The sequence below is a fragment of the Cibotium barometz genome, chromosome 29 (assembly GCF_041138505.1).
Source record: "Cibotium barometz isolate CiBa-2024 chromosome 29, ASM4113850v1, whole genome shotgun sequence".
Taxonomy (NCBI): domain Eukaryota; kingdom Viridiplantae; phylum Streptophyta; class Polypodiopsida; order Cyatheales; family Cibotiaceae; genus Cibotium; species Cibotium barometz.
Genome location: NC_141074.1, coordinates 47,417,163 through 47,489,251, shown reverse-complemented (window position 1 = coordinate 47,489,251; position 72,089 = coordinate 47,417,163).

Genomic DNA, 72,089 nt, shown 5'->3' with positions numbered 1-72,089 from the left:
GCCATAGATACATCGATGAAGGAATGATTGGAATTAAGGATTCAACCGGAGATTTTGAGGATTATGATCAGTGAGACAATGGTTTCATTAAATGATTGTTTTTAAAGATAGATGATGTTGAGACAAAGGCAATTTCATATTGCGTGTGTAAGTGGAGTGACTAGTTTTAAGTTTGCATGAATATCCGGCTAGGGGGCCTGGGAACTCTTTTCCCTGGTACCCGGTTGTGCCTCTTAATGAGGAAAAAAGCATTGGTCTCTATGATCCAAGTGCAACCTTTTTCCTGATCTGACTAGGGGACTTACGGGTTCAGTCAGATCAGTTCTGTTAGATAAGGCGTTTGACTACGTTAGAGAAAAGTTATCCTGGAGGAATCGCCCGTGCTTTTCGGGCAAGGGAAGTTTTTTCGGGTTCGGTTTTGAATGAACTGATGGATTAGTCTCTTGTCTGGATATCCATGGGCGAGGCTCCGAGTGTGGGACCCGGCCCCGCGCAAGAAGTGCTACTTCTGCTGCTAGCACCCCTGAATTCGTTGCGCGGTGGGGACAGGGATCTTACAATCGAGGCTGGTCAAGACCTTGGCAGGTGTTGCCCCGCGAGAGACGTCCTTCGATGACTCCCCGCTGCCTGTTGCAACGTAAACTCTCCTTAGATTAAACAATAAACCAAATGCTTCCTCCAGCATTCTGGCGTAAGACAATCCTTTACAAAAAATAGAGTTTCTATGTAAGTAAGTGTAACATACCCATCTTCACTGATAAAGAAATGTCCATGTAATAGATAAATTTATGAGTTTTTATGGTATAAAAATCAATGATTTTATTAAATGAGTCATTTCTACTTAGATTCTTCAAATTTTGAGCCCAAATTTGGAATCTGCACGCGATTTTGCCCTAATGTAGGATTTTACAGCATCCAAAACGGACACCGGATCAAGCTCGGATCATTATACGCAAATTTCAATCATTTTTAGTTAAAAAGCGACGACCTTTAAACCTTAATAAATGCACGACCGGGCGTCCAATTGACGAACGGTCTGCACCCCAACGACCAGGAGAACCTCCCGGGACCAAAAAAAAAATTCGCCCCCCAGGACGGTCTGGCACGTAAATCGAGGCCGACGTCCCAAATTTGGAAATCTCGCCCCAAAATTTGGACCGTACACACTTACCAGGGTGCCCGTACGATGGCCGCACAAGAACCAAAGGACAACCGCCCACTGTGTGGTCCACACGTACCGCTATGTGGACACGCATGTTGCCCCTGACTAGACAAGCGTACCACTCCTTTCCCTGTTAACCAACATCGTACCTTTCTCCCAGAGCCATGCAGGCCACTGATCCACAGCCTTTGCTGGTACACCGTCCTTTCGTCCTTGCTTTGTGCAGTGCCCATACCCATACCCCACAGCTATATAAACCCCCGGGGTGCTCCATAGGCGACACGCATTTCTGCGTAGCGTATGCTCTGCTGTGCCGCCGTCCGTTCCCGTGCAGTGTACTTGTTGTCGCCCCTTGCAGCCACCCCTCTCCACACCCCCTCATTTGCCACTTTTCAAACAAGGCTATTTTCCTCTCTCCCCCCCTCTTGGGAGGCAGTGTCCTTAACTCTTCTCCCTCCGTGTGAAGAGACTTACAGTAGCCTTCTCCCCTTTAGCAAAACGTTTTTGTCTTAAGGACATCTCACAATTCCCTCCCCCCATTTGCGTGGACTTTAAGAAGAGGTTTTAGCCTTAAGAGAGGGTTCATGCGCTATGGTCTTTTGCTCATATGGTGAGCAAACGGAAGAATGGATGTGGATGTGTATGTGAAAGAATGGATGTGGATGTATGTGAAAGAATGGATGTGGATGTGTATGTGAAGAATGGATGTGGATGTGTATGTGTATGTGAAAGAATGGATGTGGATTTATGTGAAAGAATGGATGTGAATGTGTATGTGAAAGAATGGATGTGGATGTATGTGAAAGAATGTGAACCGCCAGCTGTTGCATTTGAACTTCCCTTAGAAAAACACATATACCAAATGCTCCCTCCAGCATTCTGGTGTAAGACTATCCTTTAAGAAAAGAGGGTTTCTATGCAAATTTTTAGTTTTGATTTTCTTTTGAATACAATGAGTATATCTTAATTCCGTATCCCAAGACTTCTAGATCACAAGTCTGCTCCCAAGCAAAATTCCTTGAATTCTGTAATCTTGATCCTCAGATCAAAATCAAAGGTCTCAATTTAATTTCAGATTCAGTGGGTGATTTGATTGAATTTTCCTGAACTGGTCACATCGTCTTTTCTTGAAACTGATGAAGGAGATTAAGTTGTGGTTATAGTCTGATTCAGGGTTCGAGTCTGGAAAGGTTCTCCCTGAACTATCTTTCTCGAAGGGTAATATTTCAATTACTACTTTACTGAATTTCATTCATTGAGTATTTTGCTTAACTGAATTCAAAACTAAACACGTATTCCTATGAGAAATAAATTAATCATTTATCTAAAATTCCAACTTCAAAAGATCTTCTGAATTTTCTCATCACCATCCTAGAGAATATGAAACAGTAGAATTTTCCTTCACAGAGTATTTACTTATTCATTTACCAATATTCATGGGATTTAAACAATGATTAAAGAGAACTCTCATTTTGATATTAAAAAAAATATGTATGCATCTATTTATGCATAAAATCCAACTTCTATGGAAATAACACTTTTATATAAAAGAAAATCCTTTTATGCATCTATTTATGCATAAAAATCAATTTTGATGAAACTAACACTTTTATAATAAAAAAAATCTTTTATGCATAAAAATCCGTTTTGATGAAAGTAACACTTTTATAATTAAAAAATTCTTTTATGCATCTATTTATGCATAAAAATTAATTTTGGTGAAAGTAACACTTTAATAATAAAAAAAATTCTTTTATGCATCTATTTATGCATAAAAATCAATATTGATGAAAGTAACACTTTTATAATAATAATAAAAATCTTTTATGCATCTATTTGTGCATAAAATCAATATTGGTGAAAGTAACACTTTTATAATAAAAAAATCTTTTATGCATCTATTTATGCATAAAAATCAATATTGATGAAAGTAACACTTTTATAATTAAAAAAAAACCTTTTATGCATCTATTTATGCAAAAAAATCAATTTTGGTGAAAGTAACACTTTTATAATTAAAAAAATTCATTTATGCATAAAAATCAATATTGATGAAAGTAACACTTTTATAATTTAAAAAAATTCTTTCATGCATCTATTTATGCATAAAAATCAATATTGATGAAAGTAACACTTTTATAATAATAAAAATTCTTTTATGCATCTATTTATGCATAAAAATCAATATTGATGAAAGTAACACTTTTATAATAAAAAAAATTCTTTTATGCATCTATTTATGCATAAAAATCAATACTAATGAAAGTAACACTTTTATAATAAAAAATTTATTTTATGCATCTATTTATGTATAAAAATCAATATTGGTGAAAGTAACTATTTTATAATTTAAGAAAATTCTTTTATGCATCTATTTACGCATAAAAATCAATATTGATGAAAGTAACACTTTTATAATAAAAAAAATTCTTTTATGCATCTATTTACGCATAAAAATCAATATTGATGAAAGTAACACTTTTATAATAAAAAAATATCCAATATTATCTTGCATGAGAGACGATTGAATATCGCCGGGGCATTAGTCAATCCAAACGGCATGACTGTGAACTCATAATGCCCATAGCGAGTATTGAATGCTATCTTTGGAATGATGTCTTGCTCCTTGATTCTGATCTGGTAGTACGCGGATTTGAGATCTATCTTTGTGAACATTTGGGTCCCACTTAACCGATCTCCAGAAGTTCATCATTCCTAGGAATAGAATACTTATTCTCAATTGTTAATTGATTCAATCCTCTGTAGTCAATACAGAGTCTTAACGTTCCATCTTTCTTCTTTTGAAAGAGAACAGGCGCACCCCAAGGTGAGACACTAGGTCTGACAAATCCCTACTCTAATAGTTGTCTTAACTGTACCTTAAGTTCTATGGCTTCAGGGAGACTGGCATTTTGTATGCACGCTGGGCTACTAGCTAAGCTCGGAGGTTAATTCGATCTCATGATCTACTTCACGAGACGGAGGCATCTCAGTCAGCTCTTCAGGAAATACATATGCATACTCACTTAACCACACTAGCTCTTTAGCCTTGCATTTTATGTCTACTAGATTCATTTTAACGACATACACAGCTTGCCTCTTTCTGAGCCCATCTCAGTCAGCTCTTCAGGAAATACATCTGCATACTCACTTAACCACGCTGGCTCTTTAGCCGCCTTGCATTTTATGTCTACTGGATTCATTTTAACGACATACACAGCTTGCCTCTTTCTGAGCCCTTATAATAATCTGGAAGCCTTGATTAATTGTAGCATTGGGGATCTGAAAATTCCAATTCCTTGAACTTTATTCTCGAGAAGGTCAAGGAAAGAGATGGTTCCTTTGTGACAATGAATGTCAGCTTGATTCTTTTGGAGCCAATCCATTCCAAGGATTCCATCATATATTCCCAAGGGTAGGACTCTGAACTGGCACTCCCATCTAGGCTAAACTGAATAAGGTCAGTCTCAAGGTGAGTGAAAAGAATCTTCCCACTGGCTATCATCTTTCTATGCATAGAATTTAAATCTAATGAAAATCACTCTTTTATAATAAAAAAATAACCAATATGCATCTTTCTACGCATAGAATTTAATTTTAATGGAAATAACACTTTTATAATAAAAATATTTCTACTATGCATTTTTCTATGTCTAGAATGAAAATAACACTTTTAGAATACACAAACGGTGGGGATTACTCTTTTTGAATAATAAAAGATAAAACTTATTTCACAAAATTTAAGAAAATTTTGCCATAACCTCCTTTGTATGGCTGACCATTTTTCAGAAGAGGGAATGGTCAAAAACTAATGAATTATTAAGAAATTCACAATTTTTGGCTCTCTGGGGAGGAGTAGAGTAGCAGTGCATAAAACACTATTAAGTTTCTACAAAGGGGGAGGCTTCTATTTATAGGAAAAAGTGAACTTCTAACCAAGAAAACTAATTCTAGAATTTTCCAAATCAGTTTGGTCAATTTTTTATCTTTTTTGAGTCAGTTTAGCTTACTTTTTGGAACTAGACTTGAATTAAGAGAGAGGAGAGATGAAATATCTCAATATTTGAGAATTTAAAACTCCACCACACATGTGATTTAGGTGCCTCCTTCATGAGGGGGAATCCCCACTCTGAGGTGTCAAAAATTCATTTTTTAAGTATTTCCTTTGGTCCTTAGTCCACTCTTCATCGTATGTGAGTATTTACTCATTTTTGGGGGGGGGGGGATTTTCTTTATTTCTTCTATTTATCTCCTCCCTACATTTGGATGAATCTGATTGGCCCCTCAGAACCTTAATTTAAAATTTTTCGAAAATTTGGACCCCTAGGATAAGGCCTTTTGAACAAATTATAATTGATTTCTAATGCACCTTCTAAAAATATTTTTGAACTTCTGTTTCGGGGGAATTTATTTTAATAAGAAGAGATATTTTTCCATCCAAAAATATCTAAAATCTGAATAATCTCTCTCTAGAATATTTTCTCTCTCTAGACAAAAACAGGTAGAAACAAGATCTTTTATATTTCTGAAGAGGGATTTGATCACAGGGGAAGATACTGGACATCTTGAGGGGCTGGGGAGGAATCTTACATTCCTCTATGACATTAGTACATGTCTACTGGCTCGACTTTCTTGCTCAAAAGTTACCATCACACCACAATCAAATGTGTTTCTTTTAGAATCCACACGCTCCGTGCGAAAGTGCCTTCCCTCTGACCATATTGCATTATATAGTTTGTACTAACATTAAACAAAAGCATGACATTTAGTATATATAGTGCATTAAACAAGGTATATACGTGAGATAGAGATGAAGAATGTAATTACTTAAGGGTCACATCCTCTTGGATACTCATGCTCTTCTCTTGTGATCATCTCTCCATTTTGTGATGCCATCGATATTGCCATATGAAGTCATTCTATATTGATCACATTTGGTAGAGGTTCCAAGCTAGGCGAGAATGGCAATCGTCTATTTGCTCTTCTGAAAGCTCTTCTCTCATCCTTTCATCTATTGATTGCATCCTTGTATCTCCCAATCCACTTCTCCATGATGGGACTATTTAGAATGCAGAATGTATTCACCTTGTGGTGGCGTAATGCTTCATCCAGTCTTTGTTGCCTTCCTTTTCCCTGAGGCACATTAGTGATTAGTCGGTCATCCTCCTCATTGCTCCATAATCGTGGCATGGAAGATGCGAGATAGATGTTTTGAGATATACACAAGAGACTCTTGCATCAACCATCCCTTTGCCATGCTTGCTTCTGTCCTTGTTCTTTGTCTCACAAAGTCCTTCAAGGTTTTCATGAACTTTTAAGGAAAAGCATCCATCGAACATGAACAATGCCACACAATGCCACTTCATCAACCAAATGCACCACAAGATGCAATTGGCTAGTGAGAATTGTTCTAGGAAGTTGTTCTCGATCATACACACTGCCTTAATAGCATTGAGATGAGCTATCTCAATGGATGTAGGATCTATCTCCCTTTAAGGATATGTACCTACATACATAGAAATTATGTGTACTATTTACCAATACATAACTTGTGAGCGCATGAGAATTCCAAATAAGCAATATACCTTAGTGAATTGAAGAGAAGATTCATACCTGACCAAGCTTCCCATTTTGTAAATAGCCTCTCTCACCTTTTTGTCTCCACAACCAACTATAGCAATTGGAAGAATAAACTATGCATAGAAAAAGTATATGAGCTTACAAATTATGTACCACAAAGAGAAAATGAAAAAGTGAATATTTATATACCTGTAATATCTTATGGACAATCATGTGTCTTGAGGCCATATAATTGTTTCTCTCCTTTATTTTTGGTCTTTGTGAAGACACCCTTCAATGAATGCATTACTCCCGTTGGTGTACAAAAAGAGGCGATCACACTTTTCATCTTATTGTGCTCCCTCTTGGTTAATACCCATGGTGCCTTTGGTAGCAGTATTTTACCACTCTCGCTTTCAATTGGCCATGCACTTTGAAGGTGTCCAATGTTTTGTAAGGCATCCCTTGCACCCTTTGTATCTCTTTTACCAATTAAATGGTCCCAAATATTTGTTGCCACATTCTTGAACATATGCATGGGATCTAAGAGATGATTGATCTTCATGTCACACCAATATGGAAGTCGAAAGAATATTGAGTGTCTAGACATCCCATTTGATGGTGGGTTGGGAGTGTTTCTCCATGCCTTAAACCAATCTCTACCTCTCATCTCACGAGTGGTGAGACATCATGTGGCACATACTTGGGATGTGAAGGAGGGAGAAATCGATGATGTTTGTCATACACCACCTTCTTAAGTGTAGAGGGTCTTTCCGAAACAAGTGATGGTCCGCAAATCGAACATGCATGATGTCTGGAGGTTGCCAAACCTATTTTAATTGAGATGATTGAGATAGAGATATAAACTTAAAGTTTAAAGGCTAAAACTTATGCATATAAGGTTCAAGTAGGTCCTGAGCACTCCGAGAACCTAGGATAGTCATGCATCGTCCAAATCAAAACTCCTTTCACCTCCGCCTCAGGCCTATTTATTGGCCTTGAAATGTCATGTACTTTGATACCTCGCCATAGTGTCTCAAGCTCCTCAATCAAAGGCTCGAGGTACACATCCATGTTTGCAACCTTATATTTTCATGGTAGAGCAAGCATGATATGACCTTTCTTGATTGCCACCCATGGAGGGAGGTTGTAATTCATCAATACAATAGGCCAAGTAGACCATGATGTGGACTTGAAGCCAAATGGGTTAACACCATCCCTGCCCAAGCCAAGAGGTAAGTGATGAGGGTAAAATTTTAGCACTAGTTGATATGGGTGCTAACCATAACTTAATGTCCTATGATACATAGAATGCTCTCAGGAGACCAAATTACTCCACACCCTAGCCACCATCACTTTGTCGGATAAGGGTGAAAGAAATATCCAGGAGGAAGCCAAGGCTACACCCCCCCTACCCACTGTCTCCACTAGTGATATCCCCCCTAAACCTTGGCCACCCCACCTTCCCTTATCATACGACTCTCCATTTATACCCCTACTTAACCTCTTACCTCCCAAACCCCTCATTGTTAAACAACTTCGTCCCATGAGGCAACGTGGCTTCAAGTAGAGCTACCAACCTTGCCCAAACCTAATTGGACCTAATTTCTCACCATCGCCAATTGGGGAAGGAGTCGGTAGAACACCCACAATGGGCTACTGACCAGATAGTCCCATCTCTCTTTAAGGGAAAGCGAACGGTCGTCCACTCATCCCAAGCCACAACCATTCAATCCTAGAAACCCACAATTGTACACTCCTCCAAGCCATGGTTGTTCATCTATCAAGTCATACCCGTTCTCTCTATGTAGCAATGGTAGTTCCCTTTCGCCAACCCACAACCTTTCATATGTTAATCCATGGTCATTGTCACGTGAAGCCACGCATGGTCTTCTATAAAGCCACCTCCATACCTCCCCTGAAAATCTATATAACAGTCCACCACCATTCACTTTTCTCACTTTTCTTCTTGCCCACTAGTCAAACTATTGTTGTAGTTTTTTCTCTTCAATTTTCACAGCTCAAGCTACTTGGTGATTTGGGGTTGTAGGTTGAGAGATAGGTTGTCATCTATTATGACAACCTTAGCAGTATGGTGAGGAACCCAAATTTTCATGCGCAGACCAAACACATAGAGGTCCACTATCACTTCATCACAGAGAGGGTCTTAGTAGGAGACATTAATCTCATGTATGTGTTACCACAGAGGAGCAATTTGCTGAAATTTTCACAAAAGCCCTAGGAGCAGAGAAGCTTCACAGATTCCAGATTTTTCTTGGATTCCTAGACATGGAATTGAGCTTGAGGGGGAGTGTTGAGATGTCGAGCTCAACACACGAGCTGACACTTATGATATGCATGGGTGACTATTTCTGTCACTTTTATCACTAGCGTGTTGGGTATGATGATGACATGATAGATCTTCACCAGCTCTCTTCCTCCTTGCATCTTTTCATAGTACCCTCCCCAACTTTGCAAAAGGATTCTCTAACCTTCTCGAGGAGCTCATTGTGTCAATGGACGGACTATATGTAGCACCAACATGACCAAGTCACAACAACCCAATTAACCATGCCTCCTGGCATGGGAAAATTTAATCCAAAGCCAACAAGATCTTCGGTCTGCCATCCTCACCAACACACAACTACAATCCTCCCTCCTGGAGGACTGCGAGCAACAAACCCTCCCCGAAGCCCTGCACAAAATCACCCACCTCCAGGAGTAACTCCACATGGCCCAGGGGGACTCCCAAACCACCTACAATGTCCGCCCCCCCTAGTCTAGAGGGAAGCCCAAGAGATGTGTCGTGGTTGGCCCAAACCATTGAGGAAGAATATGTGGAATGGTCAGCCCACGTGGAGACCAAAAGTAAGCACCTAGAAGAAGTGGAAATAGAAGTCAAGTGGGGGTGCTTACTTTAAGGGATATGGTGCTCAATCTAGAAAAGGTTAGGGTGAGATTAATCAAGCTTATGGGCTATAATTAATGACTAATAGAGATGTAAGCAAACCTATAAAAAGGCACTCTATCTAATGGATCAAATATATGAGCATGTAAGCTTCTCTTGCCTTGTCATTATGCTTCATGCCGGATTGGTCATTCCTAACCACAAACGGGCAAGTTTCACTTCTCAGTCCTCCTCCTCAAGGTTTGCTACCTGAACCAAGTTTATTGTGATTTATTGGCCTCTAAGTTTGGCTTGCCATTCCTTGGCTTCTGGTTGTGATTTATTGGCCTCTAAGTTTGGCTTGCCATTCCTTGGCTTCTGGTTGTGCTATTTTTTCCCTCTCATTTTGTTTTGGTTTCTTCTTCTTTTTGAGGTGAATTTCCTTCAAGGTGTATTTCGGAGCGGTCCATAGTAGCGTCACAATTTGCTACCATTAAATAACCTACCATTGCGACACCGTCAAGTGTTTTAATGTGAATTGCACCTTCTAGGGACGTTTCATTCTAGGAAGGGTCCTTGCCCTCTATATTGAGTTTTTTCTTTGTGATTTTTTGTGCTATAGAGAATGCCCTCATGCATCTCTTTATCCTTGTGCTACAAAAAACGACCATATCCCCCTCATGCATCTCTTTATCCTTGAGCTAGTCATCAAACCATTACTTTCGCCTTAGTTTTTCGATAATTCCATACACAGTCCTTAGATGCGTTTCGTTGTGTTTCTCATGCTCAAAGAGTCAGTCACTTAGAACATTGCCGATGAGTCTTTCTTGTACGGCTACCCATAAGCTTGGCACCAAGAATTCCATAGGCATAACTACTTTAGTTCCATACATTAGGCTGAAGGGTGTCATGTTAATGGCCACTTTATATGTGGTGTGATAAGCCTAGAGTGCGGTGGGAAACTTCTGTTTTTAGTCGTGGACTCGCCTCTACAGTCTTGGTCAAGATGGCACATAGAGCCTTATTAGTGCTTTCTTGTGAGATCCCTGTTCCCACCGCGCAACGGATTCGGGGTACTAGCAGCGAAAGTAGCACTTCTTGCGCGAGGCAGGGTCCCACACTCGGGGCCTCGTCCACGGATATCCGGACAAGAGACTAATCTGTCAGTTTTTCCAAAACCGAACCCGGAAAAACTCCCCTTATCCGGAAAACACGGGTGATTCCTCCAGGATAACTTTTTACTCTAACGTAGTCAAGACCATTATTGATCAAACTGATCCGACTGCACCTATAAAGATACTCGGTCAGTTCAAGGAAGAAACTTGCACTTGGATCATTGGGATCAATGCCTTTTTCCCCATCAAGAGGCACAACCGTTGATTCCTATGCATAGAACAATTACTATCCGGGATTTACTTCATCTATCGTAATAAAAGAATTTTTGAGTCTCGATTTACGGATCCATTAGTCCAGCCTAACCCCATCTAGTCCCATGGATTAGCCAACCGCCCAACCCCATCCAGTCCCATGGATTAGCCAACCGCCCAACCACTGTAGTGATGGGATCCAATTTAGAATTTGATTTTTTTATCCGGGTACCAGGGAAAAGAGTTCCCAGGCCCCCTAGTCGGATGTTCATGCAAAAATAAAACTAGTCACACCACTCACACACCCAATATGAAATTGCCTTTTCACAGGTTCAACCAGTTTTAAAACAATCCTTTAATGAAACCATAGTATCACTGATCACAATCTTCCAAATTATCCGGTTGATTCTTAATTTCCCATCATTCCTTCTTCTTAGTATCTATGGCATCATTGGCAACCAGAACGCTCACCATCTGTCCACTCAGGGGTCTTTTCAATAGTTCCTAGACCATAATACTCGGCAATATAATCACTTATAAAAATCAAGATGGACTCTCGTTGAAGATCAGCAAGATCAACCAACAGATCCATATAAAGAGCCATGGACTCATCCATTGAAGACTAGCAAGGTCAATCAACCAGATCCATGCCCGGTTTCAGAAAACAACTCTTACTCCTTGTTCCAATTGTTGAAAGAACGGTAGAGGGGGAGGAGACACACGCACAGGAGCAAACCCTAATGTATATTGCAAACCCTAACCATAGAGGGAAGCCATCTCCACTCTCACACAAAGCATAATACAATAATCCATAATCCACACAACACACTATGAGTTGTGTCCACACTCTACTAACCCTAGCTAATGTCCACACACTATGACCAGCTGGACACGCGGTCATTTATGTCTCACACATGTTCCTACCTAATCTGCCAGCACATAGCATAGCTGGCTCACACTGACATTGAGCTTGAATCTCAACAGCCCCTCTCAAGCTCATGATGTACTGCCGATGAAGATGTAGATGAGCTTGGGATATCAAGACTCTCAACACTCCCCCTCAAGCTCATCCCATGTACTCCCAACATAGTCCGGAAGTACTCAAACTTCTCCCTGCTAAGTGGCTTCGTAAAGATGTCTGCCACCTGCTCATCAGTCTTCACATACTGAAGATCAACTGTACCATCTAGCACCTTTTCTCTGACAAAGTGATAATGGACCTCTATGTGTTTGGTTCTCGCATGAAACACTGGATTCTTTGCCAACTATATACTGCTCATGTTGTCACAATGAATGACAACTTTGCCATCAATAGGCTCACACAAATCTGTCAAGAGACTCTTTAACCATATAGCCTCACAAGTAGCAATGGCTGCACCCCTGTACTCAGCCTCTGTACTGGATAAAGCAACTGTAGGTTGCTTCTTGCTACTCCAACTCACCAGAGCACTTCCAAGTGTAAAAGCATAACCACTAGTAGACCTCCTGTCATATGAACTACCTGCCCAATCAGCATCTGTGTAGCCATGTATGTCCAAGCTTTTACCACTCTCATAAAGTAGACCATAATGTGCTGTGGTCTTCACATATCTCATGATGCGTCTCACTGCATCAAATGTGGTTTCCTGGGGCTTTGCATAAACTGGCTTACTAGCCCCACAGCATAACTCAAATCCGGGCGTGTGATAGTCATGTATATGAGACTACCAACCATCTTCCTGTACATAAAAGGATCATCCAATTCCTCACCATAATCAGCCCGCAACTTCACATTTTGCTCCAAAGGTGTACTCATAGGCTTACACCCTGTCATGCCATACTTTGCCAACATATCCAATGCATATTGGCGTTGTACTAACCATGTACCTGCATGATCTTTTACCACTTCAATTCCAAGGAAGTATCTCAACTCACCAAGATCTTTCATGTCAAATTGCCCACTCAAAGCTTTCTTGACATGCATCACATCTGCACCATGATCACCTAATCAAGTCATCCACATAGATGACGAGTAAAACAATCCCATGCTCTGTCTTCTTCACATAGAGTGAAGAATCTACTGTAGAAATCTGAAAACCAAGTGAGATAAGATATCTGCTCATCTTATCACTCCAAGCACGTGGTGCTTGCTTCAGACCATACAATGCCTTTTTCAATCTGCATACGTGCGTGGGATATCTAGGGTGTACATACCCTTCTGGCTGTGCCATGTACACTTCCTCTTGTAGATCTCCATTTAGAAATGCATTCTTGACATCCATTTGATGCATTTCCCAGCCATTAGCTTCAGCCATAGCAATGACTGCTCTCACTGTGCCCATCTTAGCCACTGGACTAAAGGTTTCATCATAGTCCAAACCTTGGGTCTGTGCATAACCCTTTGCTACCAATCTTGCTTTATGTCTCTCAATAGAACCATCAGATTTGCACTTCACTTTGTAAACCCATTTACATCCAATAACATTCTTGTCCTTTGGTAATGCAACCAAGTCCCATGTGTCATTATGGACCAATGCGTCCAACTCAACATCCATTGCTTTCTCCCATACATGCTCTCCAATAGCCTCTGTATAGCATGTAGGTTCCACATGCTTCACCATAGATGTCATATATGCATAGTGCATAGCAAAATCTCTATATGTCAATCTGTCAACTGGATATCTGACTCTCTGGGATCTCCGCAATGCATGCGGGTCACTCTGTACACCTGTAACTCTAGCATGTGGTGGCACATATCTGTCCTGCCTAGCACCAGGTGTGCGTAAAACAGGTATGCCAAGCTCCTCATCCAAACTCTCTGAACTAGATGACTCATAACCTGTGATTCCGATTCCTTCGACTTTCTTCTTTCCTTTATCCATAGCACTACTCCCAGTGCTCACACTCTCATGTCTCAAACGTCCTGACCATGGACGTACACTGCTACTCTCAGCTTCTGCTGCTGGCCCAGACATAGTAGTAGAACTAGAACTTGCTTGTGGTGGCAAGTTCACATGCACATCAGCCTCAAGTGACTCAATGACTCCCTCATCTTTTGCTTTGTACCAACTACCAAGCTCATCAAACACCACATCTCGTGAGATGACCACTTGTCTAGTTTGAGGGTTATAACATTTGTATGCCTTTCAATCCTGTGCATATCCAACAAATACACATTTCTCTGCTTTAGGATCCAACTTCCTTCTTCTTTCATCAGGCACATGTACATAAGCTATGCATCCAAAAACTTTAAGATGTCCAATGTCTGGCATGTAACCTGTAAGCCGCATCTCTGGCGTGCTTCCATGAATGGCTGTTGTAGGTGTTTTGTTCAGTATATACACTGCAGTAGCACATGCTTCTGCCCAATAGTAATCTGGTATGCTCTTTTCATTAAGCATTGCCCTAGCCACTTCACATATGACTCTATTCTTTCTCTCAGCCACACCATTCTGCTGAGGTGTATACGTGCAAGTCAACTGTCTTCTTATTCCATGCTTCCTCAAGAAATGCTCAAAAGCTTTTGAGGTGTATTCACCACCTCCATCTGTTCTCAAACATTTAATCCAACAGCCATATTGCTTTTCTGCAAAAGCTTTGAAATCCATGAACTTTTCCAACACTTCACTCTTCTCTCTCAGAAAGTATATCCATGTCATCCTGCTGAAATCATCTATAAATGTCACATAGTATAAACTGCCTTCAGGTTGTCGAGGTAGCTCAGGCTCTGGCTCAGCACCTGTAATGAGATTCCAAAATCCTTTTCCTTTCAAGAAACTTTTTATCCTATACTTCCATGCCTGGAAGTTCTTCCTATCAAGCTTTTCACCAACAATCTGAACTGGATTATCCGACATGTTTGCTCAATGTGCACTTTCCACACTCGTCCAAATCTGTAACCGAGCCTTCCTCAGCTCAACCACACTGCAATGAGTGTTCCAGATACTCCAAAGTAACCACCAATCTTCAAATTTGATGTAGAAAATCAACCTGTATGCATCCAAGATGAACTGTCTCACGCAGTCCGAGATAGCCTGTTTTGATGCGCTTCCACGGCTCCAAATCACAATGTAGTGGTGCAATCAAGTATGGGCAACTTGCATTGACACCTAAACAACCTCAATGTAGAGTATCAACACCATCTGACATGTGTACATATCAATTTTTGAAAACCCCTTTCTCTGTTTTGGGAAAAAACCAGAAAAACCAGAAAAACCAGTAGAAAAATGGCTCTTATTTCTTCAATATTTGACCAAATTGAGCAACCAGGCATTCATTAGCTTAGCAATAGTGTCCATCAACTCCATGTAAGAGGAATTTGTCCAATTGTATAAGACCAAGGATTAATTGCTCGATTAAAATGACCCTGTTTCTCTGCAACCAGTGGACAGCCTGTTTAATCAGCTCATTCCCAGCCCAATTAGGCATAATTGACCAAACAAATCACATAGCCCTCTTCTCCAAAGTATAAAGCAACCAATTGCTAAAGCAATTGTGAAAGGAACCAAGCACCCAATGAGAATTTGATCTCCTCTTTGCAAAATATTCAAAAAACTGCCCTGTTTCACAGTGAGAGCTGTGCCGCCTGCTGTAGGAAGGTTTGGGAGTGGTGGTGATGCTAATTGATGATGGATATTAGTCCCCAGACATCTAGGCATATGTGCAATCCATCAATGGTTGGATTTTAGCAAAAACTCACTCCAAATGCATCAATTTTGGGCTTCCTTCTCTCTGTTTTGTGAGAGCTCAAAAACCAGAGATTTTCATACATCAAAATGCTTCCAAAATGCTCCAAAATCACAATAGGGCTTGCATGGAAGTTGCCAATACATCCCTCATTGTCAGATACATGTTTGCTTTACTAGATTTACATGTATTTCCACCATACATCAATGTTCCCAAGCTTTAATGGAAAGCTTCCAAAAACCAGAATTTTTCTTTGCTTTGATTTGCTCTAACTTGCTTTGCTTTTGCCTGTATCACCTGCAATCCGCTCAAGGATGTTTAGAAGACCTTACCCGGTAGGCCAAGCTCTCAGATCTGATAGTAGTTGGTGTGCTCCAAGCTTCACAGCTCCAATGGCAAGCTTCACAGCTTCTTCTCCCTCTTCTCTTCACTCACTCATAAACCCTAATAAACAGCACAAGGCTCTGATACCATGTTGAAAGAACGGTAGAGGGGGAGGAGACACACACACAGGAGAAAACCCTAATGTATATTGCAAACCCTAACCATCGCGCGAGGGAAGCCATCTCCACTCTCACACAAAGCATAATACAATAATCCATAATCCACACAACACACTATGAGTTGTGTCCACACTCTACTAACCCTAGCTAATGTCCACACACTATGACCAGCTGGACACGCGGTCATTTATGTCTCACACATATTCCTACCTAATCTGCCAGCACATAGCATAGCTGGCTCACACTGACATCGAGCTTGAATCTCAACAAAAACCAAGTGAGATAAGATATCTGCTCATCTTATCACTCCAAGCACGTGGTGCTTGCTTCAGACCATACAATGCCTTTTTCAATCTGCATACGTGCGTGGGATATCTAGGGTGTACATACCCTTCTGGCTATGCCATGTACACTTCCTCTTGTAGATCTCCATTTAGAAATGCATTCTTGACATCCACCATTTCCCAGCCATTAGCTGCAGCCATAGCAATGACTGCTCTCACTGTGCCCATCTTAGCCACTGGACTAAAGGTTTCATCATAGTCCAAACCTTGGGTCTGTGCATAACCCTTTGCTACCAATCTTGCTTTATGTCTCTCAATAGAACCATCAGATTTGCACTTCACTTTGTAAACCCATTTACATCCAATAACATTCTTGTCCTTTGGTAATGCAACCAAGTCCCATGTGTCATTATGGACCAATGAGTCCATCTCAACATCCATTGCTTTCTCCCATACATGCTCTCCAATAGCCTCTGTATAGCATGTAGGTTCCACATGCTTCACCATAGATGTCATATATGCATAGTGCATAGCAAAATCTCTATATGTCAATCTGTCAACTGGATATCTGACTCTCTGGGATCTCCGCAATGCATGCGGGTCACTCTGTACACCTGTAACTCTAGCATGTGGTGGCACATATCTGTCCTGCCTAGCACCAGGTGTGCGTAAAACAGGTATGCCAAGCTCCTCATCCAAACTCTCTGAACTAGATGACTCATAACCTGTGATTCCGATTCCTTCGACTTTCTTCTTTCCTTTATCCATAGCACTACTCCCAGTGCTCACACTCTCATGTCTCAAACGTCCTGACCATGGACGTACACTGCTACTCTCAGCTTCTGCTGCTAGCCCAGACATAGTAGTAGAACTAGAACTTGCTTGTGGTGGCAAGTTCACATGCACATCAGCCTCAAGTGACTCAATGACTCCCTCATCTTTTGCTTTGTACCAACTACCAAGCTCATCAAACACCACATCTCGTGAGATGACCACTTGTCTAGTTTGAGGGTTATAACATTTGTATGCCTTTCAATCCTGTGCATATCCAACAAATACACATTTCTCTGCTTTAGGATCCAACTTCCTTCTTCTTTCATCAGGCACATGTACATAAGCTATGCATCCAAAAACTTTAAGATGTCCAATGTCTGGCATGTAACCTGTAAGCCGCATCTTTGGCGTGCTTCCATGAATGGCTGCTGTAGGTGTTTTGTTCAGTATATACACTGCAGTAGCACATGCTTCTGCCCAATAGTAATCTGGCATGCTCTTTTCATTAAGCATTTCCCTAGCCACTTCACATATGACTCTATTCTTTCTCTCAGCCACACCATTCTGCTGAGGTGTATACCTGCAAGTCAACTTTCTTCTTATTCCATGCTTCCTCAAGAAATGCTCAAAAGCTTTTGAGGTGTATTCACCACCTCCATCTGTTCTCAAACATTTAATCCAACAGCCATATTGCTTTTCTGCAAAAGCTTTGAAATCCATGAACTTTTCCAACACTTCACTCTTCTCTCTCAGAAAGTATATCCATGTCATCCTGCTGAAATCATCTATAAATGTCACATAGTATAAACTGCCTTTGATAGATGGGTTTTTTGCAGGACCCCATACATCACTGTGTACTATCTCAAGTGGCCTGCTACTCATATTTCCTTCTCTAGGAAACCTCAACCTTGCCTGCTTTCCAAACTGACAGGTTCACAAACATGCATATGACCATCATATTTGAACCTAGGCAATCCACTGACAATGCCTCTTGTTTGCATGTTCTTTAATCTCTGTATATTGACATGTCCAATCCTCTTATGCCACATATCAATGTCCTCTACCACATTCCTGCTCTTTGAGAACATGGCTGATTTTAGCTCAGGAATTCTAGCATCCAGCTTAAACAATCTGCCTTCTTTCTTTCCTTTAGCAATGACTCTACATCCATGTTTAAAGTCCTCAACGAAGCAACCATGCTCGTTGAAACGAACCTGTAATCCCTGTTCCACCATTTGACAACCTGAGGCCAAGCTCTTTGTGATAGAAGGCACGTACAATACATCAGACATAGATTTTGTTTGACCATTATGCATGACCAATGGTACACTTCCAACATGTGTAATGACATGCTGGGTATCATCACATGTTTCCACATAGCCTTTCACTTCCATAGGCTTCATATGCTCAAACCATTCACCATGACATGTCATATGGTTTGATGCTCCAGAATCCATATACCATGTATCATCATTCTCAGCATTTGTCATCATCGAACCCACAACATTCTTCATGGCAAACAAATGATTTGCAGTGCCATCATTACTACTTGATGCATAGTTTCCACCACCATGTTGTGCATAGTTTCCACCATAATGACCACCACGTTGTGCTCTTCCCCCTCTCAAATCATTCTATTTGCGGAAACAATCTCTCGCCATATGACCATATTTGCCACAATAATGGCATTCCACATCTTGCATAGAATTTTGTTGGCCTTGCCAACGTCCTCGACCACGGGGGTTACCTCTGCCTCTCTGAGGTGCATATCCACGACCACCTCGAGCACCATATGAAGGCTGAAAATTCTGTTGTGGAGGCCTGTCCTGCCATCCACGACCATTACCACCACGTCCACGTGATGTGAATCTCCCCCTGCCTCTAAAACCTCTCTACGAGTAGAAAGCCTGATTTCTGCCATCATCATGGCTAGTAGATGCATCCAGAAATGAATCACTGAGCTTGATTTCCTCAACCAACAAGAGTGAAACCAACTCATCGAAGTCGGGTAAACCTGTACTCCTCACTGAGATAGATGTATCAAAAGATTTGTATTCCTTGCCAAGACCACGCAAGGTAATATCCACCAAATCATCATCAGGCATGGGGGCATTTATTGTGGCCAATGCATCTGCAAACTTCTTGATTTCTTGCACATAATCATGTATGCTCCTTTTATTCCTTTTCACATTATGTATCTGCTGTCGCAACTGAGACTTGCAAGCACTCGTATCTGTATCAAAACATCTTGACCAAAGTATCCCATGCATCTTTGGGATTCTCAGCATCCTGTATGTGTATGAGCATAGCATCAGAAATACATATAGATAGATAATGCAGCACTTTGAATGCTCTCTCTGACCATTACTTATTATGAGCAATAAGCTACTGCTGTGTAGGTTGTCGAGGTAGCTCAGGCTCTGGCTCAGCACCTGTAATGAGATTCCAAAATCCTTTTCCTTTTAAGAAACTTTTTATCCTGTACTTCCATGCCTGGAAGTTCTTCCTATCCAGTTTTTCACCAACAATCTGAACTGGATTATCCGACATGTTTGCTCAATGTGCACTTTCCACACTCGTCCAAATCTGTAACCGAGCCTTCCTCAGCTCAACCACACTGCAATGAGTGTTCCAGATACTCCAAAGTAACCACCAATCTTCAAATTTGATGTAGAAAATCAACCTGTATGCATCCAAGATGAACTGTCTCACGCAGTCCGAGATAGCCTGTTTTGATGCGCTTCCACGGCTCCAAATCACAATGTAGTGGTGCAATCAAGTATGGGCAACTTGCATTGACACCTAAACAACCTCAATGTAGAGTATCAACACCATCTGACATGTGTACATATCAATTTTTGAAAACCCCTTTCTCTGTTTTGGAAAAAAACCAGAAAAACCAGAAAAACGAGTAGGAAAATGGCTCTTATTTCTTCAATATTTGACCAAATTGAGCAACCAGGCATTCATTAGCTTAGCAATAGTGTCCACCAACTCCATGTAAGAGGAATTTGTCCAATTGTATAAGACCAAGGATTAATTGCTCGATTAAAATGACCCTGTTTCTCTGCAACTAGTGGACAACCTGTTTAATCAGCTCATTCCCAGCTCAATTAGGCATAATTGACCAAACAAATCACATAGCCCTCTTCTCCAAAGTATAAAGCAACCAATTGCTAAGGCAATTGTGAAAGGAACCAAGCACCTAATGAGAATTTGATCTCCTCTTTGCAAAATATTCAAAAAACTGCCCTGTTTCACAGTGAGAGCTGTGCCGCCTGCTGTAGGAAGGTTTGGGAGTGGTGGTGATGCTAATTGATGATGGATATTAGTCCCCAAGACACCTAGGCATATGTGCAATCCATCAATGGTTGGATTTTAGCAAAAAACTCACTCCAAATGCATCAATTTTGGGCTTCCTTCTCTCTGTTTTGTGAGAGCTCAAAAACCAGAGATTTTCATACATCAAAATGCTTCCAAAATGCTCCAAAATCACAATAGGGCTTGCATAGAAGTTGCCAATACATCCCTCATTGTCAGATACATGTTTGCTTTGCCAGATTTACATGTATTTCCACCATACATCAATGTTCCCAAGCTTTAATGGAAAGCTTCCAAAAACCAGAATTTTTCTTTGCTTTGATTTGCTCTAACTTGCTTTGCTTTTGCCTGTATCACCTGCAATCCGCTCAAGGATGTCTAGAAGACCTTACCCGGTAGGCCAAGCTCTCAGATCTGATAGTAGTTGGTGTGCTCCAAGCTTCACAGCTTCTTTTCACAGCTTCTTCTCCCTCTTCTCTTCACTCACTCATAAACCCTAATAAACAGCACAAGGCTCTGATACCATGTTGAAAGAACGGTAGAGGGGGAGGAGACACACACACAGGAGAAAACCCTAATGTATATTGCAAACCCTAACCATAGAGGGAAGCCATCTCCACTCTCACACAAAGCATAATACAATAATCCATAATCCACACAACACACTATGAGTTGTGTCCACACTCTACTAACCCTAGCTAATGTCCACACACTATGACCAGCTGGACACGCGGTCATTTATGTCTCACACATGTTCCTACCTAATCTGCCAGCACATAGCATAGCTGGCTCACACTGACATCGAGCTTGAATCTCAACACCAATATCTTCCTCGACGCACGTGTGGGTATCCTAGGCAACCCAGAGCCCGAGCACCATATGGTTAGCACCCTCTAGGATCCTTCGCAGGTGACCTAGCGCTTCACTCATAGGCCGCTTCCTTGGTCCCTCATCCACCGTACTGGAAGCACCGTACCGGAAGCACCGTACCGGAAGCTCACCATTTTAATCGAACCGAGGCTGGTCAAGAACTCGGCCGACTTTGCTACACGAGACGTCCTCCATTGACTCTCCGTCAGCAGTTGCAACTTTACCAGTTAGGTCTCCACGACTTAATCACAAGACGGTCAAAATGCTTCCCCAGCATTCTTGACATAAAACAATCATTTACAAACAGCATTTACAAACAGTTTATAAATATAGTTTCTATATTAACTCTCATTTTTCCACATTATCCCTCATCAATCCACATTACTTATTCCATATTCCATTTATATGTGTACTCATCCCATCACATCATTTTCCATTTATATGTGTACTCATCCCATCACATCATTTTCCATCTCATCACTTCAGATTCCTTCACATCACATATCATATTTTCACATCCACATCTACATGCACATTCATGCATCCTCATCCATACAACCACATCTACATGCACATTCACATCCATACATCCACATCTATATGCGTACATTCACATCTACATGCATACATCCACATCCACATTCATACATCTACATCTACATGCATACATCCACATCTCCATGCATACATCCACATCCACATTCACATTCACATCCGTACATCTACATCTACATGCATACATCCACCTCCACATTCACATCCACATCTATACATCTACATCTACATGCATACATCCACCTCCACATTCAAATCCACATCTATACATCTACATCTACATGCATACATCCACCTCCACATTCACATCCACATCCACATTCACATTCACATCCATACATCTACATCTACATGCATACATCCACATCTCCATGCACACATCCACCTCCACATTCACATCCACATCCATACATCTACATCTACATGCATACATCCACCTCCACATTCACATCCACATCTATACATCTACATCTACATGCATACATCCACATCTCCATGCATACATCCACATCCACATTCACATTCACATCCATACATCTACATCTACATCTACATGCATACATCCACCTCCACATTCACATCCACATCTATACATCTACATTCCCATTCACATCCATACATCTACATCTACATGCATACATCCACCTTCACATTCACATCCACATCTATACATCTACATTCCCATTCACATCCATACATCTACATCTACATGCATACATCCACCTCCACATTCACATCCACATCTATACATCTACATCTACATGCATACATCCACCTCCACATTCACATCCACATCTATACATCTACATTCCCATTCACATCCATACATCTACATCTACATGCATACATCCACCTCCACATTCACATCCACATCTATACATCTACATTCCCATTCACATCCATACATCTACATCTACATGCATACATCCACCTCCACATTCACATCCACATCTATACATCTACATCTACATGCATACATCCACCTCCACATTCACATCCACATCTATACATCTACATCTACATGCATACATCCACATCTCCATGATTACAATAAAATTCTTTTAATTAGTCTAGGATGATAATTCTTAGAATATGGTAGGAAGTCCTCTTTTCATGCCTTGAATGAAATTATTTTATGTGTAATTTTTATAAAAATTTTACCATAGCTCCGCTGCTATGACTGATAAATCTCAATTATCTTAAAAGATAAAGCTTATCATTAAGGGAATGATTAGAATGATCCCTAATTGGATCATTAATCCTCCATAATGGATTGAATCATCAACATTCATGAAATACATAAACTAAAAGCATAGGAAAAGCCATTAATTTGGTCTTAAGCATAGATTAATCTTGGATTAAGGAAAAGCTTTATGAAAAGCTTCATTTGGATTGAGAATGTGAGATCCCTTTCCCCACCATGCGACGGATTCTTGGTACTAGCAGCGGAAGTAGCACTTCATGCGCAGGGCAGGGACCCACACTCGGGGCCTCGCCCACGGATATCCGGACAAGAGACTAATCCGTCGGTTTGTCCAAAACCGAAACCGGAAAAACTTCCTTTACCCGGAAAGCATGGGCGATTCCACCAGGATAACTCTTTACTCTAACGTAGTCAAGATCATTACGGATCAACTGATCTGACTGTACCTTTAACGGTACTTGGTCAAATCAAGGAAGAAACTTGCACTTGGATCATTGGGATCAACGCTTTTTTCCCCATCAAGAGGCACAGCCGTTGATTCCTATCCATAGAACAATTTCTATCCGGGATTTACTTCATCTATCGTAATAATAGAAATTAAATCTCGATTTACGGATCCATCAGTCCAGCCTAACCCCATCCAGTCCCATGGGTTAGCCAACCGCCCAACCACTGTAGTGATGGGATCCAATTAAGAATTTGGTTAGGTTTTGTCCCGGGTACCAAGGAAAAGAGTTCCAAGGCCCCCTAGCCGGAAGCTCATGCAATCATAAAACTAGTCACACCACTTACACACCCAATATGAAATTGCCTTTTTCTTAGCATCAACTAGCTTTAAAACAATCCTTTAATAAAACCATTATGTCACTGATGACAATCCTCAAAGTCTCTGGTTGAATCCTTATTTCCAGTCATTCATTCATCGGTATACTTATGGCATCATTGGCAACCAGAACGCTCACCACCTGTTCGCTCAGGGGCCTTTTCCATAGTTCCTAGCTCATAGTAACCGACAATATATTCATATAATAGAATGGAATCTCCGTGGAAGATCAGCTAGATCAACCCACAGATCCATATAAAAGAGCCATGGACTCATCCGTTGAGGACCAGCAAGGTCAATCAACCAGATCCATGCCCGGTTTCAGAAAACAACTCTTACTCCTTATTCCAATATCTTCCACAATGCACGTGTGGGTATCTTCGGCGACCCAGAGCCCGAGCACCGTATGGTCAGCACCCTCTAGGATCCTTCGCAGGTGACCTAGCGCTTCAGTCATAGACCGCTTCCTTGGTCCCTCATCCACCATACCGGAAGCTCACCATTTAAATCGAACCGAGGCTGGTCAAGACCTCGATCGACCTTGCTACGCGAGACGTCCTCCATTGACTCTCCGTCAGTAGTTGCAACTTTATCAGTTCGGTCTTCATGACCTTAATCCTCAAGACGGTCAAAATGCTTCTCCAGCATTCTTGACATAAAACAGTCATTTACAAACAGTCACAAAATACAGTTTCTATAACGAACTCTTGTCTTTCCATATTATCCACCCTCGGACCACATTACTTATTCCACATTCCATTCAATGTGTACTCGTTCTCAACCATTCACTCATATAGACTACACATTATCTCACATACACCTTCATATTCATTATTCTACATACATATCCATGTTCGTACGTCCATATCATACATCCAATTTCACATTCATACATACGCATCTACATGCATACATCCACATCCACATTCATACATCCATACCTCCATTTCCACATCCACACATCCACATTCATATTCATACATCCACATTCACATGCATACATCCATTTTCACATCCTCATTCATACATCCACATTCACATACATACATCCACATCCGTATCTACATCCATACATCCACATCCACATCCACATTCACATTCATACATATACATCTACATGTATACATCCATTTTCACATCCTCATTCATACATACATATCCACATACATACATACACATCCGTATCTACATCCATACATCCACATCCACATCCACATTCACATTCATACATATGCATCTACATGTATACATCCACATCACATTCATATAACCATATTACATCCATTCTCGTCCTAACACATCCCATATACATCTTAACACATCCTAACTCATCTTAACACATTCTATCACATCTCATACACATCACATCTTTTCACATCTCATACACCTCTTATCACATCCTATCACTTTCCATATGCATCTTATCAAATCTTATCACATTTCATATCTTTTTTAAGAGAATTCTTATATTTGATATAAGATTTCTCTACACATTTATTTATGCATAAATTCCATTTAAGGAGACTAACAATTTCGAAATTAAAATCAATCTTTTATGCATCTTCTTATGCATAAATTCAATTTGGTAGGAATTACACTTTTAGAATAAAAGAATTTCTCTTATGCATCTAAGTTATGCATAAAATCCATTTATGATGAAAATCACACTTTTAGTATAAAAAGAATATCTTTTATGCATACCTCTATGCATGAAATCCAATATGATAAAAGTAACACTCTTACAATAAAATAATCAACTTTTATGCATACCTCTATGCATGAAATTAAATTATGATAAAAGTCACACTTTTATAATAAAATAATCAACTTTTATGCATACCTCTATGCAGCATGAAATTCAATATAATAAAATTAACACTTTTGATATAAAAATTTATCCATTATGCATACTTCTATGCATGAAAATAAAAATAATAAAAGTAACACTTTTGATATAAAAATTTATCCATTATGCATACTTCTATGCATGAAAATAAAAATGATAAAAGTAACACTTTTGATATAAAAATTTATCCATTATACATACTTCTATGCATGAAAATAAAAATGATAAAAATAACACTTTTGATATAAAAATTTATCCATTATGCATACTTCTATGCATGAAAATAAAAATAGTAAAAGTAACACTTTTGATATAAAAATTTATCCATTATGCATACTTCTATGCATGAAAATAAAAATAATAAAAGTAACACTTTTGATATAAAAATTTATCCATTATGCATACTTCTATGCATGAAAATAAAAATAATAAAAGTAACACTTTTGATATAAAAATTTATCCATTATGCATACTTCTATGCATGAAAATAAAAATGGTAAAAGTAACACTTTTGATATAAAAACTTATCCTTTATGCATAATATAAAAATTTAATTTCTCCATGATTATAATGAAATTCTTTCAATTAATCTAGGATGATAATTCCTGTAATATGGTAGGAAGTCCTCTTTTTATGCTTTGAATGAAATTATTTTATGCGTAATTTTTATAAATTTTTTTTTGCCATAGCTCCGCTGCTATGACTGAAAAATCTCAAATTTTTTAAAGGGATAAAGCTTATCATTAAAGAAATAATTAGAATGGTCTCTAATTGGATCATTAATCCATAATGGATTGAATCATCAATATACATAAACTAAAAGCATAGAAAAAAAGCCATTAATTTGGCCTCAAGCATAGCTTAATCTTGGATTAAGGAAAAGCTTTATGAAAAGCTTCATTTGGATTGAGAATGGGTCATGAGTATGACCATTTCTTGAGTGAGAGAGAGAAATTACATAAAAACCATTAGAATTAAGCATAAATGGAAATTTATGTAATTCTTAACTATCATTAATCACTTAACTTCAATAGCATTCATCAAATTATGTAACTCTTCACTAACCTTCATCAATTCACTTCAATAGCATTCAAAAACCATTCCAATTAAGCTTCTCAAGCTTGAGAGGGGTTGAGAAGAGAGAAACATTGAGAAATTATAGAAAAGATCAATATTCACTAATTACCTTACAAATTGCTTGATTCTTTGTTCACGGTAGAGGCCCCCAACCAATCAATTGGTTAAGTATGTTGATGGAGCCACCAATGGGGATTGAAGAAAGAGGGAAGCTCCAAAAACTAGTGAATTATTAATGAATTCACAGTTCTTGGCTTAGGTGGAGTAGAGTAACGATGCATAAACACTATATATTTTTCAACAAGGGGGAGGCTTCTATTTATAGGAAAAATTAAGCTCCTAACCAAACAAACTGATTCTAGAATTTTCCAACTCAGTTTGGTCAATTTTTGACCATTTTTAGGTCAGTTGAGCTAACTTTTTGTAACTAGACTTGAATTAGGAGAGAGGAGAGATGAAATATCTCAATTTTTATGAGTTTAAAACTCATTCAAGCATGTGAAATATGCACCTCCTTTAAAGAACTCCCCTTCCTTACATATGTGTCAAAATAGAATCATTATACCCAAAATATCTCATATTTTTAATATTGCTCATAGTTTTTTTACTAATAAACCTTGTACATTTTCAACTCTTCATCTTATGTGAAATATGCACCTCCTTTAAAGAACTCCCCTTCCTTACATAGTGTCAATGTGAAATCATTATACCCAAAATATCTCATATTTTTAATATTGCTCATAATTTTTTACTAATAAACCTTGTACATTTTCAACTCTTCATCTTATGTGAAATATGCACCTTCTTTAAAGAACTCTCCTTCCTTACATAGTGTCAATATGAAATCATTATACCCAAAATATCTCATATTTTTAATATTGCTCATAGTTTTTTACTAATAAACCTTGTACATTTTTAACTCTTCATCTTATGCGAGCATTTACTCATTTTTGGGTATCTTCTTTTACAAAATTGGATTTATCTCCTCCCTACACATGGATTGATGCTATTGGCCCATAGGAACCTTAATTGGACCATAATCCAAAAATTTTTGAAAATCTAGACCCTTAGGCTAAGGTCCTTTATACCCATTTCTAATTAATTCCAATTGCACATTGGAAAGTTCTTTTTGAATTTCTGTTTCAGGGGAACTTATTTTAATAAGATGAGATAATTTTCTATCCAAAAATATTAAAAATTTGAATATTCTCTCTCTAGAATATTTTCTCTCTCTAGATTAAAACAGTTAGAAACAAGGTCTTTTATATTTCTGAAGAGGGATTGATTATAGGGGAAGATGCTGGACATTTTGAGAGGCTGGGGAGGAATCTTACATTCTCTCCCACTTGAAAAACGCGAGATGTCCTCATCTCGCAAACTTGGGATAATTTCGCAAAATGCACGAACATGAGACTTAGAGAAAAATTTAATTAAGATTAACCGCTAATTAAAAAAGTCTCAAAGAGAGTAAGGGTCAAGACAAGAACAAGATTTAAACTTTATTCATTCATGGAACATATACAGTAAAGATAGAAGAACTCTTTACACTTCCATAAGCCCGTCCATCATATGATCACAAAAGCAGCACTCACAAGCTGCGCACGTATAAGGTAACTCATCTATAGGAATAATTCTGTTGGTTATTGCCGCGCCTATCTTAGTGGTATGAGGTGTTCTAACAAAAGGACCTCTGAGAGGCAACCCAAAAACGGGGTAAAGGCATATCTTCTGATGAGGAAGAAAACACGCCAGTAAGAAGACCCGCTCAGAAAACCCAAGATGTCTTGATCTCATGACGCAGTAGTATCGGGGACCCAAACCCAAGGCTTCAATAACCATGGCCAAGCAGACATTGTTTCGAAAGTGCTGTTGACCCCAGGGTGTTACCCTAGTTATGTCTTGATAGGTCTGCCATTTGGTCTGAGCTACAGACGTTCCCAAGTGAGGAAAAAGTAAGCGCTCATACTGTTCTATAAAATCCTTCTTCACAGACTCGCTTGCGTCTTGAAGGTGAGAAATCATCATGGATAAAACTAATTCTTGTTGCCAAGCCATGAAGGAGATTAAGAAGAAGGAAGATCGATGGAAGTAAGATTACTGTGAGCGATAAGTAAAAGTTACGACTTATATAAAGGAAGGAGTTAGCGTAACCTAGAAGCCAACGGTATCTTGCCACTGAAGTTTTACCGTCTTTCCATGATTTGGGTTTGGCACATATTTCTATAGAAGGCATTAAGAACTTTGAGATGAGGAGATAAAAGAAGTTCGTAGGCTAAGTCACTTACTTTCTTTGGTCCACAATATCTGGGGGAAATAACTACTTATACTCCCCTAGAGATAAAGAAATTCTTTTGGTCCGTATTCAATGAAGACTATAACTGCTTCTTTGAATTCTCTGACTGTCCTCTTCTTATCTGTATATTGTCTCTGACCATCCTATGCAGCGTTTATATCTTTATGAATTGCCTGCATCTGTTGCTCTAAGTCGCCAAGCATTTGACTGGTCATCTCGAACCTAATCAATGGGTCAGACCTAGTTAATGGAGTTAAGCAATCTTGTCCGAGACGGACCCTGATTAGATTGGTATGAAGGAATTGGTCTCTGAATTTGGGTTCTAGACTTCCCTGAGCCCTTTTCATGGTAGGAGTCGGGCAATCTTTTAACTGATGGTCAAAACCTTGGCAACCAAAACACTGGTTCTCACTTCTGAACTCATCGTTCTGAATCTTTAAAACAGGTGGGCTCCTGAGAAGGTATTCTGGGTAAAGTGTCTTCCCTTTTTAAACAGAATCTTTCTTTTATTTAGAGAAGGAATAATTATAAGATCAGAAAAGGAGATTCTTACTCCTATATACCTCGAAGGTTGGGGGGAGGAATCTTACAAACTTCTACCCCACTTAAAAAGGTGCGAGATGTCCTCATCTCGCAAAGTAGAGGACAACTCTTTTTCCAATTTATTCTGGGTTCCTTATATTCTGGTCAACCCAACAGAATACTGGGATAAATATTCCTTATATAGAACTCATCATTAAATAATAATTCATTTAGATCATATCATTCCTACGATAATGGTCCATTAGACCAAAAAATTTCCTTCTGAACATTCCTCCACGGGAATTTCAATTAAGTAAGTTATCAATTTGTCATCCCTTAACTTGATCTACCGTGACAAGTGTTAACAGTAGCAATTTGACAGCACAATCCACTAATCTCATAGTGATTTGCTGAAATCATTATCATCATTCTAGTTATGAGTATCATCACAGAGACTCGTCCCATTCATCCTCATTGTGGTTTCGCTCAGGTTATAATATTTCAACTAAATTTCAAAAATCATCATTTTTCAATCAGAATCCAAATCAATTCATCAATTCTCAAACAGAATTAAAAATCATATCAACCACATTCGAAATCATCATCTGGATAGCATTAACGCTTATAATTTCAAGTCTTAGATTTACTCGTATATACTGTCAGTAAAGAGCTGCAGTTATACTCTCGGTATATACGGGTAGTCATGATACTTGGAACTATAAGATAGATACCATCATGTCTAGGCCTCAAGCAAGTCAGGGTTCCATACAATTGCGGTACTTCCATCTGAAAACCCAATTACTAAATTACGAATTTTTCAGTTTGAATATCAAATTGTATGAATTATATCACACAATTACAACCTTTTTGTGTTTCTTGATAAATTTTTGACATATTTGGCTTCTCAGTTGATCTTTATTAGCCAATTGCTCTGATGATTATATTCTGTGACGTCAAAATACTCTTCCAAGGCTTCCACCCATTTCTCCACAGCCTCACCCAGGTTCTCCCCTTCTCCTTTGAAGGGTCCTGGCTGAGACCTATGAAGAGCCTTGCGAACATCAAGGTCAAGCTCGTCATCTTCAGAGACAGGGTCTGGCTGACGACCACGGTTTCCTCGTCTCATGATTCTGCCAAAATTTATATATTATTAAATTTTTATTTTGATATTATTCACGAGATCCTAAGACTTAAGAGCTCGGAAAACAATTTCTTATACAAGACAAGATCTTAATGGAGATCTATGACATATGTCTGATAACAGATTTTTTTTTCTTTATCAGCAGAGCAGATCGTTCGCCCATAAACAATCATTTATCCAACATGAATTTTTTAACCGGAAAACATTTCTTTATTTATATAAAAGTTGCAATATGTACATAGAGCAACTCGGCTCTGAGTTCAAAATCTCCTCGAAAGACATATAAGAGGACCGTACTGGGCCATAGTCATGCCTTGTTACATAAGTTCTCTAACTGCGAAGGGAGCTATTATTTTCTCCTTAGGGATAAATCGACTAAGGAGTCTATAAACTCGGCAAGCAAGTCTGAAATTTTGAGGCGTTGAAAGATATAGAATGACACCACGCGTCATTTTCAGCTTTATTAAAATCATGGCCAATGAGAGGTTCTGCCTCAGCATTGCACGCCGGTTGTAAGAGGCGTGGATATATAGCCCTGCAAACCACTTATGCTGTTGTCTCTCCACTAGGTTAGGAAAATATAATTCCTCGAAATGGCGTGCGAGTCTTGCTCGGCTTGTTCGTGTTGAAGCGGAAGAGATGAGATGCTCGAAGGCAAATGCAATCATATCTTGAGACTGGGTGAGGTCGGGAATACTAGATAAATGGGGAACTTCCATCTATAAAAACAATTTCTTTGATTAAAATTTCTTCATTAAAGAAGCTTACGGAATGAAAATACATTATGAAAATGCTGTTTCTGAATTCTTATTACCAATTTCAGATAAGAATTTAATTATCTTTATTAGCTTTCAAAACCTGCTCTGATACCAACTGTGAGATCCCTTTCCCCACCATGCGACGGATTCTTGGTACTAGCAGCGGAAGTAGCACTTCATGCGCAGGGCAGGGACCCACACTCGGGGCCTCGCCCACGGATATCCGGACAAGACACTAATCCGTCGGTTTGTCCAAAACCGAAACCGAAAAAACTTCCTTTACCCGGAAAGCATGGGCGATTCCACCAGGATAACTCTTTACTCTAACGTAGTCAAGATCATTACGGATCAACTGATCTGACTGCACCTTTAACGGTACTTGGTCAAATCAAGGAAGAAACTTGCACTTGGATCATTGGGATCAACGCTTTTTTCCCCATCAAGAGGCACACCCGTTGATTCCTATCCATAGAACAATTTCTATCCGGGATTTACTTCATCTATCGTAATAATAGAAATTAAATCTCGATTTACGGATCCATCAGTCCAGCCTAACCCCATCCAGTCCCATGGGTTAGCCAACCGCCCAACCACTGTAGTGATGGGATCCAATTAAGAATTTGGTTAGGTTTTGTCCCGGGTACCAAGGAAAAGAGTTCCAAGGCCCCCTAGCCGGAAGCTCATGCAATCATAAAACTAGTCACACCACTTACACACCCAATATGAAATTGCCTTTTTCTTAGCATCAACTAGCTTTAAAACAATCCTTTAATAAAACCATTATGTCACTGATGACAATCCTCAAAGTCTCTGGTTGAATCCTTATTTCCAGTCATTCATTCATCGGTATACTTATGGCATCATTGGCAACCAGAACGCTCACCACCTGTTCACTGAGGGGCCTTTTCCATAGTTCCTAGCTCATAGTAACCGACAATATATTCATATAATAGAATGGAATCTCCGTGGAAGATCAGCTAGATCAACCCACAGATCCATATAAAAGAGCCATGGACTCATCCGTTGAGGACCAGCAGGTCAATCAACCAGATCCATGCCCGGTTTCAGAAAACAACTCTTACTCCTTATTCCAATATCTTCCACGATGCACGTGTGGGTATCTTCGACGACCCAGAGCCCGAGCACCGTATGGTCAGCACCCTCTAGGATCCTTCGCAGGTGACCTAGCGCTTCACTCATAGGCCGCTTCCTTGGTCCCTCATCCACCGTACCGGAAGCTCACCATTTAAATCGAACCGAGGCTGGTCAAGACCTCGATCGACCTTGCTACGCGAGACGTCCTCCATTGACTCTCCGTCAGCAGTTGCAACTTTATCAGTTCGGTCTTCATGACCTTAATCCTCAAGACGGTCAAAATGCTTCTCCAGCATTCTTGACATAAAACAGTCATTTACAAACAGTCACAAAATACAGTTTCTATAACGAACTCTTGTCTTTCCATATTATCCACCCTCGGACCACATTACTTATTCCACATTCCATTCAATGTGTACTCGTTCTCATCCATTCACTCATATAGACTACACATTATCTCACATACACCTTCATATTCATTATTCTACATACATATCCATGTTCGTACGTCCATATCATACATCCAATTTCACATTCATACATACGCATCTACATGCATACATCCACATCCACATTCATACATCCATACCTCCATTTCCACATCCACACATCCACATTCATATTCATACATCCACATTCACATGCATACATCCATTTTCACATCCTCATTCATACATCCACATTCACATACATACATCCACATTCGTATCTACATCCATACATCCACATCCACATCCACATTCACATTCATACATATACATCTACATGTATACATCCATTTTCACATCCTCATTCATACATACACATCCACATACATACATACACATCCGTATCTACATCCATACATCCACATCCACATCCACATCCACATTCACATTCATACATATACATCTACATGTATACATCCACATCACATTCATACAACCATATTACATCCATTCTCGTCCTAACACATCCCATATACATCTTAACACATCCTAACTCATCTTAACACATTCTATCACATCTCATACACATCTTATCACATCTTTTCACATCTCATACACCTCTTATCACATCCTATCACTTTCCATACGCATCTTATCAAATCTTATCACATTTCATATCTTTTTTAAGAGAATTCTTATATTTGATATAAGATTTCTCTACACATTTATTTATGGAATTTAAGGAGACTAACACTTTCGAAATTAAAATCAATCTTTTATGCATCTTCTTATGCATAAATTCAATTTGGTAGGAATTACACTTTTAGAATAAAAGAATTTCTCTTATGCATCTAAGTTATGCATAAAATCCATTTATGATGAAAATCACACTTTTAGTATAAAAAGAATATCTTTTATGCATACCTCTATGCATGAAATCCAATATGATAAAAGTAACACTCTTACAATAAAATAATCAACTTTTATGCATACCTCTATGCATGAAATTCAATTATGATAAAAGTCACACTTTTATAATAAAATAATCAACTTTTATGCATACCTCTATGCAGCATGAAATTCAATATAATAAAATTAACACTTTTGATATAAAAATTTATCCATTATGCATACTTCTATGCATGAAAATAAAAATAATAAAAGTAACACTTTTGATATAAAAATTTATCCATTATGCATACTTCTATGCATGAAAATAAAAATAATAAAAGTAACACTTTTGATATAAAAATTTATCCATTATACATACTTCTATGCATGAAAATAAAAATGATAAAAATAACACTTTTGATATAAAAATTTATCCATTATGCATACTTCTATGCATGAAAATAAAAATAATAAAAGTAACACTTTTGATATAAAAATTTATCCATTATGCATACTTCTATGCATGAAAATAAAAATAATAAAAGTAACACTTTTGATATAAAAATTTATCCATTATGCATACTTCTATGCATGAAAATAAAAATGGTAAAAGTAACACTTTTGATATAAAAACTTATCCTTTATGCATAATATAAAAATTTAATTTCTCCATGATTATAATGAAATTCTTTCAATTAATCTAGGATGATAATTCCTGTAATATGGTAGGAAGTCCTCTTTTTATGCTTTGAATGAAATTATTTTATGCGTAATTTTTATAAATTTTTTTTTGCCATAGCTCCGCTGCTATGACTGAAAAATCTCAAATTTTTTAAAGGGATAAAGCTTATCATTAAAGAAATAATTAGAATGGTCTCTAATTGGATCATTAATCCATAATGGATTGAATCATCAATATACATAAACTAAAAGCATAGAAAAAAAGCCATTAATTTGGCCTCAAGCATAGCTTAATCTTGGATTAAGAAAAAGCTTTATGAAAAGCTTCATTTGGATTGAGAATGGGTCATGAGTATGACCATTTCTTGAGTGAGAGAGAGAAATTACATAAAAACCATTAGAATTAAGCATAAATAGAAATTTATGTAATTCTTAACTATCATTAATCACTTAACTTCAATAGCATTCATCAAATTATGTAACTCTTCACTAACCTTCATCAATTCACTTCAATAGCATTCAAAAACCATTCCAATTAAGCTTCTCAAGCTTGAGAGGGGTTGAGAAGAGAGAAACATTGCGAAATTATAGAAAAGATCAATATTCACTAATTACCTTACAAATTGCTTGATTCTTTGTTCACGGTAGAGGCCCCCAACCAATCAATTGGTTAAGTATGTTGATGGAGCCACCAATGGGGATTGAAGAAAGAGGGAAGCTCCAAAAACTAGTGAATTATTAATGAATTCACAGTTCTTGGCTTAGGTGGAGTAGAGTAACGATGCATAAACACTATATATTTTTCAACAAGGGGGAGGCTTCTATTTATAGGAAAAATTAAGCTCCTAACCAAACAAACTGATTCTAGAATTTTCCAACTCAGTTTGGTCAATTTTTGACCATTTTTAGGTCAGTTGAGCTAACTTTTTGTAACTAGACTTGAATTAGGAGAGAGGAGAGATGAAATATCTCAATTTTTATGAGTTTAAAACTCATTCAAGCATGTGAAATATGCACCTCCTTTAAAGAACTCCCCTTCCTTACATATGTGTCAAAATAGAATCATTATACCCAAAATATCTCATATTTTTAATATTGCTCATAGTTTTTTTACTAATAAACCTTGTACATTTTTAACTCTTCATCTTATGTGAAATATGCACCTCCTTTAAAGAACTCCCCTTCCTTACATAGTGTCAATGTGAAATCATTATACCCAAAATATCTCATATTTTTAATATTGCTCATAATTTTTTACTAATAAACCTTGTACATTTTCAACTCTTCATCTTATGTGAAATATGCACCTTCTTTAAAGAACTCCCCTTCCTTACATAGTGTCAATATGAAATCATTATACCCAAAATATCTCATATTTTTAATATTGCTCATAGTTTTTTACTAATAAACCTTGTACATTTTTAACTCTTCATCTTATGCGAGCATTTACTCATTTTTGGGTATCTTCTTTTACAAAATTGGATTTATCTCCTCCCTACACATGGATTGATGCTATTGGCCCATAGGAACCTTAATTGGACCATAATCCAAAAATTTTTGAAAATCTAGACCCTTAGGCTAAGGTCCTTTATACCCATTTCTAATTAATTCCAATTGCACATTGGAAAGTTCTTTTTGAATTTCTGTTTCAGGGGAACTTATTTTAATAAGATGAGATAATTTTCTATCCAAAAATATTAAAAATTTGAATATTCTCTCTCTAGAATATTTTCTCTCTCTAGATTAAAACAGTTAGAAACAAGGTCTTTTATATTTCTGAAGAGGGATTGATTATAGGGGAAGATGCTGGACATTTTGAGAGGCTGGGGAGGAATCTTACATTCTCTCCCACTTGAAAAACGCGAGATGTCCTCATCTCGCAAACTTGGGATAATTTCGCAAAATCCACGAACATGAGACTTAGAGAAAAATTTAATTAAGATTAATCGCTAATTAAAAAAGTCTCAAAGAGAGTAAGGGTCAAGACAAGAACAAGATTTAAACTTTATTCATTCATGGAACATATACAGTAAAGATAGAAGAACTCTTTACACTTCCATAAGCCCGTCCATCATATGATCACAAAAGCAGCACTCACAAGCTGCGCACGTATAAGGTAACTCATCTATAGGAATAATTCTATTGGTTATTGCCGCGCCTATCTCAGTGGTATGAGGTGTTCTAACAAAAGGACCTCTGAGAGGCAACCCAAAAACGGGGTAAAGGCATATCTTCTGATGAGGAAGAAAACACGCCAGTAAGAAGACCCGCTCAGAAAACCCAAGATGTCTTGATCTCATGACGCAGTAGTATCGGGGACCCAAACCCAAGGCTTCAATAACCATGGCCAAGCAGACATTGTTACGAAAGTGCTGTTGACCCCAGGATGTTACCCTAGTTATGTCTTGATAGGTCTGCCATTTGGTCTGAGCTACAGACGTTCCCAAGTGAGGAAAAAGTAAGCGCTCATACTGTTCTATAAAATCCTTCTTCACAGACTCGCTTGCGTCTTGAAGGTGAGAAATCATCATGGATAAAACTAATTCTTGTTGCCAAGCCATGAAGGAGATTAAGAAGAAGGAAGATCGATGGAAGTAAGATTACTGTGAGCGATAAGTAAAAGTTACGACTTATATAAAGGAAGGAGTTAGCGTAACCTAGAAGCCAACGGTATCTTGCCACTGAAGTTTTACCGTCTTTCCATGATTTGGGTTTGGCACATATTTCTATAGAAGGCATTAAGAACTTTGAGATGAGGAGATAAAAGAAGTTCGTAGGCTAAGTCACTTACTTTCTTTGGTCCACAATATCTGGGGGAAATAACTACTTATACTCCCCTAGAGATAAAGAAATTCTTTTGGTCCGTATTCAATGAAGACTATAACTGCTTCTTTGAATTCTCTGACTGTCCTCTTCTTATCTGTATATTGTCTCTGACCATCCTGTGCAGCGTTTATATCTTTATGAATTGCCTGCATCTGTTGCTCTAAGTCGCCAAGCATTTGACTGGTCATCTCGAACCTAATCAATGGGTCGGACCTAGTTAATGGAGTTAAGCAATCTTGTCCGAGACGGACCCTGATTAGATTGGTATGAAGGAATTGGTCTCTGAATTTGGGTTCTAGACTTCCCTGAGCCCTTTTCATGGTAGGAGTCGGGCAATCTTTTAACTGATGGTCAAAACCTTGGCAACCAAAACACTGGTTCTCACTTCTGAACTCATCGTTCTGAATCTTTAAAACAGGTGGGCTCCTGAGAAGGTATTCTGGGTAAAGTGTCTTCCCTTTTTAAACAGAATCTTTCTTTTATTTAGAGAAGGAATAATTATAAGATCAGAAAAGGAGATTCTTACTCCTATATACCTCGAAGGTTGGGGGGAGGAATCTTACAAACTTCTACCCCACTTAAAAAGGTGCGAGATGTCCTCATCTCGCAAAGTAGAGGACAACTCTTTTTCCAATTTATTCTGGGTTCCTTATATTCTGGTCAACCCAACAGAATACTGGGATAAATATTCCTTATATAGAACTCATCATTAAATAATAATTCATTTAGATCATATCATTCCTACGATAATGGTCCATTAGACCAAAAAATTTCCTTCTGAACATTCCTCCACGGGAATTTCAGTTAAGTAAGTTATCAATTTGTCATCCCTTAACTTGATCTACCGTGACAAGTGTTAACAGTAGCAATTTGACAGCACAATCCACTAATCTCATAGTGATTTGCTGAAATCATTATCATCATTCTAGTTATGAGTATCATCACAGAGACTCGTCCCATTCATCCTCATTGTGGTTTCGCTCAGGTTATAATATTTCAACTAAATTTCAAAAATCATCATTTTTCAATCAGAATCCAAATCAATTCATCAATTCTCAAACAGAATTAAAAATCATATCAACCACATTCGAAATCATCATCTGGATAGCATTAACGCTTATAATTTCAAGTCTTAGATTTACTCGTATATACTGTCAGTAAAGAGCTGTAGTTATACTCTCGGTATATACGGGTAGTCATGATACTTGGAACTATAAGATAGATACCATCACGTCTAGGCCTCAAGCAAGTGAGGGTTCCATACAATTGCGGTACTTCCATCTGAAAACCCAATTACTAAATTACGAATTTTTCAGTTTGAATATCAAATTGTATGAATTATATCACACAATTACAACCTTTTTGTGTTTCTTGATAAATTTTTGACATATTTGGCTTCTCAGTTGATCTTTATTAGCCAATTGCTCTGATGATTGTATTCTGTGACGTCAAAATACTCTTCCAAGGCTTCCACCCATTTCTCCACAGCCTCACCCAGGTTCTCCCCTTCTCCTTTGAAGGGTCCTGGCTGAGACCTATGAAGAGCCTTGCGAACATCAAGGTTAAGCTCGTCATCTTCAGAGACAGGGTCTGGCTGACGACCACGGTTTCCTCGTCTCATGATTCTGCCAAAATTTATATATTATTAAATTTTTATTTTGATATTATTCACGAGATCCTAAGACTTAAGAGCTCGGAAAACAATTTCTTATACAAGACAAGATCTTAATGGAGATCTATGACATATGTCCGATAACAGATTTTTTTTTTCTTTATCAGCAGAGCAGATCGTTCGCCCATAAACAATCATTTATCCAACATGAATTTTTTAACCGGAAAACATTTCTTTATTTATATAAAAGTTGCAATATGTACATAGAGCAACTCGGCTCTGAGTTCAAAATCTCCTCGAAAGACATATAAGAGGACCGTACTGGGCCATAGTCATGCCCTGTTACATAAGTTCTCTAACTGCGAAGGGAGCTATTATTTTCTCCTTAGGGATAAATCGACTAAGGAGTCTATAAACTCGGCAAGCAAGTCTGAAATTTTGAGGCGTTGAAAGATATAGAATGACACCACGCGTCATTTTCAGCTTTATCAAAATCATGGCCAATGAGAGGTTCTGCCTCAGCATTGCACGCCGGTTGTAAGAGGCGTGGATATATAGCCCTGCAAACCACTTATGCTGTTGTCTCTCCACTAGGTTAGGAAAATATAATTCCTCAAAATGGCGTGCGAGTCTTGCTCGGCTTGTTCGTGTTGAAGCGGAAGAGATGAGATGCTCGAAGGCAAATGCAATCATATCTTGAGACTGGGTGAGGTCGGGAATACTAGATAAATGGGGAACTTCCATCTATAAAAACAATTTCTTTGATTAAAATTTCTTCATTAAAGAAGCTTACGGAATGAAAATACATTATGAAAATGCTGTTTCTGAATTCTTATTACCAATTTCAGATAAGAATTTAATTATCTTTATTAGCTTTCAAAACCTGCTCTGATACCAACTGTGAGATCCCTTTCCCCACCATGCGACGGATTCTTGGTACTAGCAGCGGAAGTAGCACTTCATGCGCAGGGCAGGGACCCACACTCGGGGCCTCGCCCACGGATATCCGGACAAGAGACTAATCTGTCGGTTTGTCCAAAACCGAAACCGAAAAAACTTCCTTTACCCGGAAAGCATGGGCGATTCCACCAGGATAACTCTTTACTCTAACGTAGTCAAGATCATTACGGATCAACTGATCTGACTGCACCTTTAACGGTACTTGGTCAAATCAAGGAAGAAACTTGCACTTGGATCATTGGGATCAACGCTTTTTTCCCCATCAAGAGGCACACCCGTTGATTCCTATCCATAGAACAATTTCTATCCGGGATTTACTTCATCTATCGTAATAATACAAATTAAATCTCGATTTACGGATCCATCGGTCCAGCCTAACCCCATCCAGTCCCATGGGTTAGCCAACCGCCCAACCACTGTAGTGATGGGATCCAATTAAGAATTTGGTTAGGTTTTGTCCCGGGTACCAAGGAAAAGAGTTCCAAGGCCCCCTAGCCGGAAGCTCATGCAATCATAAAACTAGTCACACCACTTACACACCCAATATGAAATTGCCTTTTTCTTAGCATCAACTAGCTTTAAAACAATCCTTTAATAAAACCATTATGTCACTGATGACAATCCTCAAAGTCTCTGGTTGAATCCTTATTTCCAGTCATTCATTCATCGGTATACTTATGGCATCATTGGCAACCAGAACGCTCACCACCTGTTCGCTCAGGGGCCTTTTCCATAGTTCCTAGCTCATAGTAACCGGTAATATATTCATATAATAGAATGGAATCTCCGTGGAAGATCAGCTAGATCAACCCACAGATCCATATAAAAGAGCCATGGACTCATCCGTTGAGGACCAGCAGGTCAATCAACCAGATCCATGCCCGGTTTCAGAAAACAACTCTTACTCCTTATTCCAATATCTTCCACGATGCACGTGTGGGTATCTTCGACGACCCAGAGCCCGAGCACCGTATGGTCAGCACCCTCTAGGATCCTTCGTAGGTGACCTAGCGCTTCACTCATAGGCCGCTTCCTTGGTCCCTCATCCACCGTACCGGAAGCTCACCATTTAAATCGAACCGAGGCTGGTCAAGACCTCGATCGACCTTGCTACGCGAGACGTCCTCCATTGACTCTCCGTCAGTAGTTGCAACTTTATCAGTTCGGTCTTCATGACCTTAATCCTCAAGACGGTCAAAATGCTTCTCCAGCATTCTTGACATAAAACAGTCATTTACAAACAGTCACAAAATACAGTTTCTATAACGAACTCTTGTCTTTCCATATTATCCACCCTCGGACCACATTACTTATTCCACATTCCATTCAATGTGTACTCGTTCTCATCCATTCACTCATATAGACTACACATTATCTCACATACACCTTCATATTCATTATTCTACATACATATCCATGTTCGTACGTCCATATCATACATCCAATTTCACATTCATACATACGCATCTACATGCATACATCCACATCCACATTCATACATCCATACCTCCATTTCCACATCCACACATCCACATTCATATTCATACATCCACATTCACATGCATACATCCATTTTCACATCCTCATTCATACATCCACATTCACATACATACATCCACATTCGTATCTACATCCATACATCCACATCCACATCCACATCCACATTCACATTCATACATATACATCTACATGTATACATCCATTTTCACATCCTCATTCATACATACACATCCACATACATACATACACATCCGTATCTACATCCATACATCCACATCCACATCCACATCCACATTCACATTCATACATATACATCTACATGTATACATCCACATCACATTCATACAACCATATTACATCCATTCTCGTCCTAACACATCCCATATACATCTTAACACATCCTAACTCATCTTAACACATTCTATCACATCTCATACACATCTTATCACATCTTTTCACATCTCATACACCTCTTATCACATCCTATCACTTTCCATACGTATCTTATCAAATCTTATCACATTTCATATCTTTTTTAAGAGAATTCTTATATTTGATATAAGATTTCTCTACACATTTATTTATGGAATTTAAGGAGACTAACACTTTCGAAATTAAAATCAATCTTTTATGCATCTTCTTATGCATAAATTCAATTTGGTAGGAATTACACTTTTAGAATAAAAGAATTTCTCTTATGCATCTAAGTTATGCATAAAATCCATTTATGATGAAAATCACACTTTTAATATAAAAAGAATATCTTTTATGCATACCTCTATGCATGAAATCCAATATGATAAAAGTAACACTCTTACAATAAAATAATCAACTTTTATGCATACCTCTATGCATGAAATTCAATTATGATAAAAGTCACACTTTTATAATAAAATAATCAACTTTTATGCATACCTCTATGCAGCATGAAATTCAATATAATAAAATTAACACTTTTGATATAAAAATTTATGCATTATGCATACTTCTATGCATGAAAATAAAAATAATAAAAGTAACACTTTTGATATAAAAATTTATCCATTATGCATACTTCTATGCATGAAAATAAAAATAATAAAAGTAACACTTTTGATATAAAAATTTATCCATTATACATACTTCTATGCATGAAAATAAAAATGATAAAAATAACACTTTTGATATAAAAATTTATCCATTATGCATACTTCTATGCATGAAAATAAAAATAATAAAAGTAACACTTTTGATATAAAAATTTATCCATTATGCATACTTCTATGCATGAAAATAAAAATAATAAAAGTAACACTTTTGATATAAAAATTTATCCATTATGCATACTTCTATGCATGAAAATAAAAATAATAAAAGTAACACTTTTGATATAAAAATTTATCCATTATGCATACTTCTATGCATGAAAATAAAAATGGTAAAAGTAACACTTTTGATATAAAAACTTATCCTTTATGCATAATATAAAAATTTAATTTCTCCATGATTATAATGAAATTCTTTCAATTAATCTAGGATGATAATTCCTGTAATATGGTAGGAAGTCCTCTTTTTATGCTTTGAATGAAATTATTTTATGCGTAATTTTTATAAATTTTTTTTTGCCATAGCTCCGCTGCTATGACTGAAAAATCTCAAATTTTTTAAAGGGATAAAGCTTATCATTAAAGAAATAATTAGAATGGTCTCTAATTGGATCATTAATCCATAATGGATTGAATCATCAATATACATAAACTAAAAGCATAGAAAAAAAGCCATTAATTTGGCCTCAAGCATAGCTTAATCTTGGATTAAGGAAAAGATTTATGAAAAGCTTCATTTGGATTGAGAATGGGTCATGAGTATGACCATTTCTTGAGTGAGAGAGAGAAATTACATAAAAACCATTAGAATTAAGCATAAATGAAAATTTATGTAATTCTTAACTATCATTAATCACTTAACTTCAATAGCATTCATCAAATTATGTAACTCTTCACTAACCTTCATCAATTCACTTCAATAGCATTCAAAAACCATTCCAATTAAGCTTCTCAAGCTTGAGAGGGGTTGAGAAGAGAGAAACATTGAGAAATTATAGAAAAGATCAATATTCACTAATTACCTTACAAATTGCTTGATTCTTTGTTCACGGTAGAGGCCCCCAACCAATCAATTGGTTAAGTATGTTGATGGAGCCACCAATGGGGATTGAAGAAAGAGGGAAGCTCCAAAAACTAGTGAATTATTAATGAATTCACAGTTCTTGGCTTAGGTGGAGTAGAGTAACGATGCATAAACACTATATATTTTTCAACAAGGGGGAGGCTTCTATTTATAGGAAAAATTAAGCTCCTAACCAAACAAACTGATTCTAGAATTTTCCAACTCAGTTTGGTCAATTTTTGACCATTTTTAGGTCAGTTGAGCTAACTTTTTGTAATTAGACTTGAATTAGGAGAGAGGAGAGATGAAATATCTCAATTTTTATGAGTTTAAAACTCATTCAAGCATGTGAAATATGCACCTCCTTTAAAGAACTCCCCTTCCTTACATATGTGTCAAAATAGAATCATTATACCCAAAATATCTCATATTTTTAATATTGCTCATAGTTTTTTTACTAATAAACCTTGTACATTTTCAACTCTTCATCTTATGTGAAATATGCACCTCCTTTAAAGAACTCCCCTTCCTTACATAGTGTCAATGTGAAATCATTATACCCAAAATATCTCATATTTTTAATATTGCTCATAATTTTTTACTAATAAACCTTGTACATTTTCAACTCTTCATCTTATGTGAAATATGCACCTTCTTTAAAGAACTCCCCTTCCTTACATAGTGTCAATATGAAATCATTATACCCAAAATATCTCATATTTTTAATATTGCTCATAGTTTTTTACTAATAAACCTTGTACATTTTTAACTCTTCATCTTATGCGAGCATTTACTCATTTTTGGGTATCTTCTTTTACAAAATTGGATTTATCTCCTCCCTACACATGGATTGATGCTATTGGCCCATAGGAACCTTAATTGGACCATAATCCAAAAATTTTTGAAAATCTAGACCCTTAGGCTAAGGTCCTTTATACCCATTTCTAATTAATTCCAATTGCACATTGGAAAGTTCTTTTTGAATTTCTGTTTCAGGGGAACTTATTTTAATAAGATGAGATAATTTTCTATCCAAAAATATTAAAAATTTGAATATTCTCTCTCTAGAATATTTTCTCTCTCTAGATTAAAACAGTTAGAAACAAGGTCTTTTATATTTCTGAAGAGGGATTGATTATAGGGGAAGATGCTGGACATTTTGAGAGGCTGGGGAGGAATCTTACATTCTCTCCCACTTGAAAAACGCGAGATGTCCTCATCTCGCAAACTTGGGATAATTTCGCAAAATGCACGAACATGAGACTTAGAGAAAAATTTAATTAAGATTAATCGCTAATTAAAAAAGTCTCAAAGAGAGTAAGGGTCAAGACAAGAACAAGATTTAAACTTTATTCATTCATGGAACATATACAGTAAAGATAGAAGAACTCTTTACACTTCCATAAGCCCGTCCATCATATGATCACAAAAGCAGCACTCACAAGCTGCGCACGTATAAGGTAACTCATCTATAGGAATAATTCTGTTGGTTATTGCCGCGTCTATCTCAGTGGTATGAGGTGTTCTAACAAAAGGACCTCTGAGAGGCAACCCAAAAACGGGGTAAAGGCATATCTTCTGATGAGGAAGAAAACACGCCAGTAAGAAGACCCGCTCAGAAAACCCAAGATGTCTTGATCTCATGACGCAGTAGTATCGGGGACCCAAACCCAAGGCTTCAATAACCATGGCCAAGCAGACATTGTTACGAAAGTGCTGTTGACCCCAGGGTGTTACCCTAGTTATGTCTTGATAGGTCTGCCATTTGGTCTGAGCTACAGACGTTCCCAAGTGAGGAAAAAGTAAGCGCTCATACTGTTCTATAAAATCCTTCTTCACAGACTCGCTTGCGTCTTGAAGGTGAGAAATCATCATGGATAAAACTAATTCTTGTTGCCAAGCCATGAAGGAGATTAAGAAGAAGGAAGATCGATGGAAGTAAGATTACTGTGAGCGATAAGTAAAAGTTACGACTTATATAAAGGAAGGAGTTAGCGTAACCTAGAAGCCAACGGTATCTTGCCACTGAAGTTTTACCGTCTTTCCATGATTTGGGTTTGGCACATATTTCTATAGAAGGCATTAAGAACTTTGAGATGAGGAGATAAAAGAAGTTCGTAGGCTAAGTCACTTACTTTCTTTGGTCCACAATATCTGGGGGAAATAACTACTTATACTCCCCTAGAGATAAAGAAATTCTTTTGGTCCGTATTCAATGAAGACTATAACTGCTTCTTTGAATTCTCTGACTGTCCTCTTCTTATCTGTATATTGTCTCTGACCATCCTGTGCAGCGTTTATATCTTTATGAATTGCCTGCATCTGTTGCTCTAAGTCGCCAAGCATTTGACTGGTCATCTCGAACCTAATCAATGGGTCGGACCTAGTTAATGGAGTTAAGCAATCTTGTCCGAGACGGACCTTGATTAGATTGGTATGAAGGAATTGGTCTCTGAATTTGGGTTCTAGACTTCCCTGAGCCCTTTTCATGGTAGGAGTCGGGCAATCTTTTAACTGATGGTCAAAACCTTGGCAACCAAAACACTGGTTCTCACTTCTGAACTCATCGTTTTGAATCTTTAAAACAGGTGGGCTCCTGAGAAGGTATTCTGGGTAAAGTGTCTTCCCTTTTTAAACAGAATCTTTCTTTTATTTAGAGAAGGAATAATTATAAGATCAGAAAAGGAGATTCTTACTCCTATATACCTCGAAGGTTGGGGGGAGGAATCTTACAAACTTCTACCCCACTTAAAAAGGTGCGAGATGTCCTCATCTCGCAAAGTAGAGGACAGCTCTTTTTCCAATTTATTCTGGGTTCCTTATATTCTGGTCAACCCAACAGAATACTGGGATAAATATTCCTTATATAGAACTCATCATTAAATAATAATTCATTTAGATCATATCATTCCTACGATAATGGTCCATTAGACCAAAAAATTTCCTTCTGAACATTCCTCCACGGGAATTTCAGTTAAGTAAGTTATCAATTTGTCATCCCTTAACTTGATCTACCGTGACAAGTGTTAACAGTAGCAATTTGACAGCACAATCCACTAATCTCATAGTGATTTGCTGAAATCATTATCATCATTCTAGTTATGAGTATCATCACAGAGACTCGTCCCATTCATCCTCATTGTGGTTTCGCTCAGGTTATAATATTTCAACTAAATTTCAAAAATCATCATTTTTCAATCAGAATCCAAATCAATTCATCAATTCTCAAACAGAATTAAAAATCATATCAACCACATTCGAAATCATCATCTGGATAGCATTAACGCTTATAATTTCAAGTCTTAGATTTACTCGTATATACTGTCAGTAAAGAGCTGCAGTTATACTCTCGGTATATACGGGTAGTCATGATACTTGGAACTATAAGATAGATACCATCACGTCTAGGCCTCAAGCAAGTGAGGGTTCCATACAATTGCGGTACTTCCATCTGAAAACCCAATTACTAAATTACGAATTTTTCAGTTTGAATATCAAATTGTATGAATTATATCACACAATTACAACCTTTTTGTGTTTCTTGATAAATTTTTGACATATTTGGCTTCTCAGTTGATCTTTATTAGCCAATTGCTCTGATGATTGTATTCTGTGACGTCAAAATACTCTTCCAAGGCTTCCACCCATTTCTCCACAGCCTCACCCAGGTTCTCCCCTTCTCCTTTGAAGGGTCCTGGCTGAGACCTATGAAGAGCCTTGCGAACATCAAGGTCAAGCTCGTCATCTTCAGAGACAGGGTCTGGCTGACGACCACGGTTTCCTCGTCTCATGATTCTGCCAAAATTTATATATTATTAAATTTTTATTTTGATATTATTCACGAGATCCTAAGACTTAAGAGCTCGGAAAACAATTTCTTATACAAGACAAGATCTTAATGGAGATCTATGACATATGTCCGATAACAGATTTTTTTTTTCTTTATCAGCAGAGCAGATCGTTCGCCCATAAACAATCATTTATCCAACATGAATTTTTTAACCGGAAAACATTTCTTTATTTATATAAAAGTTGCAATATGTACATAGAGCAACTCGGCTCTGAGTTCAAAATCTCCTCGAAAGACATATAAGAGGACCGTACTGGGCCATAGTCATGCCCTGTTACATAAGTTCTCTAACTGCGAAGGGAGCTATTATTTTCTCCTTAGGGATAAATCGACTAAGGAGTCTATAAACTCGGCAAGCAAGTCTGAAATTTTGAGGCGTTGAAAGATATAGAATGACACCACGCGTCATTTTCAGCTTTATCAAAATCATGGCCAATGAGAGGTTCTGCCTCAGCATTGCACGCCGGTTGTAAGAGGCGTGGATATATAGCCCTGCAAACCATTTATGCTGTTGTCTCTCCACTAGGTTAGGAAAATATAATTCCTCAAAATGGCGTGCGAGTCTTGCTCGGCTTGTTCGTGTTGAAGCGGAAGAGATGAGATGCTCGAAGGCAAATGCAATCATATCTTGAGACTGGGTGAGGTCGGGAATACTAGATAAATGGGGAACTTCCATCTATAAAAACAATTTCTTTGATTAAAATTTCTTCATTAAAGAAGCTTACGGAATGAAAATACATTATGAAAATGCTGTTTCTGAATTCTTATTACCAATTTCAGATAAGAATTTAATTATCTTTATTAGCTTTCAAAACCTGCTCTGATACCAACTGTGAGATCCCTTTCCCCACCATGCGACGGATTCTTGGTACTAGCAGCGGAAGTAGCACTTCATGCGCAGGGCAGGGACCCACACTCGGGGCCTCGCCCACGGATATCCGGACAAGAGACTAATTTGTCGGTTTGTCCAAAACCGAAACCGAAAAAACTTCCTTTACCCGGAAAGCATGGGCGATTCCACCAGGATAACTCTTTACTCTAACGTAGTCAAGATCATTACGGATCAACTGATCTGACTGCACCTTTAACGGTACTTGGTCAAATCAAGGAAGAAACTTGCACTTGGATCATTGGGATCAACGCTTTTTTCCCCATCAAGAGGCACACCCGTTGATTCCTATCCATAGAACAATTTCTATCCGGGATTTACTTCATCTATCGTAATAATACAAATTAAATCTCGATTTACGGATCCATCGGTCCAGCCTAACCCCATCCAGTCCCATGGGTTAGCCAACCGCCCAACCACTGTAGTGATGGGATCCAATTAAGAATTTGGTTAGGTTTTGTCCCGGGTACCAAGGAAAAGAGTTCCAAGGCCCCCTAGCCGGAAGCTCATGCAATCATAAAACTAGTCACACCACTTACACACCCAATATGAAATTGCCTTTTTCTTAGCATCAACTAGCTTTAAAACAATCCTTTAATAAAACCATTATGTCACTGATGACAATCCTCAAAGTCTCTGGTTGAATCCTTATTTCCAGTCATTCATTCATCGGTATACTTATGGCATCATTGGCAACCAGAACGCTCACCACCTGTTCGCTCAGGGGCCTTTTCCATAGTTCCTAGCTCATAGTAACCGGTAATATATTCATATAATAGAATGGAATCTCCGTGGAAGATCAGCTAGATCAACCCACAGATCCATATAAAAGAGCCATGGACTCATCCGTTGAGGACCAGCAGGTCAATCAACCAGATCCATGCCCGGTTTCAGAAAACAACTCTTACTCCTTATTCCAATATCTTCCACGATGCACGTGTGGGTATCTTCGACGACCCAGAGCCCGAGCACCGTATGGTCAGCACCCTCTAGGATCCTTCGCAGGTGACCTAGCGCTTCACTCATAGGCCGCTTCCTTGGTCCCTCATCCACCGTACCGGAAGCTCACCATTTAAATCGAACCGAGGCTGGTCAAGACCTCGATCGACCTTGCTACGCGAGACGTCCTCCATTGACTCTCCGTCAGTAGTTGCAACTTTATCAGTTCGGTCTTCATGACCTTAATCCTCAAGACGGTCAAAATGCTTCTCCAGCATTCTTGACATAAAACAGTCATTTACAAACAGTCACAAAATACAGTTTCTATAACGAACTCTTGTCTTTCCATATTATCCACCCTCGGACCACATTACTTATTCCACATTCCATTCAATGTGTACTCGTTCTCATCCATTCACTCATATAGACTACACATTATCTCACATACACCTTCATATTCATTATTCTACATACATATCCATGTTCGTACGTCCATATCATACATCCAATTTCACATTCATACATACGCATCTACATGCATACATCCACATCCACATTCATACATCCATACCTCCATTTCCACATCCACACATCCACATTCATATTCATACATCCACATTCACATGCATACATCCATTTTCACATCCTCATTCATACATCCACATTCACATACATACATCCACATTCGTATCTACATCCATACATCCACATCCACATCCACATCCACATTCACATTCATACATATACATCTACATGTATACATCCATTTTCACATCCTCATTCATACATACATATCCACATACATACATACACATCCGTATCTACATCCATACATCCACATCCACATCCACATCCACATTCACATTCATACATATACATCTACATGTATACATCCACATCACATTCATACAACCATATTACATCCATTCTCGTCCTAACACATCCCATATACATCTTAACACATCCTAACTCATCTTAACACATTCTATCACATCTCATACACATCTTATCACATCTTTTCACATCTCATACACCTCTTATCACATCCTATCACTTTCCATACGCATCTTATCAAATCTTATCACATTTCATATCTTTTTTAAGAGAATTCTTATATTTGATATAAGATTTCTCTACACATTTATTTATGGAATTTAAGGAGACTAACACTTTCGAAATTAAAATCAATCTTTTATGCATCTTCTTATGCATAAATTCAATTTGGTAGGAATTACACTTTTAGAATAAAAGAATTTCTCTTATGCATCTAAGTTATGCATAAAATCCATTTATGATGAAAATCACACTTTTAATATAAAAAGAATATCTTTTATGCATACCTCTATGCATGAAATCCAATATGATAAAAGTAACACTCTTACAATAAAATAATCAACTTTTATGCATACCTCTATGCATGAAATTCAATTATGATAAAAGTCACACTTTTATAATAAAATAATCAACTTTTATGCATACCTCTATGCAGCATGAAATTCAATATAATAAAATTAACACTTTTGATATAAAAATTTATGCATTATGCATACTTCTATGCATGAAAATAAAAATAATAAAAGTAACACTTTTGATATAAAAATTTATCCATTATGCATACTTCTATGCATGAAAATAAAAATAATAAAAGTAACACTTTTGATATAAAAATTTATCCATTATACATACTTCTATGCATGAAAATAAAAATGATAAAAATAACACTTTTGATATAAAAATTTATCCATTATGCATACTTCTATGCATGAAAATAAAAATAATAAAAGTAACACTTTTGATATAAAAATTTATCCATTATGCATACTTCTATGCATGAAAATAAAAATAATAAAAGTAACACTTTTGATATAAAAATTTATCCATTATGCATACTTCTATGCATGAAAATAAAAATAATAAAAGTAACACTTTTGATATAAAAATTTATCCATTATGCATACTTCTATGCATGAAAATAAAAATGGTAAAAGTAACACTTTTGATATAAAAACTTATCCTTTATGCATAATATAAAAATTTAATTTCTCCATGATTATAATGAAATTCTTTCAATTAATCTAGGATGATAATTCCTGTAATATGGTAGGAAGTCCTCTTTTTATGCTTTGAATGAAATTATTTTATGCGTAATTTTTATAAAATTTTTTTTGCCATAGCTCCGCTGCTATGACTGAAAAATCTCAAATTTTTTAAAGGGATAAAGCTTATCATTAAAGAAATAATTAGAATGGTCTCTAATTGGATCATTAATCCATAATGGATTGAATCATCAATATACATAAACTAAAAGCATAGAAAAAAAGCCATTAATTTGGCCTCAAGCATAGCTTAATCTTGGATTAAGGAAAAGATTTATGAAAAGCTTCATTTGGATTGAGAATGGGTCATGAGTATGACCATTTCTTGAGTGAGAGAGAGAAATTACATAAAAACCATTAGAATTAAGCATAAATGAAAATTTATGTAATTCTTAACTATCATTAATCACTTAACTTCAATAGCATTCATCAAATTATGTAACTCTTCACTAACCTTCATCAATTCACTTCAATAGCATTCAAAAACCATTCCAATTAAGCTTCTCAAGCTTGAGAGGGGTTGAGAAGAGAGAAACATTGAGAAATTATAGAAAAGATCAATATTCACTAATTACCTTACAAATTGCTTGATTCTTTGTTCACGGTAGAGGCCCCCAACCAATCAATTGGTTAAGTATGTTGATGGAGCCACCAATGGGGATTGAAGAAAGAGGGAAGCTCCAAAAACTAGTGAATTATTAATGAATTCACAGTTCTTGGCTTAGGTGGAGTAGAGTAACGATGCATAAACACTATATATTTTTCAACAAGGGGGAGGCTTCTATTTATAGGAAAAATTAAGCTCCTAACCAAACAAACTGATTCTAGAATTTTCCAACTCAGTTTGGTCAATTTTTGACCATTTTTAGGTCAGTTGAGCTAACTTTTTGTAATTAGACTTGAATTAGGAGAGAGGAGAGATGAAATATCTCAATTTTTATGAGTTTAAAACTCATTCAAGCATGTGAAATATGCACCTCCTTTAAAGAACTCCCCTTCCTTACATATGTGTCAAAATAGAATCATTATACCCAAAATATCTCATATTTTTAATATTGCTCATAGTTTTTTTACTAATAAACCTTGTACATTTTCAACTCTTCATCTTATGTGAAATATGCACCTCCTTTAAAGAACTCCCCTTCCTTACATAGTGTCAATGTGAAATCATTATACCCAAAATATCTCATATTTTTAATATTGCTCATAATTTTTTACTAATAAACCTTGTACATTTTCAACTCTTCATCTTATGTGAAATATGCACCTTCTTTAAAGAACTCCCCTTCCTTACATAGTGTCAATATGAAATCATTATACCCAAAATATCTCATATTTTTAATATTGCTCATAGTTTTTTACTAATAAACCTTGTACATTTTTAACTCTTCATCTTATGCGAGCATTTACTCATTTTTGGGTATCTTCTTTTACAAAATTGGATTTATCTCCTCCCTACACATGGATTGATGCTATTGGCCCATAGGAACCTTAATTGGACCATAATCCAAAAATTTTTGAAAATCTAGACCCTTAGGCTAAGGTCCTTTATACCCATTTCTAATTAATTCCAATTGCACATTGGAAAGTTCTTTTTGAATTTCTGTTTCAGGGGAACTTATTTTAATAAGATGAGATAATTTTCTATCCAAAAATATTAAAAATTTGAATATTCTCTCTCTAGAATATTTTCTCTCTCTAGATTAAAACAGTTAGAAACAAGGTCTTTTATATTTCTGAAGAGGGATTGATTATAGGGGAAGATGCTGGACATTTTGAGAGGCTGGGGAGGAATCTTACATTCTCTCCCACTTGAAAAACGCGAGATGTCCTCATCTCGCAAACTTGGGATAATTTCGCAAAATGCACGAACATGAGACTTAGAGAAAAATTTAATTAAGATTAATCGCTAATTAAAAAAGTCTCAAAGAGAGTAAGGGTCAAGACAAGAACAAGATTTAAACTTTATTCATTCATGGAACATATACAGTAAAGATAGAAGAACTCTTTACACTTCCATAAGCCCGTCCATCATATGATCACAAAAGCAGCACTCACAAGCTGCGCACGTATAAGGTAACTCATCTATAGGAATAATTCTGTTGGTTATTGCCGCGTCTATCTCAGTGGTATGAGGTGTTCTAACAAAAGGACCTCTGAGAGGCAACCCAAAAACGGGGTAAAGGCATATCTTCTGATGAGGAAGAAAACACGCCAGTAAGAAGACCCGCTCAGAAAACCCAAGATGTCTTGATCTCATGACGCAGTAGTATCGGGGACCCAAACCCAAGGCTTCAATAACCATGGCCAAGCAGACATTGTTACGAAAGTGCTGTTGACCCCAGGGTGTTACCCTAGTTATGTCTTGATAGGTCTGCCATTTGGTCTGAGCTACAGACGTTCCCAAGTGAGGAAAAAGTAAGCGCTCATACTGTTCTATAAAATCCTTCTTCACAGACTCGCTTGCGTCTTGAAGGTGAGAAATCATCATGGATAAAACTAATTCTTGTTGCCAAGCCATGAAGGAGATTAAGAAGAAGGAAGATCGATGGAAGTAAGATTACTGTGAGCGATAAGTAAAAGTTACGACTTATATAAAGGAAGGAGTTAGCGTAACCTAGAAGCCAACGGTATCTTGCCACTGAAGTTTTACCGTCTTTCCATGATTTGGGTTTGGCACATATTTCTATAGAAGGCATTAAGAACTTTGAGATGAGGAGATAAAAGAAGTTCGTAGGCTAAGTCACTTACTTTCTTTGGTCCACAATATCTGGGGGAAATAACTACTTATACTCCCCTAGAGATAAAGAAATTCTTTTGGTCCGTATTCAATGAAGACTATAACTGCTTCTTTGAATTCTCTGACTGTCCTCTTCTTATCTGTATATTGTCTCTGACCATCCTGTGCAGCGTTTATATCTTTATGAATTGCCTGCATCTGTTGCTCTAAGTCGCCAAGCATTTGACTGGTCATCTCGAACCTAATCAATGGGTCGGACCTAGTTAATGGAGTTAAGCAATCTTGTCCGAGACGGACCCTAATTAGATTGGTATGAAGGAATTGGTCTCTGAATTTGGGTTCTAGACTTCCCTGAGCCCTTTTCATGGTAGGAGTCGGGCAATCTTTTAACTGATGGTCAAAACCTTGGCAACCAAAACACTGGTTCTCACTTCTGAACTCATCGTTCTGAATCTTTAAAACAGGTGGGCTCCTGAGAAGGTATTCTGGGTAAAGTGTCTTCCCTTTTTAAACAGAATCTTTCTTTTATTTAGAGAAGGAATAATTATAAGATCAGAAAAGGAGATTCTTACTCCTATATACCTCGAAGGTTGGGGGGAGGAATCTTACAAACTTCTACCCCACTTAAAAAGGTGCGAGATGTCCTCATCTCGCAAAGTAGAGGACAGCTCTTTTTCCAATTTATTCTGGGTTCCTTATATTCTGGTCAACCCAACAGAATACTGGGATAAATATTCCTTATATAGAACTCATCATTAAATAATAATTCATTTAGATCATATCATTCCTACGATAATGGTCCATTAGACCAAAAAATTTCCTTCTGAACATTCCTCCACGGGAATTTCAGTTAAGTAAGTTATCAATTTGTCATCCCTTAACTTGATCTACCGTGACAAGTGTTAACAGTAGCAATTTGACAGCACAATCCACTAATCTCATAGTGATTTGCTGAAATCATTATCATCATTCTAGTTATGAGTATCATCACAGAGACTCGTCCCATTCATCCTCATTGTGGTTTCGCTCAGGTTATAATATTTCAACTAAATTTCAAAAATCATCATTTTTCAATCAGAATCCAAATCAATTCATCAATTCTCAAACAGAATTAAAAATCATATCAACCACATTCGAAATCATCATCTGGATAGCATTAACGCTTATAATTTCAAGTCTTAGATTTACTCGTATATACTGTTAGTAAAGAGCTGCAATTATACTCTCGGTATATACGGGTAGTCATGATACTTGGAACTATAAGATAGATACCATCATGTCTAGGCCTCAAGCAAGTGAGGGTTCCATACAATTGCGGTACTTCCATCTGAAAACCCAATTACTAAATTACGAATTTTTCAGTTTGAATATCAAATTGTATGAATTATATCACACAATTACAACCTTTTTGTGTTTCTTGATAAATTTTTGACATATTTGGCTTCTCAGTTGATCTTTATTAGCCAATTGCTCTGATGATTGTATTCTGTGACGTCAAAATACTCTTCCAAGGCTTCCACCCATTTCTCCACAGCCTCACCCAGGTTCTCCCCTTCTCCTTTGAAGGGTCCTGGCTGAGACCTATGAAGAGCCTTGCGAACATCAAGGTCAAGCTCGTCATCTTCAGAGACAGGGTCTGGCTGACGACCACGGTTTCCTCGTCTCATGATTCTGCCAAAATTTATATATTATTAAATTTTTATTTTGATATTATTCACGAGATCCTAAGACTTAAGAGCTCGGAAAACAATTTCTTATACAAGACAAGATCTTAATGGAGATCTATGACATATGTCCGATAACAGATTTTTTTTTTCTTTATCAGCAGAGCAGATCGTTCGCCCATAAACAATCATTTATCCAACATGAATTTTTTAACCGGAAAACATTTCTTTATTTATATAAAAGTTGCAATATGTACATAGAGCAACTCGGCTCTGAGTTCAAAATCTCCTCGAAAGACATATAAGAGGACCGTACTGGGCCATAGTCATGCCCTGTTACATAAGTTCTCTAACTGCGAAGGGAGCTATTATTTTCTCCTTAGGGATAAATCGACTAAGGAGTCTATAAACTCGGCAAGCAAGTCTGAAATTTTGAGGCGTTGAAAGATATAGAATGACACCACGCGTCATTTTCAGCTTTATCAAAATCATGGCCAATGAGAGGTTCTGCCTCAGCATTGCACGCCGGTTGTAAGAGGCGTGGATATATAGCCCTGCAAACCACTTATGCTGTTGTCTCTCCACTAGGTTAGGAAAATATAATTCCTCGAAATGGCGTGCGAGTCTTGCTCGGCTTGTTCGTGTTGAAGCGGAAGAGATGAGATGCTCGAAGGCAAATGCAATCATATCTTGAGACTGGGTGAGGTCGGGAATACTAGATAAATGGGGAACTTCCATCTATAAAAACAATTTCTTTGATTAAAATTTCTTCATTAAAGAAGCTTACGGAATGAAAATACATTATGAAAATGCTGTTTCTGAATTCTTATTACCAATTTCAGATAAGAATTTAATTATCTTTATTAGCTTTCAAAACCTGCTCTGATACCAACTGTGAGATCCCTTTCCCCACCATGCGACGGATTCTTGGTACTAGCAGCGGAAGTAGCACTTCATGCGCAGGGCAGGGACCCACACTCGGGGCCTCGCCCACGGATATCCGGACAAGAGACTAATTTGTCGGTTTGTCCAAAACCGAAACCGAAAAAACTTCCTTTACCCGGAAAGCATGGGCGATTCCACCAGGATAACTCTTTACTCTAACGTAGTCAAGATCATTACGGATCAACTGATCTGACTGCACCTTTAACGGTACTTGGTCAAATCAAGGAAGAAACTTGCACTTGGATCATTGGGATCAACGCTTTTTTCCCCATCAAGAGGCACACCCGTTGATTCCTATCCATAGAACAATTTCTATCCGGGATTTACTTCATCTATCGTAATAATACAAATTAAATCTCGATTTACGGATCCATCGGTCCAACCTAACCCCATCCAGTCCCATGGGTTAGCCAACCGCCCAACCACTGTAGTGATGGGATCCAATTAAGAATTTGGTTAGGTTTTGTCCCGGGTACCAAGGAAAAGAGTTCCAAGGCCCCCTAGCCGGAAGCTCATGCAATCATAAAACTAGTCACACCACTTACACACCCAATATGAAATTGCCTTTTTCTTAGCATCAACTAGCTTTAAAACAATCCTTTAATAAAACCATTATGTCACTGATGACAATCCTCAAAGTCTCTGGTTGAATCCTTATTTCCAGTCATTCATTCATCGGTATACTTATGGCATCATTGGCAACCAGAACGCTCACCACCTGTTCGCTCAGGGGCCTTTTCCATAGTTCCTAGCTCATAGTAACCGGTAATATATTCATATAATAGAATGGAATCTCCGTGGAAGATCAGCTAGATCAACCCACAGATCCATATAAAAGAGCCATGGACTCATCCGTTGAGGACCAGCAGGTCAATCAACCAGATCCATGCCCGATTTCAGAAAACAACTCTTACTCCTTATTCCAATATCTTCCACGATGCACGTGTGGGTATCTTCGACGACCCAGAGCCCGAGCACCGTATGGTCAGCACCCTCTAGGATCCTTCGCAGGTGACCTAGCGCTTCACTCATAGGCCGCTTCCTTGGTCCCTCATCCACCGTACCGGAAGCTCACCATTTAAATCGAACCGAGGCTGGTCAAGACCTCGATCGACCTTGCTACGCGAGACGTCCTCCATTGACTCTCCGTCAGCAGTTGCAACTTTATCAGTTCGGTCTTCATGACCTTAATCCTCAAGACGGTCAAAATGCTTCTCCAGCATTCTTGACATAAAACAGTCATTTACAAACAGTCACAAAATACAGTTTCTATAATGAACTCTTGTCTTTCCATATTATCCACCCTCGGACCACATTACTTATTCCACATTCCATTCAATGTGTACTCGTTCTCATCCATTCACTCATATAGACTACACATTATCTCACATACACCTTCATATTCATTATTCTACATACATATCCATGTTCGTACGTCCATATCATACATCCAATTTCACATTCATACATACGCATCTACATGCATACATCCACATCCACATTCATACATCCATACCTCCATTTCCACATCCACACATCCACATTCATATTCATACATCCACATTCACATGCATACATCCATTTTCACATCCTCATTCATACATCCACATTCACATACATACATCCACATTCGTATCTACATCCATACATCCACATCCACATCCACATCCACATTCACATTCATACATATACATCTACATGTATACATCCATTTTCACATCCTCATTCATACATACACATCCACATACATACATACACATCCGTATCTACATCCATACATCCACATCCACATCCACATCCACATTCACATTCATACATATACATCTACATGTATACATCCACATCACATTCATACAACCATATTACATCCATTCTCGTCCTAACACATCCCATATACATCTTAACACATCCTAACTCATCTTAACACATTCTATCACATCTCATACACATCTTATCACATCTTTTCACATCTCATACACCTCTTATCACATCCTATCACTTTCCATACGCATCTTATCAAATCTTATCACATTTCATATCTTTTTTAAGAGAATTCTTATATTTGATATAAGATTTCTCTACACATTTATTTATGCATAAATTTCATTTAAGGAGACTAACACTTTCGAAATTAAAATCAATCTTTTATGCATCTTCTTATGCATAAATTCAATTTGGTAGGAATTACACTTTTAGAATAAAAGAATTTCTCTTATGCATCTAAGTTATGCATAAAATCCATTTATGATGAAAATCACACTTTTAGTATAAAAAGAATATCTTTTATGCATACCTCTATGCATGAAATCCAATATGATAAAAGTAACACTCTTACAATAAAATAATCAACTTTTATGCATACCTCTATGCATGAAATTCAATTATGATAAAAGTCACACTTTTATAATAAAATAATCAACTTTTATGCATACCTCTATGCAGCATGAAATTCAATATAATAAAATTAACACTTTTGATATAAAAATTTATCCATTATGCATACTTCTATGCATGAAAATAAAAATAATAAAAGTAACACTTTTGATATAAAAATTTATCCATTATGCATACTTCTATGCATGAAAATAAAAATAATAAAAGTAACACTTTTGATATAAAAATTTATCCATTATACATACTTCTATGCATGAAAATAAAAATGATAAAAATAACACTTTTGATATAAAAATTTATCCATTATGCATACTTCTATGCATGAAAATAAAAATAATAAAAGTAACACTTTTGATATAAAAATTTATCCATTATGCATACTTCTATGCATGAAAATAAAAATAATAAAAGTAACACTTTTGATATAAAAATTTATCCATTATGCATACTTCTATGCATGAAAATAAAAATGGTAAAAGTAACACTTTTGATATAAAAATTTATCCATTATGCATACTTCTATGCATGAAAATAAAAATGGTAAAAGTAACACTTTTGATATAAAAACTTATCCTTTATGCATAATATAAAAATTTAATTTCTCCATGATTATAATGAAATTCTTTCAATTAATCTAGGATGATAATTCCTGTAATATGGTAGGAAGTCATCTTTTTATGCTTTGAATGAAATTATTTTATGCGTAATTTTTATAAATTTTTTTTTGCCATAGCTCCGCTGCTATGACTGAAAAATCTCAAATTTTTTAAAGGGATAAAGCTTATCATTAAAGAAATAATTAGAATGGTCTCTAATTGGATCATTAATCCATAATGGATTGAATCATCAATATACATAAACTAAAAGCATAGAAAAAAAGCCATTAATTTGGCCTCAAGCATAGCTTAATCTTGGATTAAGGAAAAGCTTTATGAAAAGCTTCATTTGGATTGAGAATGGGTCATGAGTATGACCATTTCTTGAGTGAGAGAGAGAAATTACATAAAAACCATTAGAATTAAGCATAAATGGAAATTTATGTAATTCTTAACTATCATTAATCACTTAACTTCAATAGCATTCATCAAATTATGTAACTCTTCACTAACCTTCATCAATTCACTTCAATAGCATTCAAAAACCATTCCAATTAAGCTTCTCAAGCTTGAGAGGGGTTGAGAAGAGAGAAACATTGAGAAATTATAGAAAAGATCAATATTCACTAATTACCTTACAAATTGCTTGATTCTTTGTTCACGGTAGAGGCCCTCAACCAATCAATTGGTTAAGTATGTTGATGGAGCCACCAATGGGGATTGAAGAAAGAGGGAAGCTCCAAAAACTAGTGAATTATTAATGAATTCACAGTTCTTGGCTTAGGTGGAGTAGAGTAACGATGCATAAACACTATATATTTTTCAACAAGGGGGAGGCTTCTATTTATAGGAAAAATTGAGCTCCTAACCAAACAAACTGATTCTAGAATTTTCCAACTCAGTTTGGTCAATTTTTGACCATTTTTAGGTCAGTTGAGCTAACTTTTTGTAACTAGACTTAAATTAGGAGAGAGGAGAGATGAAATATCTCAATTTTTATGAGTTTAAAACTCATTCAAGCATGTGAAATATGCACCTCCTTTAAAGAACTCCCCTTTCTTACATATGTGTCAAAATAGAATCATTATACCCAAAATATCTCATATTTTTAATATTGCTCATAGTTTTTTTACTAATAAACCTTGTACATTTTCAACTCTTCATCTTATGTGAAATATGCACCTCCTTTAAAGAACTACCCTTCCTTACATAGTGTCAATGTGAAATCATTATACCCAAAATATCTCATATTTTTAATATTGCTCATAGTTTTTTACTAAGAAACCTTGTACATTTTCAACTCTTCATCTTATGTGAAATATGCACCTTCTTTAAAGAACTCCCCTTCCTTACATAGTGTCAATATGAAATCATTATACCCAAAATATCTCATATTTTTAATATTGCTCATAGTTTTTTACTAATAAACCTTGTACATTTTCAACTCTTCATCTTATGTGAGCATTTACTCATTTTTGGGTATCTTCGTGATTTTACCAATTAAAATATCCAAAGATATTCTTTATGCCACATAATTTCTCAGCCTTAATTCATTAGGTAGAATTATGGTGAAAATTCATCTTTTGATACTAAAATTTAATTCAAATCCATCTTTTCTTAAATATCATAAAAATTCTTCTTTTAACTAAAATATCAATACCTATTTTTTTGAATAAACTTGAAATCCTCCTTTTTCTCATTTCAATCAGTGCAATCCATTTATCGTGGGAATTTCTCTTTTACCCATAAATTAGATCTACTTAAAAATTCTTCTTCAAAATTACATAAAATATCCATTAATTCCATTAAGCTAAAAATTCCACTTTTCTCATTTAAACATTTGAATTTCAATATGGTGGGAATTCCTCTTTCATCATTTAATCTTATCCATACAAAAAGATAAATTTAACTAATTTTTTTCTTAAAAATTTAAATAAAAATCTTCATTAATTTCTTTACACTAGGAATTACACTTTCCTCATTTAAATATTTGGATTCTAATATAGTGGGAATTCCTCTCTCATCATTTAAAATTTATCTCTGCAAAAAGATATATTCAACTAAATTTTCTCATAAAAATTTAAATAAAAATCTTCATTAATTCCTTTACACTAGGAATTACACTTTCCTCATTTAAATATTTGGATTCCAATATAAAGGGAATTTCTCTTTCATCATTTAAAATTTATCTATGCAAAAAGATAAATTTAACGAAAATCCTTCTTTAATTTTTAATTAAAATATAAATTCTTTTAGCATCACAATTTTTCTCTTACTTCATTTGAATACATGGATTTCCATTGTCGTGGGAATTACTCTTTTAACATAAAAATGGATTACTAGAAATTCCTCTTTTTCCTAACTATTTATGTATAAACATAAAAATCAATTTTCCATGATTATAATGAGAATGATTCAATTAATCATCTAGGATGATTAATCCTAGAATATGGCAGGAAGTCCTCTTTTCATAATATAAATGAAAATGATTTATGTGTTAATTTTACAGAAATTTTGCCATAACTCCGCTGGCTATTACTGATAATTCTCAATAAATTTGAAAGAATAAAGTTTAGTATTATTCATGTGATTAGAATAACCACTAATTGGATCATTATCCAATTATGGATTGATTCTGAGTTTTACCATAAGTTAAATAGCATAAAAGTATTAAAAAGCCATTATTTTGGCCTCCAATTAGACAAGCATAGAAATTACTTTTAGATTAGAGAAATGCTTCATGAGAATCTTCATTCGAATTGAGAATAGGTCATAGGAATGACCATTCTTTGGGGGAGAGAGATAAATGCTTAAAAACCATTATAAATTAAGCATAAATGGAAATTTATGTGTTTCTTCATTACAATACATTAAAGAACTTCAATAGTACTCAAAAGCCATTCAAATTAATGCTTCTCAAGCTTGAGAGGAGTTGAGAAGAGAAACATTTGGAGATTTAGGAAAAAGAAGACAAAAATCCACACTTTACCTCCTAAATTACTTGATTCTTTGATCACAGTAGAGGCCCCCAACCAATCACTTGGTTTGGTATGTTGTTGGAGTCTCCGAGGAGGATTGAAGAGAGAGAGAGAAGCTCCAATCTCTTCAATTTGTAGAGGGTTTTTAGAGGATAATAGAAAATAAGCTTAACTTAGAGTAATACCAGCATAGATTAGTTCATAGATGAGAATACAAAGGAATGAGGGTCTATTTATAGGTGAGGGAGGCCACTAACTGAGTCCAACAGAGTTCTAGAATTTTCCAGCTTCAGTTTGGCTGAATTTGGACAAGATTTGGACCAGTTTGGCTCCCTTTTTGATTTGGTTTGATTATTTTTTAGTTTAAAACTCATCCACACATGTGAATATATGCGCCTCCTTGAAGGGTCCCCTTTTCCTTACCCATGTGTCAAAAATGAATGATTACTCTAAAATATCTCATTTTTTTATTAATACTTGCTAATTTTTAACTAATAAACCTAGTACTAAGTCAACTCTTCATCTTATGTGGGTATTTACTCATTTTTGGGTATTTTCTTTTATTCTTTGGATTTATCTTGTCCCAACACTTGGATTAATCTTATTGGTCCATAGGAACCTTAATTGGATCATAATTTAAAAAAAACAAAAATCTTGACCCTTAGGCTAAGGTCTTCTAAATCATTTTTAATTAATTTCAATTGCACCTTGGAAGATCTATTTTGATTTTCTCTTTCAGGGAAACATTTTTTTGATATCTATAGAATTTATTTATCCAAAAATATCCCAATATTGATTTACCACTCTCTAGAAATTTTTATCTCACTAGGCCAAACAAGGAAAAATAATATTTTCTTGTATTCAGAAACATAGAATGATTACAAGGGATTGAAGTAGAGGCTTAATCAATATTCAGCCGCCCGAGGAGGAATCTTACAAGGGAGTTAAGGTAGGAGCACTTAGAGAAAGTACTAGTTATCCCTTTCTTGACTGGACACTCAGCTATTTGATGAGGTCCAACATAGTGATAGCATTGCATAGCCATCCAACCTGTAGAATTTTCCTTTCCTTTTCCCATTCTCACTTTCAAGAAGTTGCATGGGTGGGCTGCTTGGCTTAGGGGATTCAAAGATGGTGTTGTGAATAGCTTCTCCCTCCTTACCTTCTTCAAAGATTTTGGTTAGGGTCAACTGCTCATGAACAGGGGTCACTCGAGGTAAGGGTGGTTTTGGTGGGTGGACTAGGGGTGGCAAGAGTACTTCATGCACCCTAAGGATTCCTCTCGGGGCCACTTCATGGCCCGATTGTGTTTTGCTTTGGCTGGCAAGGCCTCGAGTTAGGTGGTAAGGCCTGTAGGGTAGAGCGCTTGTGCTTCAGTAGCTCTTGGTGGTAGGAGTTTGAGGTTTTCGTGCTTGCCCCATCTTTGGTAGTAAGCGTAGTATAGAGTGTGTCTAGGTTGCAGATGTGGACGTTCCCTACTAGTGTGGTTCTCTGGACAAATTGGGCACCACACTAGTTCTTTCTTGGGGTAAAGACGAGGTTGCCCAACTTGGTCACAACTTCTCCTACTCTCCATTGTTGGGTCATCTGCTACATTAATGCAGCTACTAGCCACTCGAATTGTTGTCTCCTAAATAGGACTCTTTTCCCTTTCCTTCCGATTTCGTGCTTGTGGTTTTGAAGGAAGCTTTAGACGTTCCCTCATGCAATTATCGAGAATGAGTTCCCTTGAAATTGTCTTCAAAATCCCATTAGGGGAAGGTTGAGGTCTATGGGGGCCCTTTAAGCTGCCATATTATGTTTTTAAGTACTTTTGCTTAAGGACTCTAAGCATACTTTGACTAGGCCTGACAAGGGGATCTTTATGCAATCATTATTTGAATTTCTATTTTTTCAAATATATATTTGCTTGAGCTAAAATGGGGGTAACTTTTTGGTTTCCCCAAATTCAAAATGGCTGGAAAGCCTTCCCTCCTCTCTTCCCTCCACGTTTAGGTCCCCCCCCACTTTCTCTCTCTACATTCTCTCTCTAAGACACCCTCGTTTCTCTACCACTCTCTCTCTTCCCCTTTCTCACATTTGGGTGTGCCATGGCTCTGCATCTCTGATTAGTAAGCTTCCATAACCTCTGAACTTCCAAATGCAGATATCTCACACTCTCTCATCCTCCATGCCTCATCTTTTTATCATTTTCTGCTCTCTCTCTCTCTCTCTCTCTCTCTCTCTCTCTCTCTCTCTCTCTCATGTCTTTCCCCCATTGAAGTGCAGAAAATCCCTCTGTCAACCTCCATAGCTTCAAAGCTTACCATTTTCCATTCTTGCATTGTTTACCATACATATCCCCTACTTCTGTCTGCAATCTACATCTCTCTCTCTCTCTCTCTCTACTGCATTATGCTGCAAAACCTCAATCTACCATTTTCTATGCCTCTTGCCATCTTCCTTGTCCTTTCTCCTATTACCTAATCAGAAGATCTATGACCTTCTAATATTTTTTACAGCAAAACTTCATTGCACTCTCCTCAGAATACCCTATCCTCACTCTTGCATTGTGTTCTACAAGAAGCTCTTTTCAGCATTGCCTAACCCTAAAGAAAATGCCACTTGAAGATATATCTAACAGAGCACCAAAGTTCAGGTTACATGTAGATTTGGCTGCTGAGTATGCTACAATCCGCAGCACAAAATCAAGTGGTGTGACCGATGTGCCATTGGGTACTCTTCGATCACAAGGGCGAAAATGTATTGACCTCTGGACGAATGGATTCATATACCCTATTGACCCGCTCACCAATGCTCCACCTCATTTTGTTAATATCACTACATTTCTTAGTTATGTAGGTGATGGAGCTAATGGTCTATTTGGCTATTGTAGGAGGCTTTCTTTTGTTGCAGCTCAGGAATCGCATTCAAGACTGCATTTTCGAGGCTTATGGCTTGAGTTGCAGAAGCAACACAAGAAGGACATTGATAGGCTTGAAGAAGTGGTGAACAACTTGAAAACTCAGAATCAGGAGCTCCAGCAGAACAACTTTTTGCTTAAGTAGGCCTTTGATACTGAACGGGACAAGGTGAATGCAACCAAACAGGATGCACGAAACAAGCAACGACATCTTGCAAGCCTGAAGAAGCTTCCAGTAGGCTTTCGACAACGGAAAAGAAAGCGTCAGTCCCTAGAAACCTTGGCAATCCTAAGTGGAGCAAGAAAACGACGTGTACGAGCAACAAGGTAACTTCTATTCTTGCCATTGTTTTGCAGGCCTTTCTGTTTTGTGAAACATATTGATGTTATTTTGTATTTATGTTCCATGTAGAGATATTGCTGGGGATATGATGAGATATGAAGGTGGTGCTGAGGAATGTAGAGCAGGCATATTGAAACATGTTGTTAAGTTATCAGACATATATAAGCTGCTAGAAGATCCCACATGCAAAATATCTAAGCAAATCCGAAACAGAATTTCTGGAGAGCTGCAAAATATGGTAAGCCCCATACAGATTATGGATGCATGTGATAGTGCTGGTGTCAGTAGGAAGGGATATGAAGCCATCTACAGGGTGTTTACACTAGGTCATCGTGCTAAAGGTTTTCTTCGACCCATGCTACCAACTCCATACAGTGTAACCATGGCAAGAAAAAGTGCAAACTCAGAAATTGCGACCATGTTAGGTGGCTACCGTCATGTGGAGGATGCTCTGCCTGTATGTACTACAAAGGTATTTGAATACAACAAGTACAACAATGTCTTTATTGATTTAAGGACCCTTCAAAGAGCTATGATTTCTTATTATGGTCTAAGCATTGAGGAGTGCCAAGGTCAGGCTGTGTTTGTGTTAAAGCTTGATGAGTGTCAAATTGTAAAAGGACGAAAATTAGAAAGAGTCAGCCTAACACTTATGAACAGGGCTATCAAAGGAAATATGGAACAGGATGATAATCTTCTTGACTGTAGTGCACAAGCCTCAAATTCCAACAAGGGAAGTCAATCTCAGGGAAAAGATTACTATGGAGTGCAATCAGAAAAGAATATATGGTGGTTGGCAGCATTTGAGCTTCCACAGGAGACGAATGATACATTGCGATGGTACCTTACCCGAACAGGCATCCCAAATGTCATATCATTGCAATCAAAAGGAGAAACTTTGCATGTGGAAGATGTAGGAACATTTACAGTTGAGTGGCACATGGCAGGTGACTTAAAGACATTGAAGTGTATGCTGGGATGCAAGCTAGGAGCAAATACTTTTTTTCCATGTATTTATTGCTGCCATTCAAAATCAGAGTATATTGATCGCGGCAAAGCTTCAGGCAAGGTTGCAGCCACCAAGACGACCAAATGTCATGCAAAGGGCAAGAAAAATGTACAACCAACTTCAATGAGTGCAACGCAAAACAAAGATCCAAAGAAACCTATGCAGTGGGTTAATGGCATCATGAATTGTAATACCAATTGTCCGCCTAATCGTGATCAAGAAGATATCTCATGGAGCCCTATATTAGAGATTCCACTTTCCCGTGTTCATATTTGCACGCTTCATGCTAGGTTACGCATAATGGACAAATTACTGAAGTTACATATCAATTATGCATGGAATATGGAGCCTGAACATCTTCGCAACGAATGCATCAGTAAGCTGGAAGATGTCCTTTCAAGTGTGGGGCTTCATGGTGGTGCTGTAAAGTTGACTAAGGATACTAAAAAGTCAGGACCGGGTCAGGATAATCCAAACAAAATATGCATGGGTGGGTCCAAAGCAAGACACCTTCTCTCAAATTACGAGGGGTACAATAGTCACACAAAATATGAATTATGGAAGGCCATTTGTGAATGCACCACTTATCGTGGGAATAATGCAGAGCTTGGTCTCAAGCGGGCAAGGCTGTGGGAGTCACTTGACAAAATGATTCAATTGCTAGAAAAGGCTCCACTTGTTGCTGAGGAGATTGCAAACTTGAAGACTGCAATACATACATTTACTCAGCAAATGGTTGATGCATGGGGAGAAACACATATCACCCACTATATGGTATTTACCTTTCTATCTATTTACTGATATTAATCGCCAAATAGTAAAATTCTGATATGATCTTTGTTGCAGCACATTATATTTGCCCACGCACAGTTTTTTCTCGACGAATATGGTCCAATGGCAATTTGGAGCACCCAAGAAATGGAGCGCTCTCATTATCAAGCTAAGGCAGCATACTTTAAGAACACGCGACATGGTGGAGGTGGTAAGGAAAAAAGTAATGCCTTGCATGAGATGTTTAATTGGTTTTATCGCAGTTTGGGAGGTCGACGCCGACAGAAACCAAAAGGGCAGGTGTCATTACTACGAAGGGTTGTAAAAAATGTCAATCTGCAACGAGCAATTGCATGGCGAGCATCAAGTGCCGTGCATGGGATGCGTGAGTGGTTCGCTGCGCGGAGGCGTATGGGTCGAAAATGGGTTCCATATTAGAAAATTGTAACCTTTTTTAAGTTAGAGCTTTTTTTATTAATGTCGAGATTTTTTTTATTAATAAGTTTTTTTTCAAAAACTATATAAACCTGTGAAAGTGAGTTTTAAAATTACATTTTCACGTTCATTCACTCGTGTAAGTCAATGTATGGCTAGAACTAAGCACACTGCACGCAAAACTGAGAACCCAAACGTACCGTCTGGTGCACACAACTTCATACACGCAGTAGCTGCGGCACAGGCATTTCAACAAGTGCAAAAACGTATCAAAAAGAAGCATACAAGCATGGACAGAGAGGTAGAGACCCGACAGGAAGATGTACAGCCGGATGTGTTCTCAGGACTGGACAATATTGAGGATGTCTCCAAGCAGCCTGGAGACACCGGCTCATTTAGAGCCACGCGTACACCATTCCCCCGACCTCTCTCAGAGGCTGAGCAGCAGGAGCGTGTGCTGGAAGAGCAACAACGCCAGATTGATGAGGGGGAGCATAGAAGAAGAGAGCAACAGCAAGCCCTATTCCCTCAGCAGCTACAAGAGGAGCTAAGGGTCGCATTTGAGGAAGACCAGGAAGCACTTCTGTGTATTGAGCAAGAGCAGTTTCAACAGGCTGCTGACTTCTATGAAGCAGAGGAAATAAGCCATCGTGAAGAGCTGGATAGGCTCTTAGCACAAACACTACATGAGGAACTTGAGAGGCGTCAGCCCCCGTCTCCACCTAAAAAACAAAGAATAAAGATTTGTGTCAAGAGAAAGAAGGAACGTGCAAACAGGCAGCAAGAGGTGGAGATGGAAGAGGAGGATCGACGACAAGTAGAGGAGCAAAGGGAGAGGGAAAGACTGGAGCAGGAGGAGCAAAGGGAGAGGGAAAGACTGGAGCAGGAGGTGCAAAGGGAGAGGGAAAGACGGGAACAAAGAATTCAAGAAGCACGCAGATTAAAACAAGAACAAGAAAAGAAGAAGGCAGAAGCAAGTAAGAGAAGACTAAATCTAGATCCAGCCGAGCAAGAAAGGCGAAAAAATTTAGAAATGATAGACAACCATGGGAAGAGAGGTCGCATCCACCACCACCCCCTGTAGCCAACAAGAAGAGAAGATGGAAACCAGGGACCGTGGCTCTGCGAGAAATCAAAAAGTACCAAAAGAGCACAGACCCCATCATGGCGAAGGCCCCCTTTGCAAGAGTTGTAAAAGAAGTCATCGACAAGTAGGCTGCCTCCCTGCTAATAAGTATACATTTGTTTGCATTATTTGCTAGCCCATCTTCGGTGAGAACCCCACTTAGAGCTTTACACTTGATGAGCTCTGCTTGTGCCTCCTCAGAGTACTCTAAATGGATTACTCGAATAAATGATGGAGAGAGGCTAGGAAGGTAATGAATCAGGGAGGTGTCTCGTCCATCGGATTGCACACGAACTCCACCTCCACGTGCAGCAAACTTGTCAAAAATATAAGCTTTCTACAAGAGAAAAAAATCAGGTGTTAGTAATAACTCACTTATAAATATGAAGGCACAACTTTGATTTAAACCCACCTCAATGTCATCATCACATTGGCTAATGCGTGGGTTGCATATGTCTATACTGCTTCCACGCTGCTCAACTGATGTATCTACATGCAAGCGCTTATGTGGTTGAAATGCTTCTTGAGGGACACTTTCATACTCTGCTGCTACATTTTCTATAGCAACAAGAGCATTGGAAACAGTTTCCTCAATTGTACGTTCTGTATCATAACCTTGGAATGCTAGCGCTTTGGTAAGATCATGGTCATCAAAATCAATCTGTACACCTGCAGTCTGTTGCTCAAGTGTGTCTTCTTTGTAGAAACCAGACCCAATTACTAATATGCTTAAGGCCTCATCCTCCCTTAACCCCAAGGATTTACAAATGTCATCAAGGAAAAGAAATTCCTTGTTATCCATGATGATGGGATTCAAAGTGGTTACATCCAACTCAGGGATCTCTTCCACAATTTCATCCCCTTCGAGGTCACGATGAGGCTCTTCATCCTCAGTTGACCCTTGTTGGAGAAGCACCAAGGCCATGGACGCTTCAGCTTCTTCTGAGAAAACCTCTTCCACCTCGCCTTTGGATTCCTTCACAAGAGCTACTTCCTTTTTCACTGCCTTTCCCTTCTTTTTTTCTGTATCCCTGGCTTCTTGCAGAAACAGTGCTAACGTCATATCCCATGAAAGGAAGGTGGTGCCTACATTACCAACCTGCAATTCATAAACGGTGTCATCATCTTCAACCCTATAATTGCTAGATGTAAGCCCTTTCAAAAATCGGTTGAGCCTGAATCGGAACGACTTGTCACCATGGTACAGATGCCTGATTAATTCCACTGGAACCCATTTAGTGGTGGATTCAGGCAATTGCACGACATATTGTGCCACTACATCATTCATGTACTGGACCTGCTCTTGAAAAGCCTCTGCATGAAGGTCTATAGTTTTTTGCATATCGATCACCCCCTCAAAAATGGCGATGTTCTCACCTGCACCTGCTGAGAGCCCAATTTTCTCAAGTTTTGCGCGTAGCGAGTTAGAGCTTCAAGCCATGGCGGGATATTGAAGGGAAATAGAAACTGCAAGATCTTAAGAATGAAATGAGCTTTATAGAGCAAAACCTATTCTTATAAAGCATTCCACTATAAAGTTTAATAAATTTATAGAACATACTTAAAAATTTTAAAATTAACAAAATTAAAATCCAAATTGCAGTGAAATACAGAGGACATTGGGACTATGGTGCAATCAATAATTTTGTATTCAGAAGTACACCGCTACAAATTATCGCCCAAAATCACTCAAAATGTTACCTAAGTCTGCAACTTAACAGTCTTTCAAGCTAAGGACCCTAGGGGGCTCCAATGACACACAGAGTGTATGTTTCTCTGACCTTTGACGCATGGGTCGATTAGAAACAACAAACTTGAATTGGTTCCTTACATTAAAGGACATGACAATACGATCTCTCAACTGAGCAAAATTCCAATCATCATTAACTACCACTGTATGCTCCTCTCCTGGGTGAACTTCAATATGAAGTTCTACCTCCTCCCTAGCATAGAGATCAGAGTCCAAAGCCTCCCATTCACCATGCGAGCATTTCCACCTTCTAATAGGGTACACCATAGTTAGATTTTGCTTGCCTATCTGATACCTGCATCTTACCATTGACATTACCGCTGAGCACTTTATTACATCGCCCTTATGTTCTGCCACCTTGGTGGTCCAATCGCCTTTTAGAAATGTATCTAGAGCTTCAAAGGCCCCATCTTTGCTTATCCACATTGTTGGGGTGTGATGGAACTTGCCTGCTTTGAAAATAGCAATAAACACATGTAAAGGCATGAAAAGAGATACACTTATCCTGTGGGATCCATATGCAGCCTTTAGGCTTGACTGAATGTCATGGAAAATCCTGCGCTGAAAGCTCTCCATTGTAGTGGGGTCTGGAATGGGCCATTCCGGGCTATTTAGTGCAGGAGGAGAAATTGGCTCAAGTGCTCCAAACCTTCCCCTCTGTGGCACAACATATGTTGCAGCAATGAAAAATACTCCTCTATTTGCAAGTTCGGAACTTGTTTCCCCAGCATACATAAGCCTACCTAGATCAACATGACATGCTTCGAAGGTCCCTGTAAAACATTCTAGAGGCTGCCATTCCACACATGTTGAAGGGAAAACATCTGCATACAATAGAATACATTGGAGTTCTTGATATTCACATAGTCTTCATGCAAGCATTTCTCCAAAGCAAAGAAACATTAAACAA